This window comes from Zeugodacus cucurbitae, chromosome 5 (genome assembly GCF_028554725.1).
Source record: "Zeugodacus cucurbitae isolate PBARC_wt_2022May chromosome 5, idZeuCucr1.2, whole genome shotgun sequence".
In the NCBI taxonomy this organism is placed as follows: Eukaryota; Metazoa; Arthropoda; class Insecta; order Diptera; family Tephritidae; genus Zeugodacus; species Zeugodacus cucurbitae.
In genome coordinates, this window is record NC_071670.1 from 15419513 (window position 1) to 15491601 (window position 72089).

The 72089-nt window shown below is 35.7% G+C and overlaps 3 protein-coding genes across 3 annotated transcripts in view; 2 read left to right on the plus strand and 1 right to left on the minus strand.

The window, feature by feature from the left end:
• The window catches only part of LOC105214620 (probable multidrug resistance-associated protein lethal(2)03659), a 10258-nt gene extending 7539 nt beyond the window's left edge, over positions 1-2719 (plus strand). Inside the window, exons 3-7 of the mRNA XM_054230518.1 lie at positions 1-567; positions 660-975; positions 1036-1186; positions 1246-2197; positions 2284-2719. The exon at positions 1-567 is cut by the window's left edge and continues 1335 nt beyond it. Of these exons, the coding sequence (XP_054086493.1) occupies positions 1-567; positions 660-975; positions 1036-1186; positions 1246-2197; positions 2284-2557 (2260 nt within the window). The 3' untranslated portion in view covers positions 2558-2719. The remainder of the gene's footprint in view (positions 568-659; positions 976-1035; positions 1187-1245; positions 2198-2283) is intronic.
• A 2339-nt stretch (positions 2720-5058) lies between these two features.
• Positions 5059-17433, plus strand: LOC105214621 (sodium-coupled monocarboxylate transporter 1). Its single transcript, XM_011188145.3, has 9 exons — positions 5059-5607; positions 14525-14684; positions 14746-14811; positions 14877-14996; positions 15059-15213; positions 15276-15525; positions 15579-15959; positions 16029-16225; positions 16719-17433. Exons 1-9 carry the CDS (start codon positions 5366-5368, stop codon positions 16999-17001), a joined length of 1854 nt encoding a protein of 617 aa, XP_011186447.2. The 5' UTR covers positions 5059-5365; the 3' UTR covers positions 17002-17433.
• An 18857-nt stretch (positions 17434-36290) lies between these two features.
• On the minus strand, positions 36291-37276 carry LOC105214622 (uncharacterized). The gene is made up of 2 exons (XM_029041929.2): positions 36678-37276; positions 36291-36567 (listed from the first exon to the last, which is right to left on the minus strand). Exons 1-2 carry the CDS (start codon positions 36795-36797, stop codon positions 36367-36369), a joined length of 321 nt encoding a protein of 106 aa, XP_028897762.2. The 5' UTR covers positions 36798-37276; the 3' UTR covers positions 36291-36366.
• Positions 37277-72089: the final 34813 nt, after the last annotated feature.

Genomic DNA, 72089 nt, shown 5'->3' on the forward strand with positions numbered 1-72089 from the left:
TGGTATTAGTTTAAGTGGCGGACAGAAAGCGCGTATTAGTTTGGCACGCGCTGTTTACCGTCAAGCCGATATTTATGTGTTCGACGATCCGCTCTCCGCTGTCGACTCACAAGTGGCTAAACGTCTCTTACGCAATTGCTTCCAGGATTATCTGAGCACGAAGATACGGATAATGGTCACGCATCGTGTGCATAATCTTAAAGAGGCCGATTGGGTTATACTATTGGAAGCGGGCGTTGTAGAAATTCAGGGTACTTATGAGGTACTTGAACAGAAAATCAGCAAACGCTTGAGCTTAACGCAAGAACAAGTGGATAAACGGCCGAAATTGATGCATGCGGAGAGCATGTTGGTGAAACCGACGGAGGAAAAGGCGGAGAACGTTGAATTGCCTAGTGATACGGGTTCGGAACGTAAGGAACAGCAAATGCAGGGTTCGGTTCGCCTTCATACATATGTGGCGTACTTCCAAGCTCTACGCATGCCTTGGTTGATATTAGTGATACTTATGTTGTTCATCTCAGCGCGAGTTTGTCAAGCCGGAATGGATATATTCATAGCGAGATGGTGAGTAAAAATGACAGCCAACTTTCCTTGCTCAAATCAAAAACCTCTTTTATTGAACTCAAACCCATAATTCTATTCTTCTCTTCCTTCAGGGCCACTTGGGAGGAATCTCAACCACAACTGAATGAAACAAATGAGGAATTTTCCTCGAAGCGTATGGAAATCGTAATCATCTATACGATCCTTATGTTGGCAACACTTCTGTTGTACGTCGTACGCACCTTTGGTTTTTTCTACATTTGTCTCGCGATATCGTTACGTCTGCACGATTATCTCTTCAAGGGTATCATACGCGCGCGCATGCGTTTCTTCAATACAAATGCTTCAGGTCGCATACTCAATCGCTTCTCAAGTGATATTGGTAATATTGACATAGCGCTACCGCAAGCCATGTTGGACTCGTACTCGGTGAGTATTACAAAGCTCAGATTTTCAATGACGGTCTTTACGCTTTACATTGTCTTACAGTTTTATATGAATACTGTTGCGGTATTGGCGATCGTGGCCTTCGCTAACTACTGGTTGCTGATACCAGCGTTCGTAATGATCGCGCTGCTATTCCTCTGTCGCGGTCTCTACATCAACGCAAGTCGCAGTCTCAAACGTATCGAGAGCATGAGTAAGTTCAAAAAAATAAATAAAATTCCATTAAAACTTCATGTGTCTTCTACTTTTCAGCACGCAGCCCCGTCTACTCACACACAAATCAGACCTTCCAGGGTCTCACCACAATACGCGCGCTCAATGGTACCAGCCATTTGGATAAGGAGTTCCACAGCTATCAGAATACCAACACATCGGCTTTATTTCTCTACGTCAGCGTTAATCGGGCTTTCGCTTTTTGGACTGATCTCATTTGTGTGCTTTATATACTAGCGGTTACCTTCAGCTTTTTGGTCATCGAAAGGGATTTCTACAGCGGTGATGTCGGTCTAGCCATTACCCAGTCCATGACATTGATAATTATGTGTCAGTGGGGTATGCGTCAGACGGCCGAAATGGAGAATAATATGACGAGTGTTGAGCGCGTGCTCGAGTATGCTGAGTTACCGTCCGAACCCGCATTGAAGACCGACACAAAAGTCATAGTTTTGCCTAAATCATGGCCGAGCACTGGCGCGGTACAATTTAAAGATTTGTACTTGCGTTATACAGAGCAAAGCGAACCGGTGCTTAAGGGTTTGAACTTCTCCATTAATTCAATGGAAAAGATCGGCATTGTAGGTCGAACAGGTGCTGGTAAATCCTCCATTATACAAGCAATCTTTCGATTGGCGCTCAATGAAGGCGCCATAACGATTGATGGTGTTGACATCGGCGCCTTGGGTTTGCATGATTTGCGCAGTCGTGTGTCGATTATACCACAAGATCCGGTGCTCTTCTCCGGCACACTGCGTTACAATCTCGATCCGCTAGAAGAGAAGTCAGACGAAGAGTTGTGGCGCGCTTTGGAAGATGTCAAACTGAAAAACTATGTCTCGACTTTGGAAGGTGGCTTGAATTGTCGCCTGCATGATGGTGGCTCGAACTTCAGTATGGGCCAAAGGCAGCTGGTCTGCATGGCGAGAGCTATACTGAGGCACAATAAATTGCTAATCATGGATGAAGCGACAGCCAATGTGGATCCAGAGTGAGTTAAAGAGCCTAGGTTAGGTTAGGTTAAGAGCCTAATTCATGCTAATAATATTTATTTATGCTTTCTATCTCACTAAATAGAACTGATATGCTCATCCAGCAAACCATCCACACGAATTTCCAACACTGCACGGTACTGACGATAGCTCATCGTTTAAACACCGTTATGGACAATGATAAAGTGATGGTTATCGATGCAGGTCGTCTGGTCGAATTCGGTCATCCATATGATTTATTGCGTGATACAAACGGTTTCCTCTACAAGCTTGTGCAGAATACCGGTCGATTTTCAGCGGAAATACTGCACCGCGTAGCGGAAAAAAGCTATAGAAAACGTGTGGGTAAATCCGATTAAGTTTGGCGAGGGTATGCGGTGGGGGTTTCTACTAAAGCTTCTAAGCTTTGCGACGTTAAACAGCTTAAGAAGCTTTTGAAATATTTATATATTTTTATTATTTATGCAATAATAATATTTGGTATTAAGCGATAAAAATTAGTTTTAAGAATTACGAATTTTTATAATGGAATTTATTTAATGAAAAAATAAAATACGATTTTCAAGTTTAAAATGATAAACTTTCCTATTATAAATTACCGCCTCTGCAATTGTTGCTCAATATTTTTAACATGGTGGCAGCATTGGTAAGCTGCATAAGTGAGTATGTATATGAAAACAATACTTAGAACAAGTCAACGAATGAAGCGAATTTCTCGAGAAATCTACATTCAAAGATTTAGCACCAAAACAATTGTTCAAGTGACTTCCCTTATTAAATAATTGGCGTTCACGCGGCGTAAAGTGTTCCACTTTTAGAACAACAAAACTGTTGCAAATAGCAAAGTTATTGTTCTATGTTTTGTTTTGTACCAGGAAATAAACCATGCAATTTTCAAGGAAAACTGAGCATATTCGGAATGAAGAAACTTAGAAGTGGGGACTAATTTTCTCCCTGAAATTTACACATGCTCTTTTATATGAATCAGCTTAAACTACTGAATAAACACGCTAAACATAAGAAATCACTTTCTGCCAAATCACGCTTTGCTTCAATATACATGACATAATTTTAGTAGCTAATCAGACCATAGCACACATAAAAAAAATATAAAAAACAGTCGAATTAAGAAAAATTAAATAAAATTGCACAGATTATAGCATCTATCCGAAATAAAATTTTCGAAGAGACTTAAGTTTGGTTTAAAAATAAAAAAGGCACAAAAAGAAGGCTCTTAGGACTTGATCTTTTGAATAGTTCTCAAATCTCTGCGCTTAATGGAGGCTTGTATTATTTTTCCTAGGCAACAACAAACAAACACCTTCAAGACGGCTGCCAATAATATCATACGAAGGAAGTAATATTTCAGATTTCAAGATTTTTGCGCAAGTTTTTCCCAATTAGAGTTTACGAACCGTTAAATTCTTTTAAATGATCATCCAAGCGGACGGTGGCACAATAGAGATAGGCGTAGATCATTAACTTCTCCTTCAGTTGGGGTTTGGAACTGAATAAGAAGACCTGGCCACTATTTCCTAACCAAGAAATTGGTAGACAATAGCATCTTCATGATAACTAATCGTTTAGTCGAACGAAGTCCCATGCAGGGAAGAGTTTCAAATGAGGCTTACTCCATACTCTCCTGTTAGAAAATATTTTGGTGTCCCTATAATCGATTGAAACCTGTCAAGAAAGGTGTTTTCCTTGCTTCAAGTAATCTGAAATAAATATTTTGCATATAGAGTAGTTGACAGGCAACAAAGTTCTTAAAAAGTATCGAATGAAATATAAAGGTAAAGAAAACTATAAAAAGGCATTAAAAACAGTAGAGATGATCTGTCTCCCTTCATCTTTTTAGATTTTTATGCACCAAATTTATGTATCTTACTAGTAAGTTAAATCCGCAATGTTTTCCGCCACTCAGTTATTCACATTATATAATGCAATATGTGCTGTAATATTTATGATTTGCATCTTCAACGTTTTTTTTTTCACTATGCGCTGCATGTAACTATAAACACCGTCATTAATAATAAGTCTAGAATAAATCTTAATTTACTTAAATGAGCGCTAGCATACTTAGCTAACTAGCAGCGAACGATTTCCTTGCAATAAATGAGACGGACTACTACTATCTATATATGTATACATGTGTGGATATATTAAAATTTACTACATTCAAAAGAATCTATAAGTAGCTACTGGTAATTTGCAGATACGTCAAGAATAGCTAAGAGTTCAAAGTCTGTAGAACACTAATTTATTTACACGCGCTCCACGTAATAACATTTTGAGGTGCACTGTAAACAAACAAGTAACCAATCGGCGTGCGGTAACTGCTGAGAGGTAAAGAAAGCCAACGCGCTCATGCCATTTATGAGAGAGCTTAATGAGAGCAGAGCAGGCGAAGCTTGTGTGCTCTGTTTTTGGGTGATCTTGCGCTATGAAATAACACTGCGCGCAATTTTTACAGTTACTAATTGAGTGAGTGCGAACACACACATCTTCGGAAAATCTCTCGAAACCTCATTATCCAACCAAAGTCATTTTTTAATAGAATAATAATATTTAGATTTGTCAAGTGGCTCTTCAAGACTTGCTAGACTAGAGATAATGCAACGTAATAACTGTAAAATTACCGTAAATTGACACCCTCAGGTTCAACTAACTGTCATCAACATGATGCGAGTTTGTTGCGATCAACATTTCACGAGCCACTTAACGATATGCAACCGCGTTTAGCGGCTAATTTGTGTTCGTAACATTTCGCAAAAAAACACAATAAAAACTACAACAACAATCTAGACGACGCACAACGACGACGACGAGAACGATGTACGATGCAGCATATGTTTTATTTAGTATAAAATTAGATCTAACGGGTAATAAGATGCAAAGTAACGGTCTTAGTTAAATCAGTTATAATTCGCGTGCGAACGCGTACGCAACGTTCGCGCTCGTAGCAAGTGTAGTGATCGTGCGCTGTAAAAAGTGGAAGTGTGCAAAAACTGTAAAAAAAGGATATTCTCACAGGACTTTACCAACAAATGATTATACACAAGTGCTGTTGTTGTTTTTAATAACAGGAAAATAAAAAGTAATCGAGTGTATTCTTTTATAAGTAAAGCACGAAGAATTGCCATTTCTACTTTTCTACGCCGTTCAACATGTTGCCCAAAATGAATGTGGACGAAGTGCGCATTAGCCTTCAGCGTTTCGGCTGGCCCGATTATGTTGTGTTCGTTTTAATGTTAACCAGCTGTGCGGTGATCGGTATTTATTTTGCGCTGCAAATGCGTCGTGAGGCGAAAGCACGCAAATCGCTTACGACCGAAGATGCTGAGGATGCGTACTTGGTGGGCGGAAGGAATATGAAGATTTTTCCGATCGCCATGTCGCTGATTGCGAGGTTAGTTATGTTTTAATGTTTAATGCGAAGATGAAAAAATATCAAAAGTAAAGTGTTTCGTATAGAAGTGAAGTGTTAAGGATATGCTTAAAACATAGTAAAATAAACTTTTAAGGACATACGACATACATTTTTAAAAGAAACTGTGTCAAAAAAAAACTCTGTCCTGACTAACATTTATCATATTGAGAACTAAGGATTAACTATGTAAATGATCAGTCGCAATTTGTTGATTTATGAGAACTCGTAATACAAATATTAAAATTCTATCTATCTGGTAAATCTATCCTATACACAAAGCGGAATCTCTTCAGATTTTATTATCCTTCTCGGTTCTTTGCTTTGAATATAAGGATGGATATAATGAGAGATATTTGTGATATGGTTTTTTCGATAAATATTTTTATTTTTCATTCCTTCATATAATCCAAAGCTGAGTCTCAGTTAAAAGTTGTTGTGTTTTGTATATAAAGCTGATATTATTTTTCTCGATTTTCTGGTATAGTTTAGTAATTGTAACAAACCACAATTCAAGTGATACAAATCGGTGAAAAATTTTAAAATTTTTAAGGGGTTACATGGCTTTCTTCTAGAAATAAACAGTCTATCTTCAACATATTTTTAAAATTAAAATTTATTTGTTTTGTTCAAACTTTTTACTATCTTAAAAATACACATCTAATAAGGTTTACTAGATTTAAAAAACATTAAAAACTCTACAATTATGAGGTCATTTCCGGCGAACACTTGGGAAAAGGTGCGTTCACATTGACATCACACTCTTAGGATCATTTAAAGTGAAAAAAATAAATATTAAATAAATTTTTGGGAGAGGCTTTTACGAAAAACTAAATTTTTGCTCAAATTTCGCAAAATTTTTTTAATAGTTGTTATTGAAAAAATCATTCGCCCAAATCCTTGCAAATTAGATATGGAGGACCTGTATAAAAAATGCACCATGATCAGCTGGCTAGTTCCGGAGATATATTGTCAACCGATTTTGAAAACATAGCTTTAAGAAAAAAATGTTATAATATAATTTAAATTTTTGAGTGACAATAAAACTACTCTGAAATCTGAATCAATTTATTCAGAATGCATTTCAAAACTTATTTAATATAAAAAAAAATAAAAATAAAAATTTCGAATCCAGTAATCCCACGTAACCCCTTAAGGTCAACGCAAACGTTTGTTCTGATGCTGATTCCCGATACAACCGCCACACTTTGATAAACAAGTTATTTTGCCAATAGTTATAGTTCAAACCCTAACATATCAATAAGGTGTCGATTGATTCCTGTTCGAGCTAAAATTTGGAGATGACTAAAGGTTTAAGCTGTAATGTTTTTCAGTCTCAGTTTCGCTAAAGTTTCAAAGATAAAGTATTGGAATGATTCCACCATGACACCGATGGAGTCCCATTTGACAGGGCCCTTTTAGAACCCCTACAATTATGAAAAAGTGAACCTTGTAAAGAGTTCACAAGATCGATTTATATCTGGTGAGAAGACTATTACTTCCGCGCAAATATTGGCGGGTACTCTACATACTCATTCGAATTCCAACCAATTGGTGAATTCCCAAACAATTTGATAAAAAAGTAACTTCGTAATTCAGGCAATAACAGTAGTAACTTTAATTATTCACTGCTAATTAAATAATTATAATCGCTTTCAGTCTATTAGACGTTTGAAAAGCACTTTACTTCGTGACCTGATAAAAATATCCCCTTATTTGATGAAATTATTTAAACTATAATAGTTTCAAAATACATTACAGCGGGGGGTTTCTCAATCACGTGAAAGTGACTATACTAAATCAAATGGACCGTCTTTATGAGACAGATTTCAAATATTTAGAGCCAAGTATGTACCATACTTTTAAATCACAAAGTATAATTATGTTATATTTCGGAAAAGAATTGCCACCTATCAGTGTTGAAAATATTTCAACATATATTTGAGCAGAAAGCATTAAAACTTTTTGCTTTGAATATATTCCAAAAGACTGCGCAAGATATTGCTTTGAAGTAATGTTGCCACATGTTTACATATTTTCAAATGATAATAAATTCTTATTATTTGTTAACAACATTCTAAAGAAACTGCGGCTTTTCATATGTACGCTTGTATATATTGTTGCTCAGCTGATTGCTAAGATGGTAAAGTTGAAAGAGATAATGATATGATATTTCACAACCTTTGTGACTCAAGGTCTTAAAGGTGACAGCTGACACCAAAATCAGTGAGTCACTGACATAACGCAATCAAATAATTTATGAGCGCATAATTTGTGTGGACATATGGAAGAGTATAGTTGTACATATATTGTATGATAATTTGACAAGCTTAGTGAGGATCATTTATGGAATATCACCCTAGTTGCAGCAACAATCACTTGCCACTGATGCAATTTCATTTAGCATGCAACAAAAAATGGTGCTATATATAGGGTGTACATATTTATAGACATACATATATATCTATTCATATACACATACATATATCCTCTAGCTTTACTCATAAAAATATCTTTACAACTAATAACCACAATAGAGACGCAGCACAAGCTTCATGCTACTTATATCAGTTTTAAGTGCCATAATTCTTCTCTACAAATCCGTACACTTTCCATACGACTTTGATACAGCCACTAAAGAAAAGCGTAATTTTCTGTTCCTTATGTGCCATAACTATAGTATTTGAAGCAATTTAATAATTGTGTGGCAAATTAGACGCATTCGCATACAATCAGCACATATACATACATACTAATGTATAATATATACAGACCCATACACACGCTTAAAATAAACACGTAGAAGGGGAGGCGACCCTGGGTCCATTTGACAGCTACTAAACGCTGACCTATACGCCATATACAGCTACAAGCTTGTATGCAAAGTTGTCATAGTTTATTAAGTGCAGACTGTCGGGCAAGCTAAATTAAGATTTGACTGACGACTGTTGATTGTTGTTGGATTGACAGTGGTTGCGGCATGGAAGCAACCAGCAGCAGCCAACGGATGTTGGTGGGTGTATGCAACTATGCAAAGCAAAATAAAAAAAGTAGAAAAAATACAACAAAACTATAAGAACAACAATGTGAATGACTGACAGCGCAATAAATGATAATTCTCAAATTGAATTTTAGCTAAAAATAAATCGCACTCAACTAGGCAAATGAAGTTATGTATTTGCAAAAAAAGTGGAAAAAAACCTAAGTGAAAATACGAGGCTAATTTGATAAGTGTAGTAAGTTACGAGATATTAACAAATGCAGATTTGCTTTAAATTTTAAAATTAGTTGACTCCCAATTAGGTGGAGTTTTATGTTCATTTATTTCCCTAAAGGGATAAAATATGTGCTAAATAAACTGCAATTCGTTAATATTACATAATAGTGAACGCAAAAATCTTCAATTAATAAATAAAAAAACAAAATTTAATAATTCTCGGGATTACACCAAATTTGTACGAATTTATGATAATCAATTACGTAGACACTACTAAATAGTTTCCATAATTAGTTTTAAAAAATTTTCTAGCTAAATTCCACGATTTCGTTATATTTTAAATCTTCGGGATTGTGTCCTAAATATAATATTATAATATTGTTACATTTTCTTATAGTACGTTTTATTTTTTAAAGAAATAAAAGCTTGCTTTTAAATTCCACTCTTTATTCTACTGAGCCTCATAGTCATTCGAGAGTTTTCGGGATTAATTATTTATTTCATTCAAACTTTTTTCTGTCTTATAGATACATTTATTTAAAGAATAATTTCTGAAATTCAAAAAAAAAGTTAAAACTCCTCCATTATGACGTCATTTTCGGTGACCCCGGGGAAAATAGGTGCGTCCGCGACAGGATCATCCAAAATGAAAAAACACAAAAATAAGTGTTTTAGGTAAGACCATAAACTCGTGCTTGAACGAAGGAAAGTCAAAAAAGTAAAAATATCAATTTTGCATACATTTTTCCAAAAAAAAAATGTCGGTAAAATTTGCTTGACATTTTATTTTTTTAAATAGTTGTAATTGAAATAAGAAAAAATCCTTCGTTCAAGCACGGGTAAATTGTATCTCGAACACCTGTGTAAAATTTCATCAAGATCGGTTGAGTAGTTTACGAGAACATTTGACAACCGACTTTGAAAACACGGTTCCGAGAAAAATAACCCCTTAATGAAACTTGGTACACATGTTTCTTGGCACTATGAGACGGTTAGTATTGCAGATGGCCCACTGTCACGCCCACAAAATGGCGAAAACCGAAAACCTATAAAGAACCATAAATAAAGTTATCAAAGTAAACTTTGGCACAAAGGATCGCACTAGGATGGTGGTCCCGCCCCCTAATAAGTATTCATATGTCGTATACTACTAAAGATATATCAACCAAACACTTTAGAATCGTTTTCTATAGGCACTTCCTTATACAGTCTAAAAAATCGCATTATAACCACGCCTACCTCCCATACAAAGGTTATTTGAAAACTACTAAAAATTATTTAATTCAGTAAGGTAAAACACCAGGGTAAAGATGGTACAGAAAGGCTGCATTCAAATTTCTATACATATTTCTATGTCTCCGCCCACTTATGGGTATTAAACTATATATCTGAAACTACTCGACCAATTTTAACATAGTTCGTGAATGGAAGAAATTCATTAACAATCCCCCATACAGTACACAGTGGTTCGGCTTGTATGAAGGCGCGCTCATAAAAACGTCCCGTTGAGATATAATTTTCACAAAAAATCTCGAAAATTTTTTAAAATATATTGTAAAAAAATTGGCCCCATCGGAGGTCCTATAGCTCACATAGAACAGTAATTGCCATTAAATGGCGATGATGCGCAAAAATACTTCTCATGGTCATAGTTGGAGCGTCAAAACTTTCAGTAAAGGTTAGGTTATACTGGTAGGCCAATACGCCACACATAGACCAGTTTGGTCCTTTGCGATACCAGATGGAGTGCCGATACCAGAGACGTTGTCCACGAGGAGTAGTCATTCTTTAGGATGCCAGCGCTTGACGCAAATTTTAAAAGTTTTTGCGGCTTCACTTTCGATACCTCTTCCAGATTTTCATATTGTGAGGCCCCCAAGTGGCGAAGTCGTTGCCTTGTCAATGCAGGACAGGTGCACAGGAGATGCTTCATTGTTTCTATTGCACCTTGCTCTTGACATCTTCTTGACATCTGTAAGTCCCATTTGGTAGGCATGTGCCGCCACCAGACAGTGACCTGTGAGTATTCCCATCAAACTCCTATAGTCCCTTCTCTCGAGTGACAGTATGAGTTTGGTGTTCCCAGTAGAAGTGAAGACACGTGTTCCTAGCAACTCTCTCTTAAGGTTGTTGCCTTGATTGCTGCTTGACTGTCTACGTAGATATTGACTTTGGAGTAGACGGCTGCTGTATTGAGGTATAGCTCTTCGGCTTTCCCAATAGCAAACACCTCCGCTTGAAAAATACTGCAGTGGTTCGGAAGTTTAAAAGGCTGCCTTACACCTAACTCCGGACAGTATATTCCCGCTCCTACTCGTCATCAATTTTGAACCATGCGTGTAGATATTCAACGTGCTGCGTGTGGTTATCTTTCCCTTACGCCAGCCGCCTTTTTCCTGATTTACTCGGAATCTTCTGTCCCAGAGTGGGGTCAAGTAGTCGGTACTTGCCAAACCGTTCCTACCCACTGAGCTGTACCCAAAAGTTCTATACGTACATTCTCCTCCCGCCAGTAGTCGTCCAGCTGATTTTGCCGCAAAGGTTTCGGCAAAGAGATCTATCGGCGGCAGGTTAAGTATCCATTCAAGAGCCGCCGTAGGCGTGGTTATACAGAGCGCTGCGAGTCGTTGAACCCTTTCCATTGGCTTCCGGTAAGTTAATTTCTTTATGCCTGTCCACCACACAATAGCACCATAGAGCAGAATTGGTCTTACTATTGCTGTGTAGCACCAGTGCATGAGAGAGGGAGAAAGCCCTCAGGTAGTGCCGAGCAGCTGCCTGCATGCATATAGAGCATTACTGGCCTTCCTTACCCTTTCCTCCACATGGTGCTTCCACAGCACCTTACTGTCCAAGATGACTCCTAGGTACTTAGTGCGGTCCTTCGGTGATAGTTCTGTTCCGTTTAGCGAGGGGAGCCTCCATTGAGGGATTTTGTATTTCCTTATAAAAACAAGCAGATCGGTTTTTTCCGCATTCAACCCTAAGCCTGCTTGTGTTGCCCAATTTTGGACAATATTGAGTATGCTGGTCATAATGTTGCTAATAGTATGCAGACACTTTACCGTTATTATTATGGCTAAGTCGTCCGCATGCGGACGAAAGCAATACACAAGCTGAACGTGATTTGTCGTTATAGTTTCCCTCATCCAACCCCCACATTCAACCTATAAGAATAATATCATATGAAAAAATTATGTAGGAAAAAAAAACAAATAATCAAGCAATTTAATATATAATTTTAACACAGATTGAAATCGATTTACCCTTCTTCCCAAGCCTCCTTTGCCCAATTATGATGAGTTTGAACTTAAAAATAGATAATTCAAAGGGCATTCTTATTTTGACGATTGCAAATACATCTGCAACTTTCCGCACCTAACTTTATTCATTACCTTAAGACTCTGCTAAATACAACATAAAATAAACTTAAAGGGGGATCGGAGGGGAACACAATTAAAACTTTATTTAAACAAATTGAAGACGCACAAAAAATTTACAAATAAATAGGTCACATAAAACATTAATTTCACAAAAGCAACGAATCAAGTTGGTCTTAATTAAGCTTATAAGATAAAAAAATACCTTCAACTTAAAAATCCATTAAAAATAATCTTGATTCGTTAACCTGAACAATTGCCAGAATGAATTGAAGTTCGTTGTTGCTGCAAAAATTTTCAAAAAAATTTCTGATATGCTTTAAAAAAAAACAGATGTTCATGCATTTATCTCTATTTTTAGAAAGTATCGTTAGATTTTTAGGAAAACCAGGTTTGCAAATAATAAGTTTGACAATTTAGAGGACATCTGTATACATTTTGACAAAAAATCGTAAGATAGATTATTTGATTTTTGGCCTATGGGCGGAACCACTATGCAGTGTATGTATATCGGTTAATACATGAGATATCATAGCAATTTTAAATGAACATATAATCTTGGATAAGATCTATGATCACACATCTAGTGTGGTGAATAGTATAGGAATTATCCCAGCCTCCATGTACTTTATATATTCTTGCTTCTCTTTATTCTAGTGGACTTTAATTTTGATAAATTAGAACACTTAATGAAATATTTTCTGTTCATAAACGAATTTATTCTCAATGAAATTCTTTCTTTTCTTTTATTAATTTTATATTACGATTTCTATATATTCGGGATCCCCAAATATTTTCTGAATAACACATTAATTATTTATTTATATTTAAAAGTAAATTACAGCGTGAATTTCATTTACTGCCTTCCCTAAATAAAAGAGGCAGCGACAAATGACTGTCAAAAAGGCAGTTAAGTTTTCTATTTATGTGGCTATAAAGTTCGGGATACCGGAATTGTTCGGGATCGGGTTTTTATCTGATGAAAAATGATATTATTGATATAAATCGTCATGGAATAATTCTTATAATAGTATGGTATTAGATTATGTAATAAATTTTATGTATAATTTATATTCACTATATGTATACGTAGATATGTGTATTTATAAATATATAAAGATATAAGTAAGAACAGCAAAAAACTGAAAAAAATCTCATAAAGTAGAAAAACAAAAACAATAAATTTTGAATTCTTCTCGCATTGACACATATTGATCACAGAATATTTAATTTTATTCTTTCAGAATTCAAACACATCGCTGTGAAATTAAAAGTTATAAAAATCAAATAAAAAACAAAAATTATTTGTAAATAATTAATGCAATGTGTATTCATGGCACGTACGAAAGCCCTTTGTCAAAGCAAGCGCTGAAAACTGCGGGCCAAAACCTCGAATATATATTTACATGTACAGCTAGTGAGAGTGGAATAGACTGCGTTCCACATATCTAAAATAACTTAATGAATTTGAGTTAAATACATAAAAATACCTAAAATTAGGTTTGAGGCATTCCCAGTTATGAAAGCACATTGTTGGTGTATCTATAGTTAATAAATTAAATATATTAACCAATTTCAATAAACCTTTAGGGTCGTTCAGCTTAATACTGAAGGTTGCCATCTGTTATAAAATATTATAAGAAAAAGTTAACCGAAGAAGTTTAAGAAAAATTTAAAAAGAAATTTTTTTTTAAATACTTTTAAAATGGTTGCCAGCTATTTTAAAATTCAAATTAACTAAATTTTAGCATCTATTTAAATTAAAATATTTGTGTATCAACATATTGCAGTATAGAATTATTATAGTTGAAGTTTATATAATTATTTGAAGAGGGTTGCCACTTGATCAATAACATTATTAATTTATTGGTAATCAAATTTTAACCGTTAACCGCACAGATTAAAATAAATTTTGCGCAATGTTGCCACCTGATTAAATGTTCATTCTGTGAAATGGAATGGTTAAACAAATTATTAAGGTATTTAACTAAATAAGTTAACCTGACAGTTAAAACTAATTTTTAAGAGTTGCCACCTAGTTTAAAAAATTAAATTCGAATTGGATATCAAATATTAGTTCCGCTGGCTCGAATATATATAACTTCTTCGTTTTTAAGGCCTTTTTTGATTCATCAATAGGTGAAAGAACAGCTTTTTCATACGATGAAAGATCATCCGCTTTCGAGACCTTTGAAATTATACCTAATACCTCATGTTTTTTTTCTTATACAATAGATACCAAATATATTCTAAGATCTGAGTTATAGATTAAATTGATTTAAGGAATTTATTTCCTTTTCAGTTTTATATCTGGCATTACGTTGTTGGGCACACCCACAGAAGTCTATCTCTTCGGCACACAGTATCTCTATATCATGGGTTCGTTGGTGATCATGGGTTTCGTGCTATACTACTTCTTCCTGCCAGTATTCCATGATCTCAAATTAATATCTACATATCAGGTAAGCAAATGATATTTAATAGATCTTTAGTTTAAAGTTATTGTACCATTTTTATCGTTAGTATTTGGAGTCTCGTTACGATCGGCGCATGCGTCTGTTCGGTTCAGTGCTCTTCATGTTCGGATCGGTAAGCCTATTCTAAGAAAATATTAACAGTTCTTTGTAGCCAATATATATCTTTTTTATAATCAGTTATTATGGCTGCCAATAGTCATTTATGTTCCTGCACTGGCCTTCAATCAGGCCACCGGTGTTAATATACATCTGGTAACGCCGATCGTTTGTCTAGTATGCATTTTCTACACGTGTGTGGTAAGTAGAAAACACTTAATGAAAGAAGACTTCTCCCATTAAATAACTGCGTTTCACTTTAGGGTGGCTTGAAAGCTGTCGTTTGGACCGATGTAGTGCAGACGCTCATTATGTTCGGCGCTATGGTTTTGATCATTGTCAAGGGCACCATAGATGTGGGTGGTTTTGGTGAGGTATATCGGAAAGCGAAAGAGAGCGGACGCATTGAGGCGCCAAAGTAAGTGTTTTACTTTAATGTTCTTAGTTTACTGCTTTACGCTCAGCTTTCAATCTCAACAGTTTCAATTTTGATCTCACCGAACGTTACACCGTCTACTCGCTCTTCATAGGCGGCGTGGCTCATTGGTTGAAATCGAACGCGATCAGTCAGAATATGATCCAACGCTATCTCTCGCTACCGAATATGAAGTCTGCGCGCACCGCGGTTTGTCTCTTCATCTGCGGTGTACTGACTTTTATTTGCCTTTGCGGCTATAGTGGTTTGCTCATCTATGCGACCTATCACGATTGCGATCCACTGCAAACGAAGGTTAGTGCATGTGGATGATTTTAGAGAAGTTAATCTAATTTTTTTACTTCCAGCTCGCTAAGCGAAACGATCAACTGCTACCCTTACTTGTCATGGAAATACTCGGCGAATACCCCGGCTTGTCTGGACTCTTCGTTGCTGGCGTCTTTAGCGCCGCCCTCTCTTCACTCTCTACTGGCTTGAATTCCATGTCGGCGGTAATGCTCGAAGACTTCTTCAAATCATTTGCGAAAAAGCCACTCACCGAACGTCAGACCGCGCTTATAATGCGGTTTGTTGTAATCATCTTCGGTGCCATCTGTGTGAGCTTGGTTTTTGTGGTTGAGAAACTGGGTACAGTGCTGCAGCTGACTATTACTTTATCTTCCGTCGCGAATGGTCCACTCTTGGGTATTTTTACAGCGGGTGTTATGGTGCCTTGGATTGAGGGAAAGGTGAGTAATTAACTTGAGAATCGTTTTAAAGATTATTGACTAACAACAACAAAAATTTGAAATTTGCAGGGCGCTCTAGTTGGTGGCCTTAGTAGTCTTTTATTCATGGCTTGGATGTGTATACGCGCTCAGGCCGATCTTGCCAGCGGTGCCGTCAGCTATCTACGTAAGCCGCATGCTGTAACGGGTTGCAATTACACCTTCATAGATTTCGCTTCGATGAGTATGGTGGCTGAGAATATAACAGGATCGACCGTGCATTCAGAGTGAGTAACCAGACTTTATTAATTTTTATTACACAGATAAATGAAGTAAGAATATCAAAATAAAATAAATAAAAATAAAATTAAATTAAATTAATTTAAATTAAATAAACTAAACTAAATTAAATTAAATTAAATTAAAATAAAATAAATTAAATTAAATTAAATTAAATTAAATTAAATTAAATTAAATTAAATTAAATTAAATTAAACTAAATTGAATTAAATTAAATTAAATTAAACAATTTAGATTAAATTAAATTAAACAATTTAGATTAAATTAAAATTAAATTTCAGTAATTAAATCAATTTGCATTATATTATCTTAAGGACTAGATTAAACTAAATCACATTAAATCAAAATAATAACAAAAAAAAATCATAAAAATTAAGAAAAATTAATGTAATAATAAAAATAAATGTGAATCTCTATGATAAATTCGAAAATAATTTTGTATATATTTGTTTAATTATAATCTTTCATTTCCTTCAACAGAAACGACACCTTCCACATCTACAACATTTCCTATCTCTTCTACACCATGATCGGCTCACTAATAACGATCGTGATCGGCTTGATCACCAGCTTTCTATTAGGCGCCAATAAGCTGGAAAGTATGGATACAATGCTGTTATCACCCTGTGTGCGTCGTTGGGTTGATCGCTACAAGGCACGAAGAGTGCTAAAAAATGGCGCACAACAACAAACTGAAAAGTCAACAAAAGCATTGGAAATGGACAAATTGAAATTGGCGAAACTCTCAGGGACGCGAACGTAAAAGTAAGCAACTAAGTGGCGCATAATGCGAAGGAAGAAAGCAGCTAATACGTTAAGTTTTATTTATTGAAGGCTTACAGCGAGCTACCAAAGAGAATTTCTAGTGAGAAATTAAGTTTAGTATAAATTTGAAGTGCAAAAAGCTAGCAAATGTACATATATTTGTATAGCCTACTTTAAGGCGTTATTCTCTATTTGAGGGTAGATTATGTCGGTTGCATAACATATAAAAATATATATACACATATTTGTATACGTACGTAATTATATAAGCGATTAATTGTAAATAGCACACATTAGTAGACAAGTTGTAGAGTGTAGTTGCCACATTTAGCATAATAAATAGCTGTAAGTGAAACTGAAAACAAAAAACTAAAATTAAAATGTTCCTATAAATTATTGTAAATACAATTACAAAGCATTCTCCCATCAATATTTATTGTATGATTTTGGGTTTAATTGCTACTGTTATGTTATTTAACCACGTTATACCAACAACCAATACTTCAAAGTCTGCCTATCGGGCAATTCACCCACACACATCTATATTTTTTCGAAATTATTTATTTTTGCCGCCTCAAACTATCAATTGCAGACTAGTTCTTTCACCCTAAACAGGAAAAAATGCCCACTGGCGCGGCGCACTCACTGCTAACCTCAAACTAATGACCCGCATGCACCCCTCTTAATTGTTAACTAAACCCTTTTGCGCCACTAAAAATTTGTCTTTCATCTTTTTTCGTAGTGTTGGCCGTCTGTCCCACACGGTTTGTTTACGAAAAAGGGTCACTTTACTATTTGTTATGTAATGTTTTTGAAAGTTAATTGAAAATTTGTGTCTTTTTGACCAACAGCAAAGCTGAGTTGTTATTGTAAGTAATTACTAGTTTGTTTGTTTTGTTGCCTTTGGTTGGTTGTGGTGTTGTTTATTTGTTTGTGGTTAGATAGAACTTAATTGAATAGTTAATGATTTGCGAAGATTTTAAAAGAATTACAAAGGGAATCATTTTATTTAAATGTTTGTAGCAGAAGTCGAACTGAATGTTCGTTGTAAAGTCTGTTACTACAACACATCACACATAATTTCACAAAAGTTGACTGCCTAGTACCAAATTTTTATATAAAAATTCTCTCCGGACAAATTTTTAGTAAATGATCCCTTTAGACGGTTCTGGTCCGTAGCGTAGCGCTTTGCATCACAAAGAATACCTTACGATCACTAAAAATAGTCAACTGCAGCTGATCAGCCCCACGAGATTGCAATTTACAATCTCTGAAACTGGAAAGTCATTAAACTTCTTCAAAAACACACATGAAATGAATAAAACTTCGAGAATACAGCTGCTTTCTAAAGTTGAGGGCGGAGATACTGATTCAAAATTCCATGATGCCTTGAAAACTTTAATAATATTTAACCGATTGTATTGAAGTCCAAACTGGTTTATCGAATCAAGCATTTTTTCAGATTCAAATTGACGAATTCGAACTGAACATCATAGCCTTTAGTGTTTCTTCTTTTTATAAAATAACTTCATATGTGATGAGTTTTGAAAAACCGGCCTGAATTAAAACCTAATAATTATTGATGACATTATATTATTCCTATTATTTAACAAATAACAATCGTGGAGAAGGAGTTCTCTGGATTCGATCTAATTTCTGATTAACACATACATATAGAAATTGCAATACAGGTGGACCTCAGTTGCAATGCCTAAGCCAAGGATATTAAGATATATAAGGATATGAATATACCCCTTCCGCCTTTTTGTCTTTCGAATTGCGCGGCTATGTATAAAGCGCTACAGAGCTCGTATCTGGCAATACTATACACCGTTGAAAGGTCTTGTCATAACCTACAAAACGACGCTATGCACGATAAGTTTGGATATTGCGTTCAACAGTTATAGACGAGTAAACATGGAGTTCACTAACGCCAAAATTCGCGATATTTTAAAGTTTTCCTTCGTTAATGGCATTCCGCTAGAGAAACGTTCCGTGAAATTAATGGTGTTTTGGGGAATGGTACTTTATCACTTCGATCTCCGGAGGAATGGTTTCGACGATTCAGAGCGGGTGAAAACGACACCATGGATAAGCCAGCCGGCGGAAGACCTGTGACGACGAATACTGATCAAATCATGGAAAACATCGAGTTAGACCTGCATGTGGCATCTCGTGACATCGCCCAGGAGATGGGAGTTAGTCATCTAGTATCTTCTTCAACTGTTCAAGACCTTTGCAACATGTTAATACCTAGCACAACCTGTGTATGTGTAGAAACTTTAAATTGAAAATATCTCCAGTAATATACTACTCAAATTAATTAGCGTCATTTGGAAAAAAACTCACTGAGTTACATATTTGTAAAATGATATATAAATGTACTAAAATTATAAATATTTGTTTCTTTATAATATTTCTATTACCCAAACCATTATAATTATAATGGCATTTCATGACGTTGATGGAAAAAAGAACATTAAACCAACTATTACGAAAACGGATGTCAGTTGAATACAACCCTTCAACTACTGGCATTTAACATATCTGCAAAAACACGAGATAATACAATGCTGCAACCCATTAGTGATGTCAACTCTTTTATGCCGCCAGTGTCAAAACATAAGCGCGTACAAAGAACGCCGACAAAACCAAACTACACCCGAAGTGACATGAGTAGACATTTTTGATTTTTTACTACTATTTTGTAGTTAATTTTTTGCATTTTGCTCTCTACCCGAAAAATGCGTAATGGTTGGGTGACAAAATAATTAAAATTGTTGTAAAATCGCACATAAAAGACTGACGGAAATGTGAGGTACTCCTACACAAACATGTCGCCTGTAGGAAAAGTCAAATGAAAATGAAATGTATGTGAAATGAGCTTTCACTCTTTAATATTTTTAGTGCCAGTTTCGTAAAGAAATTCAATGTGTTTAAGTGAGCTTTCGATTAAAAGTTTTCCCAAAGCTTATTCCGCTGAGCTTTCACAACTGAAATTTAGTATGCTTACACATAAAAATAGATGTATAGCAAAGAAATTTTAACAGTCAGTTACGAGTCAGCGATATCGAACAGTATGAAAGCCTAAATCTCCCAATATTTAAACTCTAATTTGAAGATAAGTGGATACAAATTTAATCCAGGACACAACGAGGAACTATGATCCTACTAGCATGTACAGATGCCATTTTTTATTTTATGTCAAACGATTTTGCGACATTGGAAGCTTTTAAATAGTCTTGTAGAGCTTTCCATAACGTGAAACTTGAAGCCGATAAATGTAATATATAATCTATGTATTTGAACCAATACGCTCAAAAGTCTTCAAGACGTTAACATTTGCAGATCTTAAGATATGAACTGGCAACCTTAATTTAACATTTCCTACAGGGTTACTCAATAGTACTACACTATAAAGGTAAAAAAACATGCATTTCATGCCAGCGGGTACTGGGGCTACGAAAATCTACATTAGTACACTTAGTTGTAGCGCCGCATTTCCCCATTGATTCGTTTTTGATGTGCAGCGCCATATTCGCCTCGGCGCAATTCAGAAACAGCTGGGTGTGCGACCCCGGACCCGTTGTCATTTCCGCATTTCTGTTGTCACGGCCGCTGTCTTTGCAGCCGCTGCTGCGGCCGTTTGATACCCGCTTTTGGGCGTTTTTCGGTCGCTAGCTTCCTTGATGTGCTGGCGCTCTGTTGCTTTGTGTTAATGATAAAATTTTAATTATAAAATTTTTATTTCATTACTTTATTGTAGTTGACATTACCTTTGGGTGCATTACGACACATTACCCGCTTCTATTATACCAAGCAGTACAATAGCGGCGATAGGGGTTAGGATTCGTTGTTATTGCGAAAGGGATTAAACAAATATATGAAATATTTTTTGAACACTTTATAGCAAAGAAAACTAATTACTATAACCAAAGCCTCTTGTTAACTTGAGGATCATGGAAATGCGAGACATCAATTCAAGAAGCTCCGAACTCAATCTTAGAAGCGAACAAAAGTCTTATCCGGGCTTCAACAACTTCAAACTCTCGAATTCGTTGCTAAAGTGATAAGCTAAGCTACTCTAAATCACATCATACCAGATTCAAGCCCATAGGTAACTTTTTAGCCATGTCTGGCTTAACCCAAAGAATAGTTGGCTCGATATTGACCTGAAATAGAAATTGAACTGAGTCTAATTGCAGCTCCGAGATGAACCTCTTATATTGAAGGCTTTAATAACCGAGAGTACCACAATTCCTCGATCACCAGAGTCTACCGATTGAAATATATGGAAGTAAACTCTGGTAAATCTCTATCAAATTTGGGAACGAGAAAAATATAATATAACAGCATTATACGAATATATATACAGATACTCTGTAAATTCGAGAAACGAAACTGTTAAGACCTGCAGTTCCCCTAGTTCTTTCTGGTGCACATATTTATGACGTATCTCAACCTTCTTCGTTTAGAATATAATTTGTTAGTATTACAAGAAGAGGCGATCGATAATATTAAATGGGAGGACAAAGAAGACTTGAAAGCCTTCTCTAAGGAATACTTATAATTTCCGTATGACAGACATTTTGAAAATTGAACACAGATGAGGATCAACGATTAAATCCCAACTATGACAAGTTTGTTTAAAACTATTACCAACTTCGAAGACACTTTCTATTCGGCATTTCTCCGCTCGAAACGCTTTTTTTTTTTAGAAAGTGGAGACTGTCACTGTTGACAGTCATAACTTCGAGGTCGTAGATAATTTCGTATACCTGGGAACCAGCATCAACAACACGAACAATGTCAGCCTCGAAATCCAGCGCAGAATAACTCTTGCCAACAGGTGCTACTTTGGACTGAGTAGGCAATTGAACAGTAAAGTCCTCTCTCGACGAACCAAAATCAAGCTCTACAAGTCGCTTATCATTCCCGTCCTGCTCTACGGTGCAGAAGCTTGGACGATGTCAACATCAGATGAGACGACACTAGGAGTTTTCGAGAGGAAAATTTTGCGCAAGATTTATGGTCCTCAGAACATTGGCAACGGCGAATACCGCAGACGATGGAACGATGAGCTGTACGAGTTATACAACGACATTGACATAGTTCAGCGAATAAAAAGACAGCGGCTACGCTGGCTAGGTCATGTTGTCCGAATGGACGAAAACACTCCAGCACTGAAAGTGTTCGATGCAGTACCCGCCGGAGGAAGCCGAGGAAGGGGAAGGCCTCCACTCCGTTGGAGGGACCAGGTGGAGAGCGACCTGGTTAAACTTGGGATCTCCAACTGGCGCCGAACTGCGAAGGAGAGAGAGAGGTGGCGCACTATCGTCGATTCGGCTGTAACCAGCTAAACGGTTGCAACGCCAATCACATACATACATCCCATTTATACCAGTTGTATGATGAGGATCAGCGAGCAAACCCCAACTATGGCGAGTTCGATAAAAACTATAACTACCAACAACGAAAATAATTTATTTTCGCCATTTCCAGCTCGATAATTTTTGTTAAAAAATAGAAGGTAGTAGAAGAGAATATAATATGTCAATTTCTCCTTAATGTTGTATAACCACTTTCTATTCTATCTTTAATTGATTATACCAGTTTATCCAATTTATACCAGTTGTTTGTCCCATTTGCTATATTCTAAGGTTTGGCTAATTGAACACACAACTACCAACTATTTTACTAGTGTATTAAATTTCGAATAGTTTTTTGGTACGACAACGCAGTTACTATTTTCGAAACAGTTTAGACTTTAATAAATTCTCGAAACAGACATACTTATATTATTCTACTACCAATTTAAGTGCGCCTAGTTGCTAATTTTATCAGCAGGCTTGCATTAGCATTAAGATAAATTATTTGTAAAACGCACTAAAAAGCATATAAAATAGGATTTAAGTAAAAAAGGTATAAACATTGAAGGCAACAAAAATGAAAAAAGTATGGCTAAAAGCATGTAAATTGTGGAAAAAGGAAAAGGCATACACCAATACACTCGTAAATAAACGCAATGCACGTAGACGCATAACGACTTACTTACGAGTGCGACATTTTTTTATTGGCCGACTCGTATTTTTACAACTCGAATGTTATTCAATGAGTTTTTGTATTGCAACAGATGCTTAGTAGGAATAGAAAAAATTTCACGAAAAACAAGCTTTAAAAAACTTTAAATATTTGCATAATTTTATTTGCATTATATTTTAATATTTAAATAAAAATATTTCTTATAAAAGATAACTTTAAGCAATTCCGATTAGATTGAAAATATGAAAAACTACTTAACTGAAACTTTAGATTTTAAATTACTTCTGAAATATATAAAATTAAGTGGCAACACTTTTCAATACAATTTTTGATTTATTTTTGAATTATATTAAAAATTGGGTTTACCAAGATATTTTATTCCTTTTCGAAAAAAATAATTTCATTATATAATATATTTTTTTTAAATTATTTTTTTCCCAAAATAATGTTAAAAAACGAAAAAAATATTATATATTATTAATATAAAAACATTCATAAAATTTATCTCATATGTTTCGCTTCTTTAATTCATATATTCCCTACCGGGTCAGTTACAAATGTATTGGAGAATACCCTACAACAGTCTTGCCATTTAAGTGTTTCGCTACATTTTCAGCAACGCTGAAATTACATTCAATGATAGTGAGTTAGTGAGAGAGTAAATAACCACAACACGCAGACTAATAAAAAAATCGTAAAAAAGTTCTTGAAGAAAATATACTGTATAAATAGAAGCAATACAAGTAGGAACTTTGCCTTTTTATGATTACAAGTGGGAGGGGTGGAATAATGAACCATGTTACAAATGTACTATATACGCTAACTTATTCAAATCCACTTGAGGGTGAGACGAGTTGCCATAGGTTTGCAGAAAGAAGAGATCAATAATTATTTGTAGAAATTGCTAAGACTTCGAAACCTTAGAAGACTGCCTTCGAATGAAAAATCAATGGAACCGTTTAGAGGTATGTAGTCTCCAGTTTTTTGTAGCCGAGTACAAAATGTCTTACTGCTCTGCTTCTTTATAGACTTGCTTGAACTTTCGTAGTCAAATGTACTTATATCGAAATATAGAACTTAATGTTATATATATATATATATATATATATATATATTTGGCGTAGGAACCGCTTTAAGCGATTATAGCCGAATCCACCAGAGCGCGCCACTCATTCCTCCTTTTTGCTTTTTGGCGCCAACTGGAAACACCAAGTGAAGCCAGGTCACTTTGCACTTGGTCTTTCCACCGGAGTGGAGGTCGTCCTCTTCCGCGGCTTCCTCCAGCGGGTACTGCATCGAATACTTTCAGAGCTGGAGTGTTTTCTTCCATCCGTACAACATGACCTAGCCAGCGTATCCGCTGTCTTTTTATTCGCTGAACTATGTCAATGTCGTCGTATAAATCGTACAGCTCATCGTTCCATCGTCTGCGGTATTCGCCGTTGCCAATGTTTAGAGGACCATAAATCTTGCGCAAAACCTTTCTCTCGAAAACCCCAAGAGTCGTCTCATCGGATGTTGTCATCGTCCACGCTTCAGCGCCATACATCAGGACGGGAATAATGAGCGACTTATAGAGTTTGATTTTGGTTCGTCGAGAGAGGACTTTACTTTTCAATTGCCTACTCAGTCCAAAGTAGCACCTGTTGGCAAGAGTGATTCTGCGTTGGATTTCGAGGCTGACATTGTTGGTGTTGTTAATGCTGGTTCCCAGATAAACGAAATTATCTACAACTTCAAAGTTATGACTGTCAACAGTGACGTGGGAGCCAAGACGCGAGTGCGCTGACTGTTTGTTTGATGACAGGAGATATTTCGTCTTGTCCTCATTCACCACCAGACCCATACGCTTCGCTTCTTTATCTAGTCTGGAAAACGCAGAACAAACGGCGCGGTTGTTGCTTCCGATGATATCAATATCATCGGCATACGCCAGGAGCTGTACACTCTTGTAGAAGATTGTGCCCTCTCTATTTAGTTCTGCAGCTCGTATTATTTTTTCCAGCAATAGATTGAAGAAGTCGCACGATAGTGAGTCACCCTGTCTGAAGCCTCGTTTGGTATCGAACGGCTCGGAGAGGTCCTTCCCGATCCTGACGGAGCTTTTGGTGTTGCTCAACGTCAGCTTACATAGCCGTATTAGTTTTGCAGGGATACCAAATTCAGACATCGCGGCATAAAGGCAGCTCCTTTTCGTGCTATCGAAGGCAGCTTTAAAATCGATAAAAAGATGGTGAGTATCGATTCTTCTCTCTCGGGTCTTTTCCAAGATTTGGCGCATGGTGAATATCTGGTCCATTGTGGATTTTCCAGGTCTAAAGCCACACTGATAAGGTCCAATCAGTTCGTTGACGGTGGGCTTTAGTCTTTCACACAATACGCTCGACAAAACCTTATATGCGATATTGAGGAGACTTATACCACGGTAGTTGGCGCAGATTGTGGGGTCTCCCTTCTTATGGATTGGGCAGAGCACACTAAGATTCCAATCGTCAGGCATGCTTTCTTCCGACCATATTCTACAAAGAAGCTGATGCATGCACCTTATCAGTTCTTCGCCGCCGTATTTGAATAGCTCGGCCGGTAATCCATCGGCCCCCGCCGCTTTGTTGTTCTTCAAGCGGGTAATTGCTATTCGAATTTCTTCATGGTCGGGTAATGGAACATCTATTCCATCGTCATCGATTGGGGAATCGGGTTCGCCATCTCCTGGTGTTGTACTTTCACTGCCATTGAGCAGGTCGGAGAAGTGTTCCCTCCATAATCCCAGTGTGCTCTGGACATCCGTTACCAGATTACCTTCTCGGTCCCTACATGATAAAGCTTAACTTGAACTTAATGTTATGTATAGATATATAGGACACCGTGGACAATTCGAAAAACATATTTATCAATAGAGTGAATTTGTACTCATATGGAGACATACATATTTTACGAACTCTTCTTTACTTTAAGGATTAAAATCTCAAATATAATCATACTTACTCTGCTATTCCATGAGTATTAAGCTCATAAAGGAGGTTCTACTAATTGTATAAATGTATATACAGTTGAACTTCTATAACTTGAACTTCTATAACTCGAAGTTCCCCATAACTTGTACTCTTGAATTGGCAGTATATGTAAAGTTTCATAAAAATTATCTTCCGTGACTCGGAAGTCTCTCTAACTCGAAGTTTTTTTGGTGGATTATGATAATTCGTGTTAGAGAAGTATTTAGAGAAAAATGGTTTCCATGAAAAAATCTTTTGACACTAAAGAAGCGACTTTTACAGTAGTGACAGGAAGCTGGAAAATAAGTAATAGAAGATATAGTACATATACAAAATTAATCTTGGCTGCGAAACTTTATAAAAACTTTAAGGATACCTGGGTCTCGGACTTCACCTTTATAAACTAGGATCTTCACAGAACAAAGGAGAAGTCAATGTTTTTGAGGTCGGTTGCACTAATTTCTGTCAGTATCAAAGTCCTTAAAATTTGTATATTGCTGTCATTTCCTTAATAGTTGCAATTAATCCTATAGTAATATTTTTCTATATAAACGAAGTCGATTTATATTATGTAGACCCCATGAACATCGGTGTAAAATAGCATCTCTTTTTCTCTTAAATTAAGACACGATCTTCGGCAAATATTAGAAGATTAAAATTGGTATACGAGGGCTGCTATATATATTTCTGGCCTAGGCAACACTAAGGGTTGCCAGGTGCAATCTGACATTTCCATTGGAAAGTTTGACATTTTTTAGCATAACATCACTCAGAACGTTTTGTCATTTAATCGTGAATTGTTTTAACAGGGAATTATTTACAGGGAATTTAAAAAATTAATCTCGGCCAAAAAATGGAATTAACTCGTGAACATTTTCGTGCGATCATTTTTCACAACTTTCGACGTGGATTATCGCGACAAGAGTGCATCGATGAACTAAAATCTTTCTATGGCTATGAAGCACCATCCTATAGCACTGTGAAAAACTGGTACAACGAATTCAATCGTGGCCGACGCTCGCTCAAAGACGAATTCCGTGAAGGTCGTCCAAAAACAGCCGTTGTGCCAGAAAACATCGATGCCGTACGTGAACTAATAATGCAAGACCGTCATGTAACATACCTTCAGATAGAGACCTGCCTATGCATTTCTCCCACCAGCATACATTCGATATTGCATGAACACCTGGCCGTAAAAAAGGTTTGTTCTCGTTGAATCCCGCACAATTTGACAATCACTAAAAAAAAGGCTCAAAAAAGTGCTTCGAAAATTGGTTTGAGCGCATGCAAAAGTGTATAAATCTTGATGGAGAATATTTTGAAAAACCATTTTCGTTGATAAGTATTCCTATTTTCATTATTAGGCCAGAAATATATATAGCAGCCCTCGTATCTGTCAATAGAATGGACATATTTTGAAGACTGGAAATTTTGAGGAATGAGGAGGAATGGCATCTTGAAAATTATTATGGAAATATGAAAGCTCTGACTTATAATATTAATGTATATCTGTATCTATATATCTTTCTTCTATATATCTATCTTTTCTCTTATCCATATGATTTGTTTATTCTTAGATACTTATCAAACTCTTAGTAAGCACTTCACCGCAATAATTAAACCAAGAATCTTATCTGACCAAAAGTTTTTGAATAATTTACTTAAAAAGTATTAAACTTATAAAATAACTCAACAAATTTTCGGTTCACTTAGTATTTAGAACAAAGAACCACTTCATACTCCTAAACCATACTTTAAATTCTCTATCACTCCCAAGATGGCTATTGCAAGTTGTTGCTAAAATGCATTTCATAATCAGCCAGCGAAAAAAAAAATTGTCGAACAAAATGCAGTAAAAGGTACTCAAAATGCGCAAACATGCCGAGAGTAGTGTCAAAGACTTGATCCTTTCCGCAGGTCAATTGCCAAAACTTTTACATTACTCAAGTAAGAAAACTTTGCATACTTTCGGGATGCGCCCAAAAGCTTCGCAGCAACAGCGTTGATGACACCTACCAGCAAGATGCTCCAAAATAAAATAAATAAAAAAAAAATATGGTTAAAAATAATGCCTGCGCGCTACTAACTACCAGCATAGCTACGGAGCGGCCGCACATTCTTCAACAAGTAAGTGGAAGCGCTTAAGCGGCACACAAAAATCCCTGTAATGCAACGGCCTGCAGTCTTCGGGTTTAGTTTGCGACGAAACTTTGTCGAATATACTTTGCTGCCCAGCACCCACGCGCGCCGTTGATGTATGCCGTTATTTTACTATACTTTTTCTGCTTTTTATTGCTGCTTGCTTTTTGTTGTTGCTGTTGGCTTGCCGCAACATCATTTCTTTGTGTGTGCTGCTTGTTTTGTTGTGCATTTTGTGGCTACTCTAATGCATTACAAACTTTTTGGAATCCCCCCTCCCTCTCGTCCAGCGTCTCTACATTCTTGTGCGCGCGGCTACTCGACGCTTTGTCCGAGGTGTAGAACTTCTTTAATTGCTGTTGTGTTGTTCTTAGCTGGTACTTAGTGGTCTTAAGTATCATACCGCCATCCCGTGCAACTCAGCGCCAGGTAGGCGGTTGCCTTTTTGATCCATCTTCCGTCGTTTGTTGTAGAATGCAAGCATTTCTTAGTGGACACCACAATAACGGAAGTTTTACAACTATCAGATACTCAGGTAGAAGTTTTTAGTTGTTCTGCTTGTTGTTGTTGTGTTTATTACTCAACTCCCATTGGTTGTCTTTCCTGGTTGCTGCTGCCCTTTAATGGTAGTTGTTATTCCGGTGTCTTTAGTGGTGTTCTAATTGCTAACAAACTTAATTTTATTTCTCGGTGGCTTTTGGTTGCTTAATTTCATTTCCTTTTTTTAAAACAATTGTTGTTGTTTTTGTGCAGTTTGTATTTCCGAAATGTTTTTGCAAGCCACCATATGCCGAAAAATGAATAGGCATCTGTAATTACAGGCTCGGTAGTTATGCGTTGCATACTTTTCGGGAAGCAGTTTCGTACGACAAGCTGCATGCATTCATACCTATAGCCATTAAGACAAGTCTTATATATTAAGATAAAATCATAGCTTTTAACCATAGTAAAAGAAGATGATTAACCTTACTCTAGACCGTTATTCTAATTCGAACTACTGCCATATTAACTTTTCTGGTGCTTATGTTCGATTAAAATAAGATAATAGTGAAGAAACTTTCAAATTTGTATCTCAACTGGATTCTTTCAAAAAGACTGCAAATAGAACGTTGGTTTTCGCAAATAATACTCTTCTTAAAAGCTTCATAGATACACATATGCAAACTCATTTCAATTCCGTTTGAATACAACGAGACTACATTGCAGAAGACTTTCACATTTATCTCAATGTTTGGTTCTTTCAGAAGGAAATCCAAATGCAAAGTATGACTTTCCTCTTGCATAATACGATCTCCGAAGTACTAGTGAAAACACGTAGGATCCACTCTTGGATATCTGAAAGCACAAAAGCTCTATAGTGTACATAAGAAAGCTATTTTCGATTCCGAGTTTGAGTATATATTTCTTTAAGCTTACTTTGTACTGACTTCTTCATATAGTTCTTACAAAAGGAAATCTTTTAATCAAAATTATTTCGACCGTTTTCGTTTTACAATTATTAGTACTCAAAGCTTATGTAAAAAATTACAAATATTCAGTTCTTTCCTGAAGATTCTAAGATATTCTACACCGATAGTGAACATAATATCTTTTGTTAGGTTAAAATGTTGGTTTTGATATGTTTTCAAAAATATACTGATATTTCTGTTCTCACTTAATTAATAGAGACAAATAGGATACTGATATCATTCTAAAAGAGACCGAGCATGTTATAATTTATAAAGCTAATAGTATAAGTTTATACCAAATCTTTGATTAGATTAATTTTGTTATCGATAAAAAATTTAAATTTAATTTCGTATTCGATAAAAGTATAGAAAGCAATGAAAATCTTGAGAAACATTTTGAAAAAAAAACAAGAAAAAACGTTAACTTCGGCTGTACCGAAGCTAATATACCCTTCACAGGTGCATTTCTTTTAGTAACTATGTGTTTAAGCAGACGTAAGAAAAAGTAAGTAAAAAAAAAAATTTACTAATTCTTTTTAGCCGGGTTGTTTGTTAGAAACATTAAGGTTATATAGTTAACCAATCTGATCAATTTCTTCGGAGATTATATTATTACCTTAAGCAGTAATCCATGCCAAATTTCGTGAAGATACCACGTCAAATGCGAAAATTTTCCATACAAGCCATTGATCCCGATCGTTTGGTTTGTATGGCAGCTATATGATATAGTGGTCCGATATCCGGTTCCGACAAATAAGCAGCTTCTTGAAGAGAAAATAACATCTTCAAAATTTCAAAACGATATATTAAAAACTGAAGGGCTAGTTCGTATATATACAAACAGACGGACGGACAGACAGACGGACATGGCTAAATCGACTCAGTTCAACATACTGATCATTTATATATATACTTTATAGGACCTCCGACGCTTCCTTCTGGGTGTTCGTGACAAACTTAATATACCCTGTTCAGGTATAATTATACTATCAAAAGAAGGCCAAGAAAAGGCAATCATTAAGTAGTAGGGATATGAGAAGATTTCTATCCTTCTTTAGATAAAACTTGTCTGATACGAAGAGATATCGCTATAACAGTCCAGGATTTTCATATAGTCCTATAATTGAGTCAATTAACGCTTTCTTTTAACAACAACCAACTTTAACAATCGCCTTTTGAAGTGTTTAAAGATTGCAGTAATTATGTCAGATATGTCAGTTCTTTAAACCCTGTTCTAAATGACTCAACCCCTTTTTGAGTTCAAAAACTATCCCTTCCTTGTAATTAACAATATAAAAGGTACTTACATAAGCTTAATTTCAATCTGATTGACCATATACAAATTAAGTAATGAATAGCCTAAACAAATTATTAAATAAACAGCTAATACAACGAAACCCCAAACAAACAAGGGGACTGAGAGCTAAGCTGAAGTAAGGGTGGAATAAGGGGAATGGGTCTAAAATTGCCAATGAAGCGGCAGAAATGACACTTTCAAGAGCAAAATAGTTTCTATTTTAATAACAAATTCTTCGTAGAAAGTTAGAGTTGTGACAAAAACCATACAAAAAAACAACAAAAACAAGCAAAAAAATTTATCCAAAAAACAGATTTCTTAATAGAGAAACAATATATCAGTTGAGTGGAGATTTAGTAGCAAATTCCCACATACTTAATAACAAATAACAACAGCAACAACCAAATAACAACATCACTACATTCTTAAATAAATATATGTAAAAACGTAGAAGAAAGCAAGCGGCTCATAGCAAAATGTCCAGCTGCCACTTAACGTAACATTTTGTTGTTGCCTCCTTGAACTTATGGCCTACAAAGTACATGTGTATATATGTACAAAATCATAGTCGCACGCGCCAAGCAATCTCGTAAGAAAAGCACAATCCTTGTAACCCTAAGTTAGTCCAATGAAAAAAGGGAGTGAGCCGCAAGCACTTGAGATGACCAACAGTGAAAAGGCAACAAAAACAAGTATATATGTTTGTAAGCAACACTCAACAACTACAACAAAAGCTATAGCTAAGTTGAGCAAGTAGCTCAGTTTGAGTGGTTCAACGGCAACGAATGGTAAAGGAAGTGCCCGTCAGTGGTCAGTCTACAAGACGCGCCAGTAAACAACCCGCTTTGGTTGGGGTAAGAAATGGTCGTGTGTGGATATGCATGTTCATATGAGTATAAGACAAAAAGGAAAGAATAAATATACCAATAGACCGCACATACTTTAAAAGCTCTGTAGGTGGTGGACAGATTGACAGCGGGTGTACATTAGCAGGACCAGCGATACATTAATACATGTTTTTTTTATATGTATGCCTAAATTTTTAAACAGATTCTGTATTAATTGTTGCAGATTTATATAATACCAGCACACAACTTGTGGTTTGGTGAATCGAACAAACAACTGGTATATATCAAATTCCATATATATCAAACTCCAGCTCTGAAAGTGTTCGATGCAGTACCCGCTGGAGGAAGCCGCGGAAAGGACAAACTCCACTCCGGTGGAAAGACCAAGTGCAAAATGACCTGGCTTCACTTGGTGTTTCCAGTTGGCGCCAAAAAGCAAAAAGGAGGAACGAGTGGCACGCTCTGGTGGATTCGGCTATAATCGCTTAAGCGGTTTCTACGCCAAATATATATATATATATATATATATATCAAATTGATTGTTATAACCAAATTTAGGTTTTTTAACATTTATACTCAAGTTTGAAATCACGCTCTTTCGTATTTTATTAAAAACGATAGCTTCGTTTCACATATAATATGGTATAATTCGAATAGATTGGTATTATATAATGAAACTAGTATAATCCATACATTTTTAAACTGGTATAAACAAGTTTGAATACCAAACTACATATCTCTTTTATTGAATTATATAATTCAAACAGATCGGTATAATCAAACTGGTATAATATATATATAAAGTGGTATAATCAAGTTATAATACTAAACTTTTCTGTATTAAATTCAAAACCAGAGTCTCGTTTCATATGAAAATGGTACAAATGAAACAGTATAATCAAATTGGTATAATCAAGGTATTCCTAAAATGCTATACAATTATTTAAATGACATACTCTCTCAAAACCATAGCTTCGTTTCACATGTAAAAAGGTATAAATCAAATAGTTTGGTATAGTCCGGTTATATCAGAAGTGATATAACCACTCTCTCTTGTACTGACATTGTTGGCATTGTTTCACATGTGAAGTTACATAGCTGCATATCTCAGCTAGTGAACAGAAAAGCAACGAATAGAAGAAGAAGAATGTTGATTACTTTTACCAAGTACATTGAACGCGTGATTACCCTTGACTTCTGTAAACTTGCTTGAACTACTCTCCTATATGCTATGAAATATATAACTCCCCAACAAATTAATCAATAACATATATATATATATATATATATAAAGAAATTATTTAATATATGAGAGAAGGCAATCAAACAAAAATTGTATCTACAAACAGTAATGACTTGTTATCAATTTTAAGAATTTTAATAACTTCTCATACAGAATCATATATTCTTTTAAATGCATAAGTAGTGTATACAACAGCACTTATGATTCAAAGCGTCTTTAATTCAAGTCGAAGTACTACTACGCGATAAACCCAATTCGGTCGGCTCATCATACCACCCTGCTCATTTATGTATATAATGTGACTTAGCAGAGAAGTCTTCTACTCAAGAAACAATCAAACGAACAGTCGTCAAAACCAACACATAATTGTCTTTTGAGTATTATAAAACTCGTCTTTGTTGCTCATTGAGAATAGTTCTACTAGGTTGCATTAAAAAGTCATTGTTCGGAGTCCTTTCAGAGTATTTTCGGCTCCAGATATTTGGCAATATTTGCCGAGTCGCGTTATATGTAAATATGAAGATATACAGCGTCGGACAAAATTATGTATACCCTTTGAGTGTTTAGACCAAAATGATTATACCTTTTAAGCAGTAAAATTTATCGCTTTTATTGTTTTTCTATTTTGCTTATGGGTACATTGCATTAAAAAAATTAAATTTATATATTGTACATTTGAACTATTTATTGTAAAACAGGCGATCATCTGAAAAAGGCAAATATTTAACAACGACAAAAGTGTGGATATCCCTATATATAATATTATAAGGTTAGCAAAAGACTTTGAGACATACCTTTAATTATACCAAGTTCAGAAAAAGTGATTGTGGTATGTTTCCCAGGAGTCTTTAAATCTATTTAAAATGTCTCAATTATTGCAACGACAAGAATATCGGTCGAACTTATCATTCAAATATTGATATATGTAAATAAAGTTATTTTTTTGTGCTGAGGGCTCTAAATTTGTACTCAGCATCACTCCGTAGGACTCTCCCGTAATTTTCCTTCAATTAATACCAGATTTGATAGACTACTGTAGCTACCCCAAGCTAAAACATTTCCACCTCCGAACTTAATTTTTGTTAAGATAACACACAATTTGACTCACATATTCGGCATATATATATATAGTATAAAGTCCATTGAAAGTTTGAAACCCCTAATATTAGTATATGGGGGCTAGGGGAAGTTATGGCCCGATTTTAACAATTTCTGGCACAGAGACACACTATTATAATAAAACGATTTCCTCAGAATTAAATTAAGAAATCTGAGAGATTTACCGACATTTTCGGTGAAAAATTACCATAAGGCAATGACTTCATATTCGATATCCGGGGCATTAAAAAGTTATAGTCAGATTTCGACAATTTTCTCACAAGTGATGCCACAGATCATATACAGTATTTGTGTAAAGTTTTATTTCGCTATCTTCATTGGTACCTTATGTATATATTATAAAGTGAAGGAATATGACGGAATTCAAAACTGAGTTATATGGGAAATTGTCGTTGTTGTGAACCGATTTCATCCAGAAGTGTTATCAGGGTGTCAAGAAAATAACGGGTGATTTTTTTGAGGTTAGGATTTTCATGCATTAGTATTTGACAGATCACGTGGGATTTCAGACATGGTGTCAAAGAGAAAGATGCTCAGTATGCTTTGACATTTCATCATGAATAGACTTACTAACGAGCAACGCTTGCAAATCATTGAATTTTATTACCAAAATCAGTGTTCGGTTCGAAATGTGTTTATCGACAAATTTTGTTCAGCGATGAGGCTCATTTCTGGTTGAATGGCTACGTAAATAAGCAAAATTGCCGCATTTGGGGTGAAGAGCAACCAGAAGCCGTTCAAGAACTGCCCATGCATCCCGAAAAATGCACTGTTTGGTGTGGTTTGTACGCTGGTGGAATCATTGGACCGTATTTTTTCAAAGATGCTGTTGGACGCAACGTTACGGTGAATGGCGATCGCTATCGTTCGATGCTAACAAACTTTTTGTTGCCAAAAATGGAAGAACTGAACTTGGTTGACATGTGGTTTCAACAAGATGGCGCTACATGCCACACAGCTCGCGATTCTATGGCCATTTTGAGGGAAAACTTCGGAGAACAATTCATCTCAAGAAATGGACCCGTAAGTTGGCCACCAAGATCATGCGATTTAACGCCTTTAGACTATTTTTTGTGGGGCTACGTCAAGTCTAAAGTCTACAGAAATAAGCCAGCAACTATTCCAGCTTTGGAAGACAACATTTCCGAAGAAATTCGGGCTATTCCGGCCGAAATGCTCGAAAAAGTTGCCCAAAATTGGACTTTCCGAATGGACCACCTAAGACGCAGCCGCCGTCAACATTTAAATGAAATTATCTTCAAAAAGTAAATGTCATGAACCAATCTAACGTTTCAAATAAAGAACCGATGAGATTGCAAATTTTATGCGTTTTTTTTTTAAAAAAGTTATCAAGCTCTTAAAAAATCACCCTTTAGCTCTTTATTTCGTCAGCTGTTAGTGATAATTATTTAAACTAACTTAGTTAAAATTTCGTAAATTAAGTTTTTCAGCTAAATGTTAATTTAAGTCTTAAATGCCTCCGCTGCTCCACTAATTGTATGAGCTGATTGAGTTCAATTTACGTTTCTATTTACCATATGGAAACGATTGCAAAGGCTTAATTAAATTCAATGTATACCATAGTCTCCTCAATCAATTGTTGAACTCAAATGCAGTTCTATAAACGTTCCCTAATTCAACTAATTGAGTGCAATTTACGTCTTAATAATTAATAAAAACCAAAAATATTAAAAAACTGTTTAGAAATCTTAACAATTATAATGAAAAAAAAAACAATTTATCTTTAATATTTACTTTATTTTCAATATTTAAATACATATATAGTTATTGACAATAAATATGAAATATGAATATGTTATTAAAGCATATTTGGTTTAAATCTTAATTATTTAATTCCTTTATAATAGATTTGAAGGTTTAAAAAATATTTATATATAGTGGAGTTAAAAAATAAATTAAGTAAACATTTAATTTAATCTTTTATAACTTAATTCGTTGGTATTAATCGACATTTGGTTGTAATGTATACAATCTCATTACTTTTTAGTATATGGATCAACATTTGCGCACAGCAAGGAGATAAATTGAATGACAATTTAGACACTACAGCAAAATATTTTTGCAAATTTGTATGTAATATTTACACTAACCTCCAACAATATTCAAATGATAAGCATTCAACACTTTTCCGTATATATTCATCCCCCATCCCCCTTTCCTTCAATTGCTTATGCCACCGCATTTCAATCATTTATTGCTTATTTTCTGCTCCTTCACTTTTTGATATCCAACGCATTCAACGTATGCTCCGGTATTTGTTCCCACAGCTCTTTCAATTTGTTGCCAATATTCGCCGGATTCTTCTTCAGGACCGTGTCCTTCGCTAGCAGTTTATCGGCAGCGAAACTCTCCTCGAAATCCTCCACCGAGTTGCTGGCGACCGACGACTCCTCCTCAAGCGATTCTATAGCGAGCTGCAAGTGTGTTAAAAATTAAATAAAATATGCGCATTTTTAATTAAATTTATGCGTATTTTTATAAATTTTTTGCGCGCCATAAAAACGCGACCTTTACGAGTACTCACCGCGAACCTTGGCACACTGGCTACGGAGTAGGCGCATATTGCTAATAAGAATAGCATTTGCACTACGGCGAAGGGGGAGTGACGGTAGTTGCAATGGTTTTGTGTGGTAAGCATTTTCATAATTTTTTTTTACAAATTTTCTTAATTAAATTTTTTTAACTGTTTTTTTCAGATTTTTTTCTAAATTTTCTCAAATTTTTTTTTTTAATATTTTTATAATTTTTTCCACAAAATTGTTTTTTAATTTCGTTATATTTTAAACAAAATACTACGTCGTTCCACTAAAACGCCAGCACTTGCAATCGAATTGTATAATCAACGTTTTTGCACGATTTTGAAATTATTCCAAAAATTCGAGAAATTCTAATAGCACACAGAGCACTCTTCAACAATTACAGCCGCGTTGTGTTTTTGTGCGCTTTGCTTCAACACTTTCAACGTAATGTTCAATTGAATTGTCCGTCCGGCTTTGGCCGCCACGTTTAATAAACTAACATTGAACGCCGGCGTCGCGCACATAAAATGCTTACGACGCGTTCTCCATATAAAGTAAGCAATCACAACAAACACACACTCAAGCACACCTGTCTACCTACTGCAAATTTACAACTGTGCAAATCAAAAATAAATTTTTAACCAGCCAAATAATAACATTAATGAGGCATACGCAGTTCATCACTTCAATAAACAACTAACTCTTGTTTTTTTTTTGCACGTAAATAACTTTTACGCTCACATTTTTTAGCATTTGCACACACTGTGTCCACTGCTTAACAGTATCTCCAACTCTCATTGGACTCACTGCGTGCTCACAACAGTAGCAATTACATGGTTCTCACAAGTTTTGTTGTTCTTGTGAATTTTTGTTATTAGTATATATTAATTGCTGATTACATTGCACGCCTACACACCCTGTAGGAAAAATTTAATTGATCTCAATTTTATGACTCCAAAGGTTATAATATTTAAAACTATAATAATTATCATACTTATACTTAATTTTATTACTGGTTTGATTGCGAACTTACCTTGTAGAAAATTCTTTCATTTAGCTTTTGAAGTTTAGCTCTAAAAGTTTAATTATTATTTTTTTGTTTAAATTATTTCAATTTATTTTAATAAATTTATATATATTTTTTACATACTTTTTAAATATTTTTAATTTTTAATCACATTCAAATTTTTTTTATATTTCTTTAATTATAATAATTTTTAACTTTTTTTTAAATAAAAATCTCAGTTTTTTATTATTTTATTTGAAAAAAAAAAATTAAATTTTTTTATCCTTTAATTATATTTATATTCCTCCATATTTCATTAATTATGCTCTTGAGTAGAACATTTCTTTATCAAATTCATACTTTTTGTAATGATAAACTTTTTAAAATTTTGATTTAATTACTACTATAATTAATTTTTCCTATCGGTACGTTCATATAGTATACCCCTTAGGTATAGTTGAATTTTATGCAAATTTTTTATAATGCAATACAGTTTTGAATTGGTTCTACTGAATTTATTTTGTTCTTATCTAATTTATATTATTATTATACTTACTCAGTGTCGGAAAAATTCAATCAAAATCATCTCATGACTTCCGCAATAAATAATATTTCAAATAATTCCCACTCCATTTATGCCTTCTTATTGTATAACTTTTATTAGAAGAATATTATCATACAAATCCTGCAGGAAAAATTTAGTTAAATATCTTTGAATTTATGTTATTGAAGAAATGATATACAGTTTTTTTTTAACTCGAATCACCATAATCCACAAAAAACTTCGAGTTATAAAAGTTTTCATTAAAAAAATATAATTTTTCAAAACGAGGTAAAATATCGATTTATACGCAGTTTTATTTATTTATTTCGCATAAAGTTCTACCTCGATAGTAAAATTTTAAATTTTTTATTATACCCTCATCTAAAAGTTCGATTTATGGAAGGAAATTTGTATGAAGTTGACTACAATTGTCAATTCAAGAGTTCGAGTTATGGAGAACTTCAAGTTATAGAAGTTTGAGTTATGGAAGTTGGACTGTTGAATTTTCAATTAGTTTAAAAGGCATTATTATCTCTTAAAGACCAAAATTAATTTGAGGAAAATATAGTCTTATCTAAATTTCTTTTGATTATTTAAATATCAAGTTTTAAAGAACCAAAATTTTAGCAAAGATAACCCCTTGAAAATGTTCAGCTTTATTGATATTAATTTTAATTTTTAAATTATTCTACAATTTTCCAACAGGGTATTATATCAATATTAAATATTCGTACATGTAATTGTTAGTGAGCAATAATAAATTTTAACTACCGAACGTTAGTCTTGTTATTATAATGATTATTGTACAAATACAATTACAATGCAATGAGAGTGAGAGTGAGAGCTGTAGTCAATTGCTCGAGCTACTATTCGACTTACTGTAAGTATATATAATATGTATGTTACACCCTCTCACGCGGTCAGTGGAGCACATATGCATATATAGCTTAACGAGCAGGTGTTTGTATAAATAAACAGTCGGCAACTAGCCGGTAAGCAGTGGCGTGGAATATAATTTTTCTACGGGGTTATAGGGAATTTTTTGAAGTATTTTAACATTGCGCTCTCATTTGATAAAGTATAAAAAACTAAAAAAAATATTTATTTTCAATCAAAAATTTAAAATTTTTTACTTATAAAATTATTTGTAAGTATATATTTTATTAATTAATAAAGAATTAATTTTGAAGTATGTTATTTAAAAAGAATTTGTGCAAATTTAATTTTAATTCTCATTCATATTTTAGTTTAAAAAAGATTCCAAATTGTACAATAATTTGTGTTTTTTTTTTTTAATATTGAAAAATATTAAATTTTTTTAAAATCTTCAATATTTTAGTTTCACTTTATTTTTACAAAATTAAATGTAAACAAAAGAAATTTTAAAAGAAAAAAAATATTGTTAACCATTTTGATATACACAAATATATAATTTATAAATTTAAAAAAATTACGATTTTATAAAAAAACAAGAAAATTATAATTTTATTAAATTTATAAAAAAAAATTAATTATTTTTACAATTATGCTCTTTTAAAAAATTAAAAAAAAATAATAATAATTAAAATTCTCCTTCATATATCAGTAAAATTTATGTTTGGTATGTTTTGTAGAAATATCCCAAAAACGGACCATAGGAAATCAATAAAAAATTAATCAACAAATTTTGACAAAGTTTAAAAAAATATTTTTTTGATTTACAGCATATTGTGAAAATTAATACAGGTTATCTATGGAATTGAGGTCGGACCATTGCGCAGGCCAAGGCATGACCTTAATCCCTTTGATACACAGAAACAAAGTAAAAAAATAGGTGATATAATCCATTAAAAATATTCTTCATTCGTTAACCTGAACAATTACCAGAACAATTTGAAGTGCATTGTTGCTGCGAAATATAAGGAAAAAGTTCTGATTTGCATTGAAAATGTGCTGGTGTTCATGCATTTAACTCTATTTTTTTAAAGTACCGTTAGAGTTTTAGGAAAACCCGGTTTGCAAATAAGAAGTTTGGACTATTTAGAGGTCATCGCTACTCATTTTGACAAAAAATCGTGAGATATAGTTTTTGATTTTTGGTCTATGGGCGGAACCACAGTGCACTCGTTGGCTAACCGACTTGAATGTTTCGGGTCATTATCCTGCTGGAAGACCCATTTCAGAGGCATTTCGCATTCAGTAAGGTAACATTGTGCTATTCAAAATATATTATCAACGTAGACATAAAATTAACTAAGTAATTGTTACACTCGAACCCCCCTATTGCGCCTGACATCCCTACTTCAATCTCACTTTGCACGAAAATGAAATTATTCACGAATTTTAATTGATTACTACACGCTCTCGCTGGCTGAGTCAGTGTGCGCGTTATCAAAAGACACAAAAAATGCATTTGCGTATGCAACAAACACACAATCATCATGCATACGAGTATCCATATAAAAATATATAAATGTTTGTATTTATGTTTGTTTATCATAAATATGCACACAATAACAAAACGTGATGACTGTTGTTCGACAATAAAATATAACAATCTAAACGGTTGTGTAAGTAAAACTAATCGGCAAAACTCTACTTAATCTTTGTGTAACATAATCAAAAGCGGTCGGCGCACTATAAATACACTGTGAAAAAAATCAGCGACATAATTAGCGTGAGACATTTTAGTTTTATTGCTGTACGGTCACCTGTAAGGCGTATGTGGGTTTGTCAAATATAAATTCATATATATATATACATATGTATATGCAAATTTAAATTTTTTCAGTTTTCCTTTAGGTAATGACTCACTGGAAAATCCAATCATTAAAAAAGTGGCAAACAAATTGCGCTTACGGAAATTTTAATTCCAACGCAAATTAGCAATTGTGTATTCAAGCGGCGCACATTGAATATAAAAATAAAAATTTGTATTTGCATTTAATTTGAGCTGCTGCTTATTTATATATATTTTTTTAACAACCATCAATGTATATTTCAAATGTAGAACTAGAGCAAAGGCTGACAGTAGAACCGTGGTAGATGAAACAGTAAATGTAAAGTAATAGATTTCTTATTATAGAGAACGGTGTGACCTTAACATATTATACGTACAAATTTTTTTTCTGAGAAGCTATAGTTCAAATTTTCAGAATATACTGAAGTATTTTATATATCAAATAAGTTAGTATAACCTAAATATTCTACTTTTGGAACACGAGAAACAGAAGACGTTTTAGTATTTTCTATTATTTATCCTTTGTTAGTTATAATGTCTTTAAATTTATCTTCTAATTATCGCATTCTCTCGCTCTCTGTCTTTCCCTGTCTTTTCTTTTTTCACTCACAATATCTTTCAATTGATAATATGTGTGTCTCAACGTTTTATTCGTATCGATCAAATCCTTATGTCATTTAAAATTGACTCTAAACTCTTAATTTAATCAAGTGTCCCTTCGGCTTCCTCTATCGCCATTTTTGCTACTTTTATCCTATTTAAATATGCAAAGTATGGTAATTAAAAGGAAAAATAACCTCATAGGTTTTAAGATAGTACGATATATATAATATTAGGTTGAGATTTGTTGATGGTCTTTTGCTTAGTCTTTTCTCGAACTATTCACCTGGATCTTGGTCCACTCTTTATCGCTTGTCGTTGTTGTGAAATTATTCTTCACAAATATTCGTCAAATAAAACATAGTTAATAGTCCTTAACTGAATTTTATTTGACTGTCGTGGGAACAAGAGAAAGCACTTCTTCATTTCGTCGCGCGTGGACGACTGTACGAAAGATTTGTATAATAAAAATAATTATTCTGTGAAGAATAAAAGTGTTAAGGAAATTCCGAAGTAATTTAGTTAACGTGTTTGTTATTCTTGGTTATGTTCTAATATGAATGCTGGTTGATATTCGGTTCGCCAATTCATACGCCAGTTAAGAGACCGTTACGGGATTACATAAGTTTATAGGTTTTATGTAACGAAATTCTACTGTATCTCTTAAATATGTTTCTAAAATTTTAAGTCGATCCGAGTTGTAGTTAGGAGATACAGTCTAAAGAAGTTGCGCTCTCCAGGGTAGTTTTATTGTTACTCAAAACTTTAAACGAGTTTTTTCGCGTGTTTTAAAATCAGTTATCTCTTGATGTATTCAACCGAGCTTGATCTTTGATGAAATTTTATACACGTCTTCCAGCTACTAGGACGGTGGATTTTAAAATTACAACTATTTATAAAAAATCTACGAAAATTTGGATATTTCTTTTTGGTAAAAACCTCTGTCAAAAATTCAGTTTTTATTTTTGCCTTCGACCATGTTCTAGCTTAAAGACTTAACTGTACTTTTTATTATACTCTCGCAACAAAGTTGCTACGAGAGTATTATAGTTTTGTCCACATAACGGTTGGTTGTAAGTCCCAAACTAAACGATTTAGATATAGGGTTATATATATCAAAATGATCAGGGTGACGAGAAAAGTTCAAATCCGAATGTCTGTCTGTCCGTCCGTCCGTGCAAGCTGTAACTTGAGTAAAAATTGAGATATCTTAATGAAACTTGGAAGACGTATTTCTTGGCACCATAAGAAGGTTAAGTTCGAAAATGGACGTAATCGGACCACTACCACGCCCACAAAATGGCGAAAACCGAAAACACATAAAGTGTCATAACTAAGCCATAAATAAAGCTATGGAAATAAAATTTGGTACAAAGGATCGCACTATAAAGGGGCATATTTGGATATCATTTCTTTGAGGAAGTGGGCGTGGCCTCGCCCCCAAATCGGTTATTTGAATATCTCTCGCAAACCAAATTAAGCTATATAAACTAAACTCTCTGAAGTCGGTTACGTACCCCATCATACACCATGAAAATAGTTGAAATTGGATAATAACCACGCCCACCTCCCATACAAAGGTTAAGTTAAAAATTACTAAAAGTGTGTTATCTCACTAATGAAAACCCTCAGAAACACTAAATTTCACATAAAAAATGGCAGATGGAAGCTGCACACAGATCTTTTTACAAAATGGAAAATGGCCGTGGCATCGCCTACTTATGGGTCAATAACAATATCTCAGGAACTACTACAGATTTCAATGAAACTTGGTTTATAATAATTTCCTAACATCCCAATGATATGTTGCAAAAAGTCCAAATCGCTTCACAACCACGCCTACTTCCTATATACCAGAACTTTGAAGACAATCTGAATCGTTAACTTTACAATATATAAGGTAAGTACTAGTGAAGATATCGGAACAGAACTTTGCGTAAATACAGCATTTATAGTGTGGCAGCCCCATTCTAAAAATGGCCGAAATCGGACCATAGGTTTTCAAGGCCCCATACGAGATTGTGTGTTATATTAATAAAGTTAAATAAATAATTTGCGAGAGTATAAAATGTTCGGTTACACCCGAACTTAGCCCTTCCTTACTTGTTTTGACTTCATTTTTTTTTGATCTGCTAGTAATTATGCCGTCTATGCGGACGCGCCTGTCTCTCGAGGATCCGCCTGAAGCAAAAAAATTCAGTAATCGCTCATTAAATGCGTATCCTTAAGATGGTAAACATTTTTAACAAGATATTTAATTTCTTATACTAAACAAAATATTGTAGGTAGGGAACCCTTTATGATATGTGTTCGTCTATGAATCTATATTCCTGATTTCCCTGTGTAGTAAGCAAAGAAAGTGTATAGATACCACTTTAGTAAACGCGCTCCATAGAGGATAGATGATAAACTGGCATAAACCATATATGATCTAGATATACCGGCACACCTAATACATGCTTATGTTGAGCTCTTCTAAATTATGTTTTTCGTTAGTAATGACATTTAATAGAAGTGAGCAGTTTCTTGAAGTCTTGGATCATTAAAAAATTACTCAGGTCCATAGAACAAATTGGAAGAGGGAGCAATTAGAAGTGAAGCAATTTAGACAATGTTTTACCTGACTTGCAACACAGGGATGAAATCGATTGGGGGCTCTCGCTTTTCCCAAAGATATCAGCTATCCAATTATTCTTGAACGATATCTACAACATGTCCTTTCGATATCTTTAGAGTATCATTTAGTCAATCAACTTCATTTCATGGCAAATCAATTTGAGTGTTATTTGACGTTTTCGCCCGTAAGCAAAACACATGTGTTTTTAAGGTTAGATAGTATAACTACGAAACATATTGCTTACAGTAGTTCCCTCTCATAGAAACGTTACGAACTACATAGACTGTCTGATATGTACTGCATTCATAAATATGCTATCGTTCGAACTGTAGATCGTCTTAAGCCTTGCTAGATTAAGGGTACTAAAAATTGTAAGACGCCTCCGAAAAGCTAATATAGATTACAAGAATATTTTCTAAGGCAGAAATTGCCTTTTATCAGCAGAGAATTAGCTATTAAGCATTACAAAAATCTATTCTTATGTTAATCGAAGACTGAGATCAAATTCAACTGCTGTGGAGTGAAACTATAACATTCATTGACACTTAATTACCGTTTTTAATACTCATGTAAATACAAGTTAAATACCCTGTACTTAATGGCTCATTCATTAAGCTCTTAAAACTCAATGAAATGCAAATATTTAGCTCATTGATATTTTTTTTTACTTTTTGCCTTTTGGACACGTCAAACTAGATAACAACAACTCAAATAGACAAAATTCCGACCAAGCTTGCCTTCCAAAACACACGTGAGTATGGCAGCTTTAGTGGCAAGTAACGGCAGCACCACCAAACCACCGATTCAACTGTGTAACAGTATGGCAACAACAGCAATATCAAGCATGGAGTCAAACAGTGGCATCAACAACAGCCGTTGCTAAAAGCGCTGACAAAAAGTAGTAGCTTAAACTGTGCAGGCCTCGCATGGGCGCGTGCTATTTGGATTGAATGTGTGTGTTTGCCATGCATACTCATTTGCGTCCCGCATAAATCAATTGCACTTGTCATCAACTCAATTAATTTTTGGCAAACAAAAGTGTAGTAAATCAATTGCGCTGGCAGCGTACAATGGACACAAACACATGCATATACAAGGAACATATGTGTATGTGTGTGTGTGTACTCGTATGTGAGTGTCTTTTTTGCGCACAATAAGCCCTCTGGGCATATTATAACCCATACTCATCTCGCTCTCTCTCTCAACTCTTCATACACTGCATGTCCTTTTCGTGTCCTGCCGCTCTACACACACACATGTTTATGTATATATGTGCCCTGACATTTGCATTGCCATTATTGCATTTTTTTGCTAATTTATTTTGCATTTTCTGCCGCTTGAGTGTGCAGCACTGTTGTTGTTATTGTTTTTTCTGGTCTCTTCCACCGCCAATTTTGGCATTTTTTCTATCGTCACTCATCAGCCGCCCATACATTTTGCAAATGACGATACTTGCTACGCCGCGCAGTGTGTGTGTGGCATGCGGCATGTGGCATGCAAATATGCGATGAATGCGTCGCTTTGGCAATGTTTCGGTCATCAAATAGGGTTAAAATGCGATTAAATTGGGTTTGGCCATGTCAACATCGTATTTTATAGCCACAGATATTCAGATATCCATTGAGGACAGTCAACCAATGTTTAATACAATAAACACACACACACACATATGCAGTCATTTCGTGTTGCAGTATATTTTTTTCAGCCGCCGTTGAACTTCAGTATTTTCCACTTTGACAGGCGTGAAAGCCTATAATTTTTACGCCAAGTTTGGTGTTTGTTGCTTTTGTTGGCATTGCAAAATGTCAAGTCGATATTTGTGGGCATAATGTAATGTAAATAAAGCAAAAGGTATGGATACTTGACTAAAAACAAAAAAACATTGACAAAATTGTGTACTATGAAAACGATATTCGACTATAAGGCACAGTTGTGGATCAACTTAAAATTTTGGATCCTTCTCTTAAATAATACCTAGTTTCAATTATAATAATATCTCACATATTATTACTTAGATCTAAATCACCGATTGAGTTATATGGTGACTAGATGAAGATACAGACCGATTTCTTCTGTAATTCTAAATTTAAGATTCCTACTTCCTGAATGCCAAATTTAGGATTCTCATCTCAATTAAGATTCAAATTCCCCAAGCGGTAGCTTAACTAAATTTTGTCTCCTATGTAAGGTAATAAATCAACTGAAGAACAATTATCATTTTTCTAAACAGTATAAGGGTTCTGGAAGAAGCTGCAAATCGATTTTTCTAACTTTAGAAACAAATTCACATATCAGGGTTGTCATATACAATAAATTTTATTTAATACTAGATATACATAGTATCTCTTAATGCTTCAAGTTATCTATTTCAAGATCATATGAACTGTTAGTACTCAAAAGCTTACTAAAATGTAAGTGCGTCAGTTTTCATAATAGATATACTTAGCTGCCTCCATTATATGTCAAATTTCGCTAAGATCTATCGAGCGGTTTTTTAAAGAGAAGAGAGTGCGCAATTTCATCGTCCTTAATGTATAAAAATTTCATTCCGATGCGTAGGAAAATAAACCGTGATATAAGAATGTGCCGTTCTTAAACTTGTTATGTTGCATTAGTTAGTAACCACAATAACGACACTTCACAGTTGTGCCAGAATTAGTTATAATTTTTTTTTACGAAATAACGACACATTTTGTGTTACAACGATATTGGTGAAAAGTAATTAAATTTTTCGTATTGATTTTTTTCAACAAAAACGACACATTTGACTTATGACGACGAAATTTATTTATATTTTTTACAAATAACGACACAATTCAAAGTGGGTCACATTTATGCCCAAGAAAAAGCATTAGTACAATCTATTTGGTCCATTTATGCTCAACATTGTATTTAATATATTACAGGCCACTATATTTGTCAATAAATTTGCTAATAAGAGACAATTGAAAACTTTAAAATGCTCTCCTGAAAAATCGACTTTTTTGAGTTCTATTCAAGTAAAATGAGCGATAAGTTCTAGATCTCTTCGAGACTAAACAAAAGTTGCTAAGAGAGTATTATACTTTTGTTCATATAACGGATTTTGTATGTCAGAAAACTAAACGAGTTAGATATAGGGTTATATATATCAAAATGATCAGGGTGACGAGATGAGTCAAAATCCGAATGTCTGTCTGTCCGCCCGTCCGTGCAACGGATAACTTGAGTAAAAATTGAGATATCTTGACGAAACTTGGAACACATGTTCCTTGGGACCGTGAGAGGGTTGGTTTCGAAAATAAAGTGTCATAAATAAAGCCATAAATAAAGTTATAAAAGTAAAATTCGTTCGTCGTCGTAAAATTCGTCGAAACCAATAAAACTATATGAAACAAACTTTCTGCAGTCGTTTCTTTTAGCCACTTCTTAATACAGTCCAAAAATGAAAGAAATCGGCTGTATAAACCAAACTTTCTGCAGTCGGTTCCCTTACGCACCCCACCATGTATGTATGTATGTAATTGGCGTTCAACCGTTTAGCCGCTTATAGCCGAATCAATGAGAGCGCGCCACTCCTCTCTTTCCTTCGCAGTTCGGCGCCAGTTGGAGATTCCAAATGTAACCAGGTCGCTCTCCACCTGGTCCCTCCAACGGAGTGGAGGCCTTCCCCTTCCTCGGCTTCCTCCGGCGGATACTGCATCGAACACTTTCAGAGCTGGAGTGTTTTCGTCCATTCGGACAACATAACCTAGCCAGCATAACCGCTGTCTTTTTATCCGCTGAACTATGTCAATGTCGTCGTATAACTCGTACAGCTCATCGTTCCATCGTCTGCGGTATTCGCCGTTGCCAATGTCTGAGGTCCATAAATCTTGCGCAAAAGTTTCCTCTCGAAAACTCCTAGTGTCGTCTCATCTGATGTTGACATCGTACAAGCTTCTGCACTATAAAGCAGGACGGGAATAATAAGCGACTTCTAGAGTTTTATTTTGGTTCGTCGAGAGAGGACTTTACTTTTCAATTGCCTACTCAGTCGAAAGTAGCATCTGTTGGTAAGAGTGATTCTGCGCAGGATTTCGAGGCTGACATTGTTGGTGTTGTTGATACTGGTTCCCAGGTATACGAAATTATCTACAACTTCAAAGTTATGACTGACAACAGTGACGTGGGAGCCTAGAAGCGAGTGCGCCGTCTGTTTGCTTGATGACAGGAGATATTTCGTCTTGTCCTCTTTCACCTCCAGACCCATTCGCTTCGCCTCCTTATCGATGCGGGACCCCACCATACACCATGAAAATAGTTGAAATCGGATAATAACCACACTCACCTCCCATACAAAGGTTAGGTTGAAAATTACTAAAAGTGCGTTAACTCACTAACGAAAAACGTCAGAAACACTTAATTTTACATCAGAAATAACAGAAAGAAGCTGCACTCAGATTTTTTTACAAAATGGAAAATGGGCGTGGCATCGCCTACTTATGGGTCAAAAACAATATCTCCGGAACTACTCGACCGATTTCAATGAAATTCGGTATATAATATTTTCTTCACACACGTGTGGAAAATTTGAATTGCATATTATAATATATACATAAAGAACTTATGAAGATAGCGAAATAAAAGATTACACAAATAATGTACATATATGATCTGTGGCATTACTTGTGAAAAAATTGTCGAAATCGGACTTTCCAATGCCCCGGATATCGAATTTGAAGAACTCAGTGCCTTATGGTAATTATTTACCGAAAATATCGGAAAATCTCTTAAAGGAAATCATTTTCTTCTAATAGTGTGTCTCTGTACTAGAAATGGTTAAAATCGGGTCATAACGTCCCCTAGCTCTCATATACCTAATTATAGGATTCTCAAAAATACGATGGTCTTAATAGCCTATAATTCGGTTAATATGTGAAATATCTTAGTCAAATTAAATGAGCATATAATCTTAGATATAGTATATGTTGGTGATGAAAATGAGTGAAATCGGTTCAGGAATTACCTCAGCCTATATACTAAATATGACGATTTTCGTTTTTCTATTGGACTTCATGCCGAATATATGGGTCAAATTGTGTGTTATCTTAATAAAAATATAACAATAAATTGCGAGAGTATAAAATGTTCGGTTGCACCCGAACTTAGCCTTTCCTTACTTTTAGAACAATTACACCTCAATCTTACATGATTAGTTTCTGTTCTTATTTGAAATTGGATTCATATACTAACATTCCCAACAGCAGTCCTTAATTTAAGCAAAAATTAAATAAAAATAACAAGTAGATGTGTATTTGAAATACATTTCGCACATAACCTCCATGAAAATATCACAAATTCAGTATGTCAACAGTATTGTAATTCCGGTATCCGGTCAATTAAACGGCTTACCAAAGCACAACAACCACACTTCCCACAAGGCTAAGCCGAAATAAGCGAGCACTCGAGAAAATAAAAAAACGAACGTGAAAATTGTTCAGCAGGTGTAAGCAGGCAAACATAAAATATAGGCGGGTGGCAAACTCGGAACACATACACATGCATGCACACAGCAGCGGAGTGCAAATGATGAAACGGATGTAACCGCCAAACGGATGGCAGGCAACGACGCAAATGATTCATTTCCGATGAGTGACAAAATGCAAACAAAACAGGACTAGAAGGCTGACGACTAACACAAACCCATGCATATTTGCATATGTGTGTTCGGTAGCAAAATTATAAATAAGCGCGGTGGTGAGCTCTCAAGCAGGAAGTCGACGCGGTGTTGCACAGAGTGTTGCCCACATTTTTCTATTTCAATTGAACAGCAGGTGAGTTGTGACGCTGAGTGGTGGCTATGTAGCAAAGTAATGGTGCTAAAATCGCAACCAATATTGCAACACTTGCCTGCCACAGCAATGTTGAGTTGTAGGCTTTGTTGTTGTTAGTAGTTGGGGTGCTGTTATGCCATCGATATGCCAACACCGAGGCCACCACCTTCGCTTGACATTCACATTCGTTCACTTTTCATTTGCTTATTTTGGTATTTGAGTTATGCGGAAGTGGTCAGCAGCCATTCGATGACATTGGCCGGTCTGACTTTGACATGTGTGCGGCAATGAATGTTGGTGTGCGTCAAAAAAAAAAAAAAAGGGAATTGGCATTTCCAGCAGTCGGTAGAGCAGTCAAACCATGCTCTCATCCCTTTCTTAACCCTTCACTAACGGTTACAGTAGCCATCCTGCAATTCAGTTTTGACCTCCGGCCACGACGTATGAGTGACATGGCGACATATTGGAAATCAGCTATGTTGACATATGCCACTTACATGAATTATGAAATGCTGGTTGGGCTGTTTGGTATACAGGAGTGTAAATATTTGCGGTAGAGAATGCAGTGAAGGGGATTTGGTGCAATGCTGTACTTCATACTTTGAAGGAAAATACGTTTAGAATTGTGAAAAATAAGAATGACGTGACAAAAAATTTACTACAGATTGTGTGATCCCTACTGGGAAGGATGTGTATTAAAAATAATCTGAGCCTGATTTATTTTGAACAGAAGAAAACTCTGACAATGATCATTTCATAGTTGGGGTTTACAACAAAGTAATTTTTTTAATATGTTCTCAGAAATATGTCTTTAAATCATTTTAGACTCAATAAATCCAGACTCTTGGAAATATCAAAATGAAGAGAGTCAGATTTAAACTAAGGTAAGCATTTTTTCCAGACAACTTTCGCTAGCCATATTAGAGTGCTCTTTGTCTAAGGAAATAAAAAAATAACGCTGAGAAAAATATGAATGAAAACTTAAGTGAAACAAAAGATCGTGGCAGTAAGGTCCAATATAATCTAGGTTCGAAACGCCCCGGTCATTTCCCTTCACATAAGGAGGTAGATAGATCTCCTCACATGTATGTAAAGAAAGACCCCAATTACTCGAAATTTCGAATTGTTCAAGTGAATAATAAAATCTTCGTGTAAGACTCCAGCTATGTCAATATTCTGCAGTAATCTTCGATTGAAGACTTCTACAAATAATCAGGCAGTCTAATACAAATCAACCCTCGAACAACAACATTTTCTAGATAAAGGGTTTTTCAACAGGACGCTACAAAAGTAGACCGATAGCGACAGCAAATGACGCCACTTTTCCAGCTCTTTTGACATTTTTCTTCAGTAAGGTTTGCCATTTCATCATAGAAAGATATATGTACGATCCAACAAGTCCACGTCCAATTTATGGTCGGCTCATTTTTAGCTTCGCCAATAACCAAAATATGGGTTATTGATCAATCACCAATCCACACGTACTCCATGAGTCACTATTGCAACACGAAAAAAAAACGAGACGAGAAAATGATGATCAAGACCGGCACGTTACTGCGAATCGGAATCGTTACCGATCAATGATAATCGAATATTTTTGGCCCGAATTGGATCATATGGACTTGGAAAATATGTTGTTCCAATAGGCCGGTGCCACAAGCCACACAGCGAATATCAGAATCGATTTATTGAAAAGCAAGTTTGATGAACGTGTTATCTCACAAATTGGCCCAGTTAATTGGCAACATCGTTCGTGCGATTTGACGCCGTTAGACTATTTTCTGTGGGGCTACGTCAAGTCTATGGTCTATACCAACAAGCTAGTGACGATTGATGAACTTCGTATGAATATCAAACATGAAAGTTCAACAAGAGATGTTTATGATACAAGAAAACTCAAAAGGCCCTCTAATTGTAAAAAATCCAATGGACAAAATAAGTTTTCTATAGTAAAACTACGAAAGATCTGTCCTCAAAAAATCATACAAAAGGTTATGAAAAGTAGAAAGAAAAACACATTATATAGAAGGGTTGGAAGAGAAAAAGAGTTTGAACCAGTTGATCTCGAGAATTACTCGAAAGATCATTGATCAGTACCAATATGACATTTGTCGACATTTGCACGACGTATAATGCAGAATATCACTCAAGACTGAATGATGACCTATATACAGTTGTGTTCAAAATAATAATAGTGCGTGCATTAGAGTCTTATCATTGAAATTGGAAAAAAGACGAAATATATTATGGACAGATGAACGTAAAGTCGTTCTTTTTGGAGGCACATGTTCACGACAGTACGTGCATCGTCCACCGAAGACTGACTCCCTAGAGGCACTACGATAACGGAAAACCATGGAGGAACAAAAATGTTAGTTTGGGCTTGACTCTTATTGTTTTGTCTACATGTCTACAAGTCGGTTAGCGAAGGAGTGGTTTCTTATCAAAGGAATTAAGGTCATGCCTTGGCCTGTGCAATGGCTCGACCCCAATTCCATAGATAACATACGGGGTGATATTCAGAAAAGCAATAATCGTGATCTTTAGGTAATAGTGAAGGATTCTTGTGCAGAAACACCTAAATCCCTTTTCAACCAAGTACTGAACCCCACTGGGTTTCAAAAGTGATCGAAAATCATTTCCAATTCATCTATCGAGTTACCATTGATACTTAAAAAACAACTACGAAAAGGATCTTAAAGTACATGTGAAAGTTTTTTCAGCGAAGTATTTCACACTCTTTCTCTTAAACATTTATTCACGACATTCTGAACTCTTACAAAACTTAGCCATAGTATGTGAAGAATAACAATCTCATTTTCAATTTGGAGACAATGAATAAGCTATTTCGGAATTTCACTATTAAATATAAAAGGGAAAACTGTAAGAACTCACACACAAACACATGTGACAACTAATATTATGCCACCAAATAGCTTACGACAGACACACAAGCTACAACTAGAAAGCATAAATTTTGCGCCTTATCGCCATTGTCGCGAACGCGCCGAAATTTTGGCGAAAATGAAGTCATCGAATGAGCAGTTAATTGAAATAAAAATAAATTGCGCCGAACATACATACACATTTAATGGGTGGGCTGCAAATATTTGGGGTTATTTTCGGTTGTTTGGCGAAATCAATGTGAAGCATCACAAGCAGAGGGTGGGTCAACTATAAATTCCGCAAATAGTTTAGACAATAAATTGAGTAGGCTTGGTTGTAAAGTGTTCGAACGAGAATGCGCACAAAATTCTGTAGACGCTAAGTAGTGCATAGATATGTGCAACACGTACGACACGTACGTTTTTATGCGACCGCTGTGGCGACTTAAGTGAATTTTTCAGCGCAAAGCTTTAAAATATTATACAGTGGAAAATCGAATTAAACGCGTACGCTGCTTTAACTTAATGCGCTGGTGCTTTGAAGTTTGCTTTATTTCATACATTTTTTCTTCAAATTTTTTTTCTTCTGATTATTACTTATTCCCGTCAACCGTCACTACTTAAGCACTTGTTATCTCCAAGGACCTCTTAAGCATGTGTTGGGCAATAAAGTTGCAGCATCAATGTTGTTGTTGTTGTTATGTGGTCTGTTAGCAAACATATATGCAGAGCAACAACAATAAAAAAGTGACAAATGCCACACAGTTTACTTAAAGTCTAAGATTGACAAAAGTGTGTGATCAAAGCGAGTAGTAGCAGCAGAAGAGGAAAGAGAAGAGCAGCCAACAAAAGCAAAAAGCAAAAAAAAAAAACAGGAAAATCTCATAAAAGTTGCTTTGTGGCTGGCATTTTTTATTGTTCAAATAAACCACAACATAGTGTGCGCACATATTTATTTGTTTGGCACAACTTCTTCGACACTATGCAACACAGCGCAAAGTTTTATCATAAAAAACGTGAATTGCAGCAATTTTTTTACACTCACACCACACGCACATACATACAACTGAACGGGGGTATATGTGTGAGTAACTTTAAGTAAGTAGTTGAGCTCAAATTAAATGTCTCACTAAAACTTACGGGGAAGCACCGACTATGATATACGCACACCTAAAGACAGGGTGCCTCAATAAGTACTCGGAACTAATTCGTGATTTTCGTGACCCCAAGACCTTTAAGCTCGTCCACATATCTGAAAAGGTTTAATTTAAAAGGCAGCTTTTAAAAGCTTTCTTAATGATTTTTTGTCCATCATTATTTTTTATGTTTTCAATTTGGGCTATCTTCATTCATATATTTCTAAATACCTTAAAGCTCCCTGGAGCTTTTGAAAGCTTCCATTTTGGATATAAATATTTTTAACCAGCGTTATATAAGTACTTCAGATATAAATAAATAGCATAAAATAAATATTCTTAAACTCCCGAAAGTTAAAAGCTCTTTATTGGAGCTTTTATAATTCTCTTAAGTCACATATATATTATTTTATTATTAAAAATCGGATAGTCTCAAAACTATTATTACCTTTCTTTTTCTACTCTATAGATTATTTGGTTTTAATTTTATTCCAAAGGCAAAAATTAATCACAGAACTTCGTGAAAGTAAAAGCTTTTAACACTTCAATTCACAAGCAAGTTTATTGACTACCATTGTATTTTCAACTATTTTTAAACTCTTGAAAGCCTTCAGAGCTGATGTTCTTCCGAGTTTCTAAATATCTTATCGATATCTATTGGATGAACAGACAGATGTTCCTGGTTACTCCATTAAATAGCCCTCACTTTCGTGTCAGATTCTTTTCCATCTCTGAAATTGTTCATTCCAGACCAGGTACCAAAGACCTTCGCGAATATAATATATAATTTAAATCCATCCCTTTCATTGACTTCTTTTAAAATGAAATATTTCTGATTGATTCGTAACACCTTCAAATACTTATTATACAGTTAAAAGCTCAAAGCTCTTTGTTAGGAAGTCCTTTCCCTTATTCTAAGTAAATTTGAAACTACTTCTTGTTGCAATATTGAAAACTATTTAATATATTATATCTTAAATCCACCTTGTTCAAGGTATTCTTTGAGTGCCTATATCGCAACACCCATTATATTGTATTTAGATAATCGGTAAGCTATGCTTGTTGAAAACTCCAATTCTAACTCCAATATCGTATGTCACATAGCAACACTTAGTAAAATGTTGCTGAGATTCAGCGATTGTCAAAGGCAATTCGGGGAGGGAAGAAACACACTCATCACGTGCTATTATGTACTAGCTTGCAATGTGGTGCCACTAAATGTTGCAATAAAGTTAATGCTAAAAGGCTTTTTATTGAAGATATACTCCACGAAAGAGAATAAGTGTGAGATAAATTTCAATTTACTCCATAGTTACTTTAAGAAATAAAGACAGATTGTTAACTAAATATTTGTAATGAAGATAGAGAATTTAATAAGGCTTTTGAATCACAGTTTCAGTGTTTTTCAGCTAATACGTTTATGCTTAAAGAGATATACTCGCGCCTATAACTGTCACTGAAGCTGCTGTCTTTATTTTTCTTTTCTTAGCAACTTGGAATTGATTAACCTTTAATTTCAGTAATGAGCGAGAAAAGATAACCGAGAAAGAGGACAAAATAATGTTGAGTAAGAGGCGAGTAAGGGGTGTTTACTTTTGAAATAAATATCAGCATTTCTTGCCAGAACTGACAAGGATCTACTAGAAGAATGCCGTCGGGTACTAAATTTTGGAAGAACGTTGCTGCCAGATCTCCTCCTAAAAGTGAAGGTCAATTAATATTAGTACAAAATATAGAATATTTTGATTTATAATACTTTGCAGGAACTGGAAACATTGACAACGAGAGCAAGAGTTTGAGACATGAATATGCTAATAGATCAAAGTACCGACTATCTTCCCCAAAATATCCCAAATGTCTAAAAAATTACTTAAGTATCTTTAAAGAAGTTCCACTATCTTCAATTGAACAATATTATCATATTAAGAACACTCTGATGGGTCAGTTAATTAAGTTTACAAAGAAAAATCTAAAAAAAAAATATATTTTTTAAATATTATAAGCTATATATCTGGGGAAATTCTGTTCTCGGTTTTATTTTCTTGTTTTTATTGATGACAAACGATTAACAACCCTAAAAGTTTCTGTTGGGTTCTGGGAGAAGCGTTATCCTTCTTTTCTAAAGTAAAATCTTCCATAGTTTTCAAGAGTTCTTAAATGAATTGAAACTCACTACAAATCGAAAGATTTCCCATTCTATATGAATCATTTTACTTCCTTATACAATTTTATGGAGTCAGTAAGGCTTTCCTTTAATTTGAACCTATTCCCACTCTTGGCTGGTACCACATCTACTCTGTAATAAATTCCCTACAATTTCAGTCAATTGAAACAATTACTCAATGTCGCTACCAAATGCTACTCATCATAATTCACAAAAGTGTTTAGTCCCAAAGCACATATCCGAGCTCAAGCCTCTGCATCCTGCAGCTCTGACGTGTGTGGCATGCATATATTGAATTATTTTGAATAATCGACAAGCCAATCGATGTGCGTATTGCTGGTAGCTTGCAACATAATGTGTGCTCTACCTACCAGCAATCGAAAATGCTGCCCTTTAATTTTTGCCTGCAGCCTTTTATTGTTCTAGAGAAACTGGAAGAGAGACAGGGTATGTGTGTGTGGTAGAAGGCGCATGCAAGCCAAGCGAAGCATTTAAGCATTAATGCAACATGCTGCCAAGGACTGATGCAACACATGCCACACCTGCCACTAAAGTTACATTTAAGGATAACGTTTATGCTTACATATATGGACAAATATGCATCCTTTTCGTTATGTCGAATGCACTTTACCAAATGCTATTGACTTTGTATTTATTGTTGTTGTTGTTGTTACTGCTCTGCAAATGAACGATATGAAGTGCAATCATTTTGAAAATTTCAAGTGTCTGCTCTCCAACTGCTCCAGTCAACAGCTTGCCTGCCTATCTTTAGCCGGCTAAAATGGTTTAGAGCAACGAAATTGCTGGCTGCCACAAACACACACACACACACACATACATGCATCATATATGTGTTGCATTCGTATTGCCGGCGGTTATTATTCACACGCTATTGATTTCTAATTGAGTTGACTTCAAATCTGTCTGTATTGACAGGCAGCCAAGTGCAGCGCTGTTGGTGATGAGCAGCAGCTCAAACCTGAGTAGCCTTGCAAATTGTAGCATACTTTTTGGGGCCAAGCCTTAACAGCTGGGCACATATGCCTGTCTCCCGGCAACATTGCTTACCAATGCATGTTGGTTGTTTTTGTTGTTGCCCACTTCGATATATTGACAAAGTGGCGCTATTGATGTGTGCACACATTTGCTGCCGGAAGTTGACTAATGAAATGCATTTATGCGGCGTGTTGAAGCGAATGGTAATCGGGCTATTAATGGCACGTTGTGCGGCAAGTGAAGTCTCGCCTTTTGTTTCAATACATTGGATTAATGTGAGGTCTTTTGATTTTAGAGGTCTAAACTAGGAAGGAGAATTGATGAAGGAGTGAATTGTTGTCATGGAATCATTGGAGGTGTAGTAGGTATTCAGAGGAAAGTGTCTAGCATCAGAAACAAAACACTATGTGAGGGAAAATTCTCCTCCGCCTCCGCTATCTGTTTAACTGTGACTCCACTTCTACATGCTGTGGATCAGGGTTCCATAAGTTCTAAGATCTGCACAAATGACAGATTTTAAAAACACATTTGGAGATGTGACTATAGACTATACAGATACTGGCAGTAATCTTTCCAAATTGTGTCTATGGTCCTGGATTGAAAACCCATGATTCTCCGAATATCTCGGAGAGAAAAGTCTTTTGCGATGCCAGTAAACTTCTACAATTGGATCTCATGTACCGATATAGTCCCATAACCACCTCAAAACTCCGACAGCTAGTTCACCTGGTTAGTAGAAAGTGTAAGATCTAAGAGATCCTTAATCTCTCCAATACGAGACATTTTAAATGGAAGTGTAGAATTGCTTTTACCTCATATTCTTTCATGTAACTTCGACGTTTACAACTTTCATTCGAGAACATTTGTAACTTCATCACTTTGCCAGTTTGCACTAACAAAAATCTGATTATTGTAGCCGAGAGAATGAACCTCTCTATCAACTATGAAGCTCAAAATAACTTGATATCAACCACCAATTTGATAAAACTTCGAGTAAAGCCCTTACACCCGCTAAAATGCCTCGATTTGAGTCGACAATAGATTACGTCCAGAGTATTCATGGTTCGCCAGTTCAGGCCCCTGGACATCTTGAACCCGGTATATTTTTTGTTCAAACGACTATATTTGAATATCCCTCGTAACGAAAATGTAGAAATTACAGACCAGAGTTCGAATCCTGGTAATTCTAAGGATATCCTTGTCCAGGGAAGCTTTGCAAATGTGGTAAAAGGCAACGCTGTGCAAATGCAGCAACCGCAAAATCCACCAAATGGAGGTATTGAAAATATGATTCTAAATCTAACTCAATGTATGACACAATTCATGTCTACCATGCAAAACATGAACCAAGATTTGATCAAATCTCAAAACCAAGTGTTACAAACCTTATTATCTAAAAAATGAATATACTAAATTTTTTTATATGGAATGCCAACGGTGTAAACCAACACAAACTGGAGTTAATACGATTTCGGACTGAAAAAAGCATAGATGTTATGCTACTATCAGAAACTCATTTAACAAATAAAAACAATTTCTTTATAGCGGGATATAGACCTCATGTTACAAATCATCCAGATGGAAAGGCGCACGGAGGAACAGCAGTATTGGTTAGAAATCGGCTAAACCACCATGCTTTAGAACCGCATGCTACAGCGCAGTTACAAGCTACAACAATATCATTGAAAAATCGAGGTTCTGACCTCAATCTGACGGATATATACTGTCCACCTCGTTTTAAAATCACAGACTGCGAATTTAAAGATTTTTTTGGAACGCTAGGTCCAAGATTTCTAGCAGGTGGTGATTTCAATGCAAAACACATGTACTGGGGCTAATCCGCAAGGACGGCAGCTGTACTACACTATTATAAATAAGCACAATAACCTTGATATAATATCTCCTGGTAAGCCGACATACTGGCCCAGTGATAGAAACAAAATACCAGACTTAATAGATCTTGCTGTAGTCAAAAATATAGATATCGCTAATAACAGTAGATACATGTATTGATTTATGTTCTGATCATTCTCCTGTACTTATAAAGTTATGCGAGCAGCCCATGATAGTTGAGCCAAAAGTATCTCTAACATCTTTTAAAACTAACTGGTTGAAATTTAAAAAATATATCAGTAGCCACATTAATATCGACTTAAAAATAAGTACAGGAAGAGATATTGATGAAAGCGTAATGGAATTCAATGATATAATAACTAATGCAGCTGTATTGGCAACACCAACGTTAAGGTTTTTAGAAACATGTCTAATAATGAAATAGAAAAGCTTGTAAATGAGAAAAGGCAAGCGAGACGTGAATGGCAGTTAAGTCGTTCCCCTTCAACTCTGCGTCAACTGAAATCGGCTGTACGTAAGTTAAAAAAAGCACTTAAACGCGATGAAGAATACAATACTGAAAATTATATAATGCACCTGTGTCCAAATTCTAGCAAGAAAAACTCCCTTTGGAAAGCCCAAAAGTCTTTTAAGCCACCAGTAGATTCCAACATGCCTATAAGACAGTCGAACGATAATTGGGCGCGCAGTAATGAGGAAAAGGCAAATTGCTTTGTAAATCACCTAAATAGAAAAGGTATTTCAACCCAATGGCCCAAAAAACAACTTTAAGCTTGCAAAAATGTTAATAGAGTTGCCAAATATTGCTATATCAGTGCTCTCTTTGCTCTTTAATACAATTCTTGGTTTCGCGTACTATCCAATTTCGTGGAAAAAGTCGCAGAACATCATGATAGATAAACCTGGAAAAGACTTAACACAACCATCTTCCTACAGACCAATAATCTCTTACCATGTCTTTAAAAAACATTCAAAAAAGTTTTACTATCAAAAATGTCTCCTTTCCTCCACGAAAATAATATAATACCAACCCACCAATTCAGGTTTCGTACTAAACATGGCATAGTAGAGCAAGTGAATAGAATTACAAACGAAATCTGGAAAGCATTCGAGCACAGAGAGTACTGTTCAGCTATTTTTCTCGATGTAGCTCAAGCGTTAGATAAGGTCTGGCATGAAGCCCTTTTATGGAAAATCAAAAACGTTTTGCCTTACGAATTAACGAGCAATAAGGGCTGGTGTACCTCAGGGCAGTATATTACATAATATATACAGCAGACATTCCAATAGCTAATAACGTATTGACATCCACTTTTGCGGATGACACAGCCGTAGTAAGCCGTAACAAATGCCCCATTAGAGCATCAAGAGTATTAGAGGAGCACTTAACTTGTGTCGAAGAATGGCTAGCCAACTGGCGTATAAAAATTAATGAGCAAAAATGCAAGCATGTTACATTTTCTCTAAGACCAGAAACATGTCGGACAGTTAAAATAAACAATGCATTAGTACCCCAAGCGAATGAAGTAACTTATCTTGGGATTCACCTGGATCGAAGGCTTACGTGGCGGAAACATATAGCGAGTAAAGTAACTTGCATGAAGTTAAGAGCAGCAAATTTAAATTGTATATATATATATATATATATATCTATATACATATATACCTCGATATTATTGAGTTTGGACCGATTTAAGACCCGTGGAAATTCAGCAGCTGCAATCGATCATCTGAAAGTGCCAATTTTGCCCATAAGGTTCTTCTGGTTACAGCAAATCGGTCCACATTTAAGGCAATGATAGGATTAAAAATTTTTCATATCAAATAATATTCAAAAACACGGGCTGAAATGATCTTTGTTTTCCGAAGAGTGACAATCCATATCTCAAAGCCCATGATATAATAAAGTTTCGACTTCACCGATCTCTGAGTCGTCAATTCGCTGGAATCGCCATTTAATACTCAAATATTTGCGAGGACTTGTTGGTCGAGGTAATAGTTAAGTAGGGGTTAACAGTTTTTCTCTGTCTGTAAATAGAAATCAAGTCCGTTCACGTCACACCTATAGACTGTATGAATCGGATCCTACTCTCCCCAACTTTTTCTTACTTTCATATACTCCCATTACGCTCATTGTGGAATATAATTAGAGAAGTATGAGATCAGTGAGAGGGAGAACGTGAGTGTGAAAGGGAATATAAGTAAAGAGGGAATAAAGTAAAGTTCTTTGTAAAATACAAGATATGTCATTAGAAATATAAACTCTGAAAAACTTTGGACCAGTATAATCCACATCAAATGAAAAAATGTCTTGGAATAAAATGTTCAATATTTTTAGGGAAAAATTAATAATATTAAGTAAATTTACAATAATAACAACAACTACGTATACACTCTAATGCGTTCATACTAAAATTAGTATAACGGTAAAACAAAGTCTAAGCTGCAATCTTTCACAAAAACCGATTTATCTAGCTTCCACATGCTTTACATGAGATATCCAAAGAACACATAAACATATATGTACTCACATACATACATATGTACATAGATAAATATTTATATTTATGCAACCAAAAATATATTTGTTCGGTTTTGCTACACTGAGCTGCACAGCGATTTATTACTTTGGAATTTCAATCTTAAATTTTGCAATTTATTATCCAAAATGGTAACAAAATCAAATGTGTTCCGGTACGAGAGGGCAGTCGAATGCTCGAGTGGGCTGAGTGCAGCCGAGTTGGTAAATAGACAGTGATACAAACGCAAAACTACTTAGTAGCAAAGCGAAAAGCGACCCAACTAAACAAACTGACCGAACCAACAATCAGTCAAACAAACAAACCGAAATGCATAGAAATAAGTCAACTATGCAAATTCAAACTATGTAAAATGGTATAAAACTCTAAGCATATGTACTGACCCCGCACGACCGACGAGCGGCGGAGCCAATGGTTACAGCTCTAGAAATAGCAAAGAAATAGGAAATAGAAATGACTGCCAGCAGAACAACAAACGACGATAACTAATATATATATAAATTACCTTTTGATAAATCTGAGTCATTCATATGTGTAAAAACAAAAATAAAGTCAAAGAATTTATGCTTGTACGAGGGCGGTGTGATAACACAATGACTAAGTGGAGGGAAAAAATTCTAACTAAATTATTTAACTCAGTCGAATGACTTAGGTTCGGTTGAGTTAGGTTAAGGGGTGGATCTCCACGAATGCAGATAATCTCACATTGACAATTTGCACTGTCCTTTGTGGCATCCAAATACTTCTAACGGGTGAAAAGACCCTCACGAAGCGCTCTATTACATAGTTCTTAAGCTTATGTCAAATCCGGACAATTTGCTAAGTGCGTTCACCGAGGTATTTTAACCTTAGTCTGGAGAATGCTGGATGAGAAGTGCTTTGATCATTCCTCCACGCCTTCCTTCGAAAAGATTTGGCAATTTGCGTCTGGCATGATCCCCAATCTACCTAATTGATCTATTGGGCAATTACTGATTGCGGTGAGATGAACATTCCTAAGAGACAGCAGCTAGAGTAACCGATTTTGGTCTGCCGCGGGCCAGAAAGACCTCGCCACTGCACAGATGCTGGTTGTTGTCCAGCGTTTTACGAGCTCACTCAAAACCTATGCCGAATGACACAATTTACTCCCTTTTTAACAGCCAGACACCTCAAACAATGAATCAGATCCCTTAAAAGCGCACCCTCTAGGAATGCATATATTTGAACGAAGTATTTATATCAAACCCCGCTTTTTTACTCTTCTCTTTTTATGTATGAATTACATATTGAATATATCCCTTAGTTCAGAATAACATTAGCAATGATCAGTTCTCTTATTGATGTTGCGAATAGAAAGTATCTCTAAAAAATTTGCCCCCATCATCACTCATTAATTACGATGCAGTCCATGATTGAAGAAAATTCTGGTGAAAATCTCTTCTGGAATATCTTTAAATATCTACGAATACTTATTTGAGCCCATTAAACTATCAAAGATATAGTCGATGATAATTAGATATCAAGAAACATATGATCAAATACGTTCTCCTTTTTACAGTTCCGTGACTTTACAGTAATTTTTAATCAGGTTTGGTTGGATTTGCCGTTCCTAAACACCGTGTAAAGCAATGGTTTGATGTAAGGTCCAGGGACTTTATTAATCAATCAATTCTACAGTGGCAAAATCTAAAAAAATTTGTCCAACTTCCGAAAGTGTTTCTGTCTTCATTTGTTTCTCATGAATGTCTAAATGTTTTGAGATTAGTTGATCGGATTAAATGTCGTCTGCTCTCTTCTTTATCCGCTTCCTTGCTGCTTTATACATCTGATACCAGGATCCAGGGCCAGACAGATTTCAATTTGATCTGATCTCGAGCTTATGTTACAGTTCTTAACTTTCCTGAAAGTTGTCAAATTCTTCGATAAATATTTCCGTCTGACAAAAGCTTTAAGAAACTCTTTACAAAAATTTCTTTGTTGAGTTTTGAAGCTGCCATGGGTAAAAATATTAGTTTCCTTCTTTTCATATATAACTGTACTGCTGGAAATCCAAGTTATTCTTGATTGGTAACGGTCATTGTATTTTTGTCGTTGTCAGATGTTTGTAAAGTTATTCAAGTTCTACGACTAGCTCTACAGCTCGGAAAATATAGCTAGCGGCCGGTAGATATTTTAGCTTTGCTGAGAGACGACTGAACAGTTTTAATCAAGGCTTCACCAGTGAAGCTTGTGATAATATTCTCCTTGTCTTCTTTAGCTCTTTCTCGGTATCCTCATAGAGGAATCTTCATCTCTACATTTACTAAAGCTTAACACAGGAGCGATAAAGTTTACATTTCGATATACTAATGAGAGCTTTACCAGACTTCGCTTAGCTAGGAGCGGTACAAGGGCTGTCTGACTTTTGGGTCATTCGGCTTGTCAGTTAACTCGAGGCAAATCACAATGAAGAATAGGCATTCAATCTAAATCCTAAGAAGTTTAAAGCTACTTGAAAAAACTCAAAAGCAGACGAGTCAAGCTTTCCTCGTCTAAGCGCTTCATTCTGTATGTAATAGTTTATTTGTTGTTATTGCTGTGATTTTTCTCCCCACACATATCAGTTTAGAGCAATCCAAAAGAGTTTCGAAGAAAGCAGCCGAGCAGAAGTTGCACCAGCAACAGTGAGGCACATGCATGCAACTTACTAGCATATGCATTTGTAGAGCGTGTATGCAATGCCAGCAGCAGCAGCTTGTTGCAGCTTTGGCTGCGCTGTGGTGGGGCGTCAAGGGTGCGGACATAACAAATATCTACGTATTTGTCCAAAAAGTGCACAGTTGCATTTTATTTCTGACATATTTGTGTTGGCTGTTGATATTTTTCTATGCTTGTGGTTGTTGTTATTATTGTGTGCCACATATATACAATATATTTTGTTGTTAGTCGCATTTTATAAAATCACATTTGCCTTACGTCCGAGTATTTGGTTTATGGCTTGTGCTTTAGCTCCCTTTCTCGACGCTGCACCGTCATGGTTGACTGCTGTTCCCTGTTTCAGTTTGGAGAAATCTAATATTTTTGCTAGCGTCACACACGCTTGAGAAATCTATTCGAACGTAAATCAATCCACATGCATCAGCGTACAGGACACGCAAGCCAATGGCTACGCTCAAGCCATTTCGTCACACCAGCCGACGCTCTCTTTCGCCCCATTTCGTATGCGCCTTGCGTTCCGACTCACACACGTCGCCAGTTCATTTGCCACTAACTAGTCAGCTAGTCAGCTAGCAATTGGCAAACACGTTGGTTGGAAGAAAGCTTGATTACGTAAACACACACTATGCCTCGAGTGAATTTCGAGAATTCTCTTTCGCCGCTACTCCTCCTCCGGCAGCCAAGCCGACCAGAGTCATTTCTTTCCGCTGCTGCTGTCAACTTCAATTTAGCATTTTCTTTGCCGACACACAGCTAGTAGTCCGATTGGTCTCTTGGCCTCGGCACTTCACTACAAGCGTTAGTATGTTTGTTGTTTTTGGAGCTATAAAATGATTTTTGCTTTGTCGTATTTCATTTTGTTCGTTTCGAATTTGAATTTTGTTTCCTTTGCCTCCGCAAACCGCTCTTTGTTTAAGCTCTTGCACCCTTATGGCCGTTGGTCACGGAAAGTCGTTTGATTTGTCCTGTTGCCAGCTCACTTAGCACTGGGCGCTTGCAGTGACTTCAAATCGAGACCTTTGCTTGCATTTGTTACACTTTTGTCGCTCACAGTGTGTTGTTTCAAGCGGAGGTTTTCATAATCTTCACTTCAAAGAACTCGTAAATCGGGAAGGAACAACGAATGGCGCGATGTTGTTGATTCGGCTATAATCTCGTAAGCGGTGTATAAAAAAGTATTGAGGTCCCTCAGTTTTCCACTGTCCTCTTAACCTTTAACTACTGAGGTGAAATATTTGGACGTAGTTACTGAGGTGGGGTAAATTTTACCCCTTTATAATCTATAAATAATTTTTGTTGTAAAATTTACCACCACCTCAGTAGTTAAAGGTTAAAGGTAAATACTTCCAAACTCTTCTTATTACTGAGGTTCAAGAATTTTTAGGAAACACATTAACCGAACAGGTTCTCAGTTTTAGAACAAAGCTAAGTTACTAAATTAACTGATAATTGGATTCAAGTTACCGCTATATCCGATTCGCGTCTGGATGTTTACCTGACTGATGGATCTGCAGATTAAAAAAAAAATACTTGGAACGCTTTTTCTGTGAAACAAGAGAAATACTTTCAAGACCAATTATAGCCAAAGCTCAACAAGACATTGAACACTGTACATCGCTGGTACGATTTTCGATTGGAAATTGCATTTTCACTATTTACTAGCCACTAGCCACACCGTTGTAGTAAAGAAAGCTCAAAGATTGCCATGGGTTTAAGGTTGAGTGCCAAGCGGGTTACAAGGCGCAACGCACAATGAGTGCAACGTGTGGCATGCATTGCAAACTAAGTCAAATTGTTGCAATTTGCCAGAGGCCAAACAAACTGACTTACACGACGTGCATCGGTATGTAAGGGTCACTATTTGGGTTTGCTGGAGTGCGACAAAAGTGCAAAGCGGAGCCAATCTCGCCAATTTTAATCTTAACACCAGTGCAACTGACCAGCCACAGCAGATACGCTTTGCTAGCTGCGTTTATGAGACCATTTTTTCGTACGACAAAGCAAAGTAAGATTCTGCAGAGTAAGAGTCAACAAATATGAGGGTGCTGCTGCGTTGCAATTGGCACAAATGCAACATTGCAACTAGGAGACAACCGTTCGCTTCCGTTTTTGCAATCTTTGTTGTGTTACTACTTTTGCTGCTGCTTCTTTTCCTCCACTGATTTGTTTCATTTCTGTTACGCTGCAAATTTCCTATGAATTGTAGATGCAATCAACGGTTGGACCGTTGGACCAACAAACAAATCAAGTTGGGTGTAAGAACAAAACAAAGCTTTTAGTCACCTAACGAAATTTGCAAATCAGTGCGAACTAGCAAAGAAGCAAAGGCAGCAGCACTGACTTTAATGCACATAAACTTACTTACGGCTGTAAGCGCAATTTTTCCTGTATATTTGGTAAGCCTGTGGCACCTATGCGTTGGTGCCCTTGGTGCCTCCAATTGCATCTTCTCTAATGACCTCTCACCCATACTGGTTAGTTAAGCGCTTAACCTCTACGCTGTTGGTTACAAAGCTCATACACTCTCTTCTCAATGCCAGTGCATCTTCTGCCCTTATCAGCTAAACATTTAGTAGCTCTTTGATATGCCACAGTGCTTCTGTAATCGTTCATGGCAATTCGGACAACGCTAAAATCCACATAATTCAAGTTTATAATTGTTTCGGTGTATTTTTGGGAATTTTGAAGGAGTTAACTCCATCAACAGCAGTATGAAATTGGTTTTATGGAATCCTCAGCATTTGTTTAAAAAGAGCTATATCCTTGACATCACTACTTCTTCCACTACGAAAAAAGAAAGGTCCACAAGATATAAGCCCAATCCGAATGGCTAAAGAATGTATAAGCACTTTTTGACGAATGTTGGAACAGTATTATAGCCCAGATTTTGCGTAGCATTAGAGCTTATTTCAGCCATCAAAATGATAAAATTGATTCTGTATGTGGCGCTGCTGATTATCTTATTTTTTAAGTCGAAAATATTAAACGGCAGAACCGATATTAATGAAAATTTGTTTGTGTCTTCACGTGGATTCGAGAAAAGATGTACAATTGGAAGAAATAAAGTACTACCACAATAGTATTTGCACTACTAATAGTGCCCATAATAGTACTCAATCCTAGTAGAACTAAATATATTTCGATTTGATATTTTTTGATTTCGTAATTCAAGTGGACGTTATGCCTTTTCCTAGTATTCTGTCTCGGATCTGCGATAGTGCTGGGCATTCACAGAGAAAGTGGGAAATTGTTTCTTTATTCCCTACTAGTTCGCAGTCGCGACAGATGTTTTTGTAGAGCATACCAATTTTCGTCGCATGTTCTCCGAATGCCCAATTCACTGTGATAATTTCTCTAGATCTATTTAATAAGTCCATAGTTCTTTCCTTCTCATATTCTAGCCTTACTTATTATATAGTTATTTTGCATTTTGTTGTACATTTCCATATGTTTTTGGCTTATTGTTGAAATTGTATATTGAACTCTCTCCTGATCGATCGGGAATGGTATTAACTCAGCCTCGAATTCATTTAGAAAAGCTCCTGTCTTTTCCAGCTCGTCTGCTTTTTACGTAAAACCTTCATTTCGCCGGGAACCCAGAACAAGTCTTGGTAGAGATTTCCTTCCAGTGAGCTCAATACCTTCTTGCAGTTGTGGACTATTCTGGATTTATTCATGGGTGACGACGAGGCTAGGAGTGCCGCCTGGTTATCTGTGTGTATTGTTGTATGTATTATCTCGTAGTTATTCAACAGAACTTCGCAGGCCTTCTCTATGCCCAGTACTTCCGCTTGGAAGATGATAGCCCGGTAGACGGATAGAAATTGCTTCCTCCGTAGTCCATTTGGAACCCGTCGTTATGGACTGAGGTGGTCTAGAGAGTATCCTCACCTGGAAGTAGCTATTGAAGTCCAACTTGGGAGAATGTAGTCTGATTTATTGACGTTTACTTTGATTTGGTATAGGATACTTCTTCTATATATACCTACTACGAGTATATATATATATTTGATTTAATACTCTAAATTTGTTATTCAAATAATTTGCTATAAATGTGCACTTCGTAAAGCTTAACCTCGGTGGGATAATTCTCATTGAAGAAGCCTTAAAAATCGTTTTCATTAGTAGTTCAGTGTCTCTTGAGCAAATAGAAGAATAAGTGGTATATTTTATGGAATATCCGGAAAGTATGCTTTAAAAATAACTACATCCGCTCAAGAAAAATTGTTTCATATTTTCGTTAAAGTGTTCGTTATTTAATATTTGGATGCCAATTTGTTTTAAGTGAACGTGGCCACTCGCAAATAGGGTTATTGTATATATTATATTAAATAGTAGTTCACTTAATTAATAAGTGAAATTGGTTTTCAATTAAAAAGTGTGTGGTGCGCCTCTAATCATATATATTTTCAAAATATATTTTATTCTATGTTTTCTCAAAAGTGTGCTTATTAAATTTCAAAATTAAGCTAATTTATTTTATTTGTGAAATTTTTGTTATTGTGTTTTAGTGTAAAAAAATATATATTTGGTGCACCCTGTATTTATAAAAAAATACCTTTTCTTCTATTAAAATGTTACGTACTCAATACAGAATTTAAGCACAATCTTAATAGTTTAAATACAGCTTAAACACTTTAAGATTTACTTTCACTGCCCACAAGCGCCTGCTGATATGCTACGAAATTGTTTACAGTCTCCAAAATACCTCCCCATATATGTATATTGGTGGCTAACTTGCATTTGTTTGCTTGTGGTTTATTATGTACGCCTGAATTGATTGCAAATTATAAAGTTTAACACGCAAAAACACACACAAACAGCTCCTTCAACACTCACATATAAACATACAAAGGAGTACACATATACGAGAATACAGGGCGCTTAGAGGTAGAGTATTTGATATGCATTAAGTCGAATTGAAATCAAAAGCGCAATCGACCAGTTTGTTGCTTAGCCTATTTTATTGTTGTTGTTGCTGTTTTAATCTTTTACACTTGAACATTTAAAAGTACAAACATGTACATTCAACCTTTGACATTGCAACTGTGTAACTAACTGCTGCCTTTAACGCCTCGAGGGTATTTTGAGCTATTGAAAGTTACTTACATGTGTTGGCAAACAAACAACAACACTTTCTTAACATAGCTCCCACCACAACACACCTACATGCCCATGCATTTATTCATTACGGCCCTTTGGTCCTTTCCGAGGTCACTCTCAATGAACTTAATAAAGTATCTTTGCTTCAATACACTTACTTACACCGTTGTTAGTTGTTGTTGGAATTGTTCTTGCTCTCTTGTGTAGGTTGTTTTTTGTTGTCAACAACATTGTTGCCATCGTCGTCACCTTTTGTTTGTAATCAATGTGTAATTTGTTGTTATTGCTATTCGCCAATGCATATTCGTTTGAGTGTAGGCATTGAGGCGCACATAAGACGATTACACATCATTTAACCGGACAAAAAGCTTATAACACGACAACAACAACAACAAGAGAACATAGTGCCTATACTTTTGTTCTACGTGTGTAGTTGAGTGGAAAGTATGGGCAATAATTGTTGCTCATTGTTTGTAATATTAAGTAGTTCGAAATTCATACGTATACTATAACGGTAAAGTGTGGGAAGAAAGATGTTTGTCAATAAGCCATTGAGGTTAGGGCTCTATGGGTGATTGAGGAATACAGGAATAAAGAGATGTGGTTTCCGAAATAGAGGTGCCGAAAGACAGGTGATTCGTTGACCTCTTTCAGAATCATACACCTGGAGCTCAAGAGCTCAAAGCTTATCACCATCCGTCTATTATTCAGACCTTTCATTACTATCTGTCTACTTAACATAGACCCTAAACTCATAAGAGTCTTCACATCTCCTACATAACCTCACACGCGCTTCAACGAATTAGTATATCGAGGCAAGATCTATTGATCCAGATTCCTACCACTCTAGGCAGGGACTATCGCCGTCCCGTGGTGTAGTGCTTAAAAAAGAGTGTGCTACTATGAAAGACCTGGATTCTTTACCACAAACAAGCCCAGACACAAGTTAGGTCGAGTGAGCTAAAGGTTAAGCCGTCAGGTCCATCTGGAGAATGAAAGCAATTTCACAGTCCTTTTAAACAGTATACGCGTATTTTTGATTACTAGTAGTGGACTTCTGGCAGCAATTATCGGCTTCATTGTTGAGAAGATATATATTCCTCATACCTTAAACTGCTCTTGAATCCGGAGTTTGGATATGTATGTTCTCAGGATGTTAATAAAATTTGCTTTATTATAATTCCTTACTCAAAACTTTTCCAAGTACACCATTACTATAACAGCGATGTCAATTAGTAATATAGCTATATGTGGAATTCACACAAGCAAAAGGCCTGAAGTCATCCCAACGAGCTCCACGCAGAGCCCACCTAGTTGATGACTGTTATCTATGAAATCCATTCCATAGCCATTACAGTGTCCTTCAAGTGGCCATGATAAGTATTGAGAGAACCCGTTGAGCCCTAGAGCGCTACTAAATTAGAAAAGTTTTGAGAGTCCAGTCATTCAAGCACTATTTCTACGCTTTTTTTGTTTCTAGCCACAGAAAACTGGCATCGGTTGACATAACTTGCGAAGTATTTGGGACAATACAGCAGCCTTGGGAAGTTGTTTACAAAGTTATCGAGTTCTACCGACTCGCACTGGAGTGAATCCTAAATTTTCTGAGGGGAGCATCTTCAATTGTAATAAATAACCCAAAAAATTTAATACGCTACGAAACTGTGGCATACATACCAAGCGGGTCTCGACCAAGCATCAAAACAAGAAGAAATGTCAGAAACGAAGTTACCATATAAACTTAGATTCACACTCGTTACTTGTTAACGCAAAAACTTATGAAAATAGGATTCCAATGCAACAAGTTTACACGGTTTGTGATATCTTTGACAAATAAGAATTAGAGAAGGAATTCTCTGAATAATATTGAATATCTCATCAGAAAAGGTTGTCAAACCACTAATCGAGGTTATAGCTTTAATATTCCATACCATTAATTCTAATATCAAAAAGCACCTTCATAGGAAACACCAGCAAATTTAAATACTGGACCTCGGAACGCGCTCTAACACGCTGTTTTCGTTCATTTAAATTTAATGAATCTTCTTCTTCTTCTTGACTGGCGTAGACACCGCTTACGCGGTTATAGCCGAGCCCACAACAGCACGCCACACATCTCTTCTTTTAGCAGTCCTTCTCCACCTGGTCCTTCCATCGGATGCAGGTCTCCCTCTTCCTCGGCTTCCACCAGCGGGTACTGCATCGAACACTTTCAGAGCTGGAGCACTTTCGTCCATTCGAACAACATGACCTAGCAGGCGTAGCCGCTGCTTTTTATTCGCTGGTCTATGTCAATGTAGTCGAATAACACATACAGCTCATCGTTCCATCGTCTGCGGTATTCGCCGTTGCCAATGCTTAAGGGACCGTAAATCTTCCGCAAAACCTTTCTCTCGAAAACTCATCGGATGTTTACATCGTCCACGCTTCTGCACCATACATCAAGACGGGAATAATAGGGAATGTAGAGTTTGAGTTTGGTTCGTCGAGAGAGGACTTTACTTTTCAATTGCCTACTCAGTCCAAAGTAGCACCTGTTGGCAAGAGTGATTCTGCGTTGGATTTCAAGGCTGACATTGTTGGTGTTGTTAATGCTGGTTCCCAGATAAACGATATTATCTACAAATTCAAAGTTATGACTGTCAACAGTGACGTGGGAATCAAGACACGAATGCGCTGACTGTTTGTTTGATGACAGGAGATATTTCGTCCTGTCCTCGTTCACCACCAGACCTATACACTTCGCTTCCTTATCCAGTCTAGAAAAAGCAGAATTAAC

Excerpts from the sequence above, each read along its gene's own strand:
- LOC105214621 (XM_011188145.3), top strand. The coding sequence starts at position 5,366 with ATGTTGCCCAAAATGAATGTGGACGAAGTGCGCATTAGCCTTCAGCGT. Across the intron at positions 14,685-14,745 it reads AATTAATATCTACATATCAG|TATTTGGAGTCTCGTTACGA; the intron begins GTAAGCAAATGA and ends TTTTATCGTTAG. Across the intron at positions 15,960-16,028 it reads TGCCTTGGATTGAGGGAAAG|GGCGCTCTAGTTGGTGGCCT; the intron begins GTGAGTAATTAA and ends TGAAATTTGCAG.
- LOC105214622 (XM_029041929.2), bottom strand. The coding sequence starts at position 36,797 with ATGAAAATGCTTACCACACAAAACCATTGCAACTACCGTCACTCCCCC. Across the intron at positions 36,568-36,677 it reads CCAGTGTGCCAAGGTTCGCG|CTCGCTATAGAATCGCTTGA; the intron begins GTGAGTACTCGT and ends ACACACTTGCAG.